The 72089-nt window shown below is 42.9% G+C and overlaps 3 protein-coding genes across 3 annotated transcripts; 1 reads left to right on the forward strand and 2 right to left on the reverse strand.

Annotated features, from left to right (window-relative positions):
- The first annotated feature begins 3492 nt into the window (after positions 1–3492).
- On the forward strand, positions 3493–4446 carry LOC101487160 (CD276 antigen homolog). Its single transcript, XM_076880122.1, has 2 exons — positions 3493–3859; positions 3944–4446. Exons 1-2 carry the CDS (start codon positions 3493–3495, stop codon positions 4066–4068), a joined length of 492 nt encoding a protein of 163 aa, XP_076736237.1. The 3' UTR covers positions 4069–4446.
- A 26693-nt stretch (positions 4447–31139) lies between these two features.
- On the reverse strand, positions 31140–36618 carry LOC143415053 (T-cell surface glycoprotein CD4-like). Its single transcript, XM_076880399.1, has 3 exons — positions 36469–36618; positions 32707–33021; positions 31140–32203 (listed from the first exon to the last, which is right to left on the reverse strand). Exons 1-3 carry the CDS (start codon positions 36551–36553, stop codon positions 32085–32087), a joined length of 519 nt encoding a protein of 172 aa, XP_076736514.1. The 5' UTR covers positions 36554–36618; the 3' UTR covers positions 31140–32084.
- Positions 36619–38522: 1904 nt separating this feature from the next.
- LOC101486591 (uncharacterized) lies at positions 38523–41150 on the reverse strand. The gene is made up of 3 exons (XM_004573178.3): positions 41036–41150; positions 39789–40103; positions 38523–38755 (listed from the first exon to the last, which is right to left on the reverse strand). The coding sequence occupies exons 1-3, from the start codon at positions 41115–41117 to the stop codon at positions 38619–38621; spliced, it is 534 nt and encodes a 177-aa protein (XP_004573235.2). The 5' UTR covers positions 41118–41150; the 3' UTR covers positions 38523–38618.
- Between the last annotated feature and the right edge of the window lie 30939 nt (positions 41151–72089).

The following is a 72089-nucleotide window of genomic DNA, read 5'->3' on the forward strand; positions in this document are numbered from 1 at the left end:
ACCCTGAGTAGAAGCTCACATCAAGAAAATAGCTCCTCGGTTCAGAGTAGCATCGCGCTGCTAACATGCTAACAACACATTTGAGATACTCACCCCCTCCCTTCCTGTGCTGAATCGTAAGCATAAGCGAATCACTCAGGACTCGCTCACCCCCTCCCTCCTGTGCTGAATCATTTCTGATCTGGCATTGTCATGGATAAAATCATATCTTTCCGAAAGGAGTTTTTGTGTCAAGCTGGGGCTGGCCGCTTCCTCTGTGGCCCCTCTGCTTTGGGGTGTGCCCCAGGGATCTATCCTTGGGCCATTACTTTTCTCGCTGTATTTACTCCCCCTTGGTGCGATTTTTCGTAAACACGGAGTGTCATTTCATTTGTATGCCGATGACTGTCAGCTTTACTTACCTTTTAGTCATTTGGATACCTCCCCATGTCAATCACTGCTTGACTGTCTTAGCGATATTAAATTATGGATGGCAAATAATTTTTTGAATTTTAATGGTCGCAAAACGGAAGCAATTTTATATGGCCCGCATCGTTCTACTGATTCTCCAGATGTTGATTTTGGTGATTTGACCTCTCATCTGAAAAGTTCAGTCACTAATCTTGGTGTTAAACTTGATTCTGCGCTTACTTTTGAAGGTCATGTAAGTGGGGTGGTAAAATCAGCTTTTTATCACCTCAGACGCCTGTCGAAGGTTAAGCCTTTCCTTTCCAAACCCAATTTGGAAACTCTTATTCATGCTTTTATCACCTCACGTCTGGACTATTGTAATTCCCTTTTAATAGGGGTCGGGTCGGGCACCTTGTCACGCCTGCAGTTAGTGCAAAACGCGGCGGCGCGATTTTTAACCGGTAGTAGGAAATTCGATCACATCACTCCGGTTCTGGCTTCCTTGCATTGGCTTCCCATTGATTTTAGGGTTCGTTTTAAGGTCCTTTTATTGGTTTTTAAATCTTTAAATGGTCTGGCTCCTGTGTACTTATCTGACTTGCTGAAGCCACATGTTCCTCCTCGCTCGCTCCGTTCAGCTGAGCAGCTGCTGCTGTCGGTCCCTAAGTCGCGGCTGAAATGCAGAGGAGACCGTGCCTTTTCAATTGCGGCTCCGATGCTCTGGAATAACCTTCCCCTCCAAATTAGACAAGCGTCATCAGTGCAGGTCTTTAAGTCCAGATTGAAAACCTATTTTTATTCCCTGGCTTTTAAATGGTAAATGGCCTGTATTTATATAGCGCTTTACTAGTCCCTAAGAACCCCAAAGCACTTTACATATCCAGTCATCCACCCATTCACACACACATTCACACACACTCACACACACTCACACACACTCACACACTGGTGATGGCAAGCTACATTGTAGCCACAGCCACCCTGGGGCGCACTGACAGAGGCGAGGCTGCCGGACACTGGCGCCACCGGGCCCTCTGACCACCACCAGTAGGCAATGGGTGAAGTGTCTTGCCCAAGGACACAACAACCGAGACTGTCCGAGCCGGGGCTCGAACCGGCAACCTTCCGATTACAAGGCAAACTCCCAACTCTTGAGCCACGATCGCTCCTACAGGCTTTTAACTCTGTAGGAAACTGACACCTTCTTATTTATTTTATTGTTTGTAATGATTTTATGGTATTTTTAATTTGGTTGTTGTTTTGATCTGTGTTGTTCAGCACTTTGGTCTGCCTGGTGTGTTCTTAAAGTGCTATACAAATAAACGATGATGATGATGATGATGAATCATAGAGCGAACGAATCACTCACTCACTCACTCACTCACTCACTAACCCCCTCCCTCCTGTGCTGAATCATAGAGCGAACGAACGAATCACTCACTCACCCCCTCCCTCCTGTGCTCACAGCTTCTTCTTCTTCGTGGTTGGCAACCAATGTTAAGGCGCATTACCGCCACCTGGCTCACAGTGCAGTGGACATTTAGATGAGAAAATATATATTTGACACACTTAACACTAGGAGTCCCAGGCTTCTACCTTTCTACCTTTAAAACCCACCACCAGCCAAATGGCTGGTAGGCTTTTAGCTAGGCTTTAGCTTCAGCCAAGTGGAAGCTAAATTGGCTAGTCATTCATATGTAAATTAGGTTGTTAGCTGGGAATTCTGGAGGGAGGGGAGTGGGGGTGTGTGGATGAGGGGGTGGGGGAGCTGCTAAAAGCTGTGAACTTCCTTTTGTGTTTCATCTTGATGCATTCTCAATCATCCAGGGAAATAAATCTCCAAAAGTCACCAACTTGGAGTGTTTCAGTTTGCTTAATTTTAGAAATATTTTGCTCTTTTTTTTCTCTATAAAATAGTTTGGGTTTTTTTTTAATCATTCATCTTAGCAGTGGGATTTACATGAAAAGGGAAACAAATTAAGTTTGAGTGAAAATGTAAAATTTTTGCACTCTCTGGTCAACTGACTCAGTGAATCAAATGACTCAAAACATCCGATTCACTTTGGTGAGTGACTCATTAACACTCGATTCAGTAAAAAGAATCAAATTTACCATCACTATTCTTAACACAGACGTTCAGTGACCCCACAGAGGAAGCTGCAAGTCTGAGAATCCTTTCAAAGTAAAATATTTAACATGTGGTCTGCTCACAGTTCAGACCTTTCAAAGTAAACCTACAAACACACCTCTGAGCTGTGATGAGAGTCTGACTCAGGTGTGCTGTAATCATCTGTGTGTCCACAGAGCTGCAGTCACCTGCCTCGTCTTCATCGTCTCACACACAGGTGAGTATCCATCTGTTCTTTCATCAAACAGGAAGACTTTAAATTCAACGCAGCTATGTAGAGTCCAGTAATCAGATTGCAATTACTGATAAGACAGATGGGTAGGCTTTGTCTCTGTTGTGTTTTAAATGCAGTGCAGGTTTATCCACTCTGTTTTTCCACTCTCTCTTTTCTCCAGTGTGCTGATGTTTCTCCTGAAGCCTTCGTTACTCACTGTCTTTACTCGTCATTGGTTTTGGTGACGTTTGGTGATGTTGGTGCGTCTGTGTGACGTCACATGATACTAAAGCAGGAGAGGAGTTTAGTATCTTGGTTTAGAGAGGAACGGGAGATTAGCGGATGGATTAGCGTGGAGTCTGAAGTACTGGGTCATCGTGGTGAAGAGAGAGCTGTGGGTGAAAGATAACCTAATCATTCAGAGGGTCTCAAGGTAGAGCTGCCGCTCCTCCACATCAAAGGGAGGCAGTTGACTTTGTTCAGGCATCCGACTGGATGCTGCTCTGACTCCTCCTAGACGAGATTTTTCAGGTATGTCCTCCTTTGCAAAGTCTGTAGTGCAGATCCAAGACACACTGGAGAGATTATGTCTCTCAGCTGATTTAAGTGTGATCTAAGCTGGTGTGGGAAATCTACGTTGTAACATACGAAACCCCTTTTAACGCTACACTATAACCTTCCATGTCACTCATCCATTAAGGTCTGTGTCGACCCCACGTTACGTTTTTCTGAGATTACGTGTCAGGTAACCTCCCTCAGCATGGTCTCGATGCTTGCTGTTGTGTTTGTGTGTCTGTCAGTGAGCAGTGTGGTGCATGTGTGCGCCCCGGTTGGAGGTGAAGTCCTGCTGCAGTGCGTCTGCCCCGAGCTGCGGCGCCTGCCTCACAAAGTCGGTGTTTTCTGGAGGGACAGAGAGGACCGGACTGTGCTGGACATCATCCTCAGCAGCCCTTATGTTCGCTTCCAGCATCACCTGTTCAGAGGGCGAGTGCAGAGCTTTCCTCACACCTGTAACCAGGGAAACTTCTCCATCCTCCTGAAGCACCTGCAGCTGTCAGACAGCCGCAGCTACACCTGCTTCATCCCACAGCTGAAGCTCAAGGAGACTATCCAGCTCACTGTGTCAGGTTAGCTCCTCCTCCTCTCTGAGCATGTTCACAGCTTTGTTGTCGTGTCCCTCTGAGCTCCTCTGCTCTTTGCTCCTGATGCAGATCACTGCGTGTCTGAAGCTCAGAGGACTCCAGGACCTTCATCTGCAGACTCCAGCTTCACGGCAGGTTACCTTCATCTCACCACCAGCCTCACGCTCCTCATCTTCCTCCTACTGAATCCTTGATAGGAGCGAGGCCTCGAACACAGACTGAGCTGGACTCTTTCTTTATTTAAAGACTAAATACTTTTATGGTGGCCCCTAGAGACAAAGCACACTTTCACTCCACATTAAATGTAATAAATAAATCATATAATTACATTTAATGTGGAGTGAAAGTGAAAGCTTTGTAAATTTTCGCTATCTAGAAAGCTAAAATTTCCGAAGAAATTTTAAGTGTGCCTATGCTACTGCCAGATCAGTTGTCCAAAGACATCAGGATGTATGTATTTGGAGCAAAAAACTAACAGAAAAACTGAAACATATTTAGTAGAAATATGTACACATGAGAAATATCAATATTATTTCTTGGTTTTTCTCTTAAATAAATGGACTGGGGTGTAACAGCGACTTGCTTTGTTATGAAGGCCAAAGTGATGCTCAATGAGAACAGAAGAAGAAGACTCTAAAGACCACTGATCTGTTATTAATCTCTCACAGGTCAGAGTTGTTTCTTACAGGATCCAGCAGATGGCGATAATCCTCCAGAACACCAATTAAAAAAAGCATCTCGTACATGTTTGTTGTGTTTGGTTTTTGATATGATCACATGATGGCACCACGAGGCTGAAAGCTTAAACTTCAGCTCAGTGTGATCTCTGGTGAGATTTCAACTGCGTCACTTTTGTTTTTATAACGTAAAGAAATCAGATGTCTGAAAAGTCACTGAGAAAGATTTTAATGACATCCGTAAGTATTAAATTAAAGAAAAACAATTAACTTAAACTTTTGATTAAGACCTTCTGACACATTTAAATACTTTCACTCCCATTACAGTTAGTACCTGTAAAGTTTGGGTTGTGTTCAAAAGACTTTAAATCATCCTAACGTGTGTTTTAAAGAAAAGCTCTAGCTGAATTTTAGAACTATTTGCTAACAACACAATGAAAGAAGTAAAGGTGAATGATTCATTGTTGAAAACAGAAAAAAATGAATAAAAACAAAAGAGGGAGAGTTTTTTTCCCCCTACATTTTCCACTTTTACAGAACGCAAAAGCCAAATATTATTAGTACTAAGTAATAAACACTGTTTCTTGTTACTACTTTACAACTACATTCTAAAAATAAATATTAGGAAACTGTAAAAATTAAACAAGCTAATAAATAAACCATATAAAATACTGACAGATAAAATCTAAGGTATAAAAGTTGCGAGAACACACAAAGTGAAGTAAATCAGTGACAATGGAAGCAATACAACATTTGGATTAACTGATATGAGCAAAAAATGTCAAAATAGCTTCAAGTGTCTTGTTTTGGTTTGATAACAAAAAAACCCTTAAAATCAGTCAAGTTTTCCCCTCTTATAAATTGGTTCAGCTCTTTGTGCCACCTTTAAAGTTTCACACACATCTGAGGTTTGCATATTTGAGCTCCCATAAAGACCGCTTAAATGTAAAATATGTAGGTAAACATAAAGTCCTACCAGAATTGGCCCAATGAGGGAAAATAAAGGATGTTTCTATTTCTATTCTAAACCAAGTGAAGCTTAACGATTGTTTATAAGGTGCTCAGGCTGCCAGCCTTGAGGATATTTTCACATATTTGTTTTAGAAACAGCAGCAGTGGTGGTAAATATAACAAACGGCATATTTTAGGTGTCAACTGTCATTTTGTTAATAAAAGGTTATTTAAACAAGGCATGAAGACTATCCTTAAACAGAGAAGCACAACAACAAGTCCTCTTTGCCTACTTTAAAGAGCTGAAGAGCACAAGCAGAGGGGCAGAGAGGAGAGAAAGGTGGTGTTTGGAGGTCGTCACTGCTGCACCACGAGTCGTAGGAGGCTCAGGATGTGGAGTCGTTATTTTAACAGCAGGTTTCACTGCAACACAAAAAAAACAATCATCAGTTTAATAAGAACTGAACATAAAGAAACACTAAGTTGTTTGATTTTAAGGAAGGAAGCCTAAATCTGAAAATTATGGGCATTCATATAGGAATCTCTGAAACATTGCTGCTGCTGATGTAAAAAAATAGAAACATTCAGCTACTTTGTTTCTGTACAGCTTGCAGATCACAGCAGATCACCCGCAGTGCGATCTCTGTCTGGTGCTAACACAGTAAAAAAAACACATCCTTTGACCATTAGTTCAGATGTTTCCTGTTTTTTCACTCTGCTTTTAACACTACTGCAGCTCTTTAGCTGAACCTCACACTCAAATACTGATCGACTGATGATCGGATCGATTAGAAACAAACAAAAACAAGCAAGAAAACATCTTTAAGCAGACTGAGTTTGATCACAAACTGAACAACAATCATACAAAACACCCACACCTGCTAAAGGATCATTTGGTTCCACTCATGAAAATTTAATCTGTTAACGTTTGTCCACCTTCCACATTTGCCTGCTGCTATGTCTTCAAATAGGATCTAATGTCTATTTTTTCTACATATGGTTACAAAAGAGCCAGAACAGTTTCTGTGGGATAGTCTTAAATATGCTGCTGATTAACCCCTCCACTGTGCATTTAGTGGGAGGGGGAGTGGATTCATAAGGAGGCTTTTTGTGCAGCAGTCAACTCTTTGTGAGCTTGAGGCTTCATCGACACTTACTGTGAACAGTTTCTGCAGTAAATCAGACTTAAAAAGGAAACCTGTCCTGACTGTCTGACCTTCATCCATCCATTTCTACTCACTAATCACTGCAGCTTATCCTTTTCTGCTGCTGCTGCACAAACACTGAGGTGTTCCTAATGAAGTGCTCGTGCTGCCAAACTGACCTGTGACCTTCAGAGTCATCTTGGTCTGATAGTCCACTTTGGGGATGTTGCAATTGTACGGGCCGGCGTTGTCCGCCCTCAGGCCCTTTATGAGGATGGAGAGGTTTCCAGTCTTGTATTGGTCTGGGAAGCTGACCACACGACCTTTAAACTTTGGATCTATTTTATGCTCTTTGCTTTCGATGATGTCCAACACAACTTTGTCATCCTTGTCCCTCCAGAAGGCAGTGACCGGCTCGGACAGCTTTTCAGAGTAGACGCAGGGCAGCAGGACCTCACCACCGATGAAGTCGGTCCTCACAGACTGGCTGCTGGCTGCAGGACGACAGGACAGGTGAGTTACAGGTTACCTGTGCACAGCTTCACCACAGCTCTGTGCTTTAGCTCACTGTGTGCAAAGTGAAGAACTCAGCAAACCCTCTTGAATTTCTCTAAATGTGCAGAGAGGCCAGTTTCACAGGGTTTGTAAACATGAAGACATTCTTGATAAAACAATCTGGAAACCTCAATCTCGCACATTCTGTGCATTGAAAGCAGACAGGTGAGGTGGTTTTGTTAGATTTTGTTCTGGGCAAACCCAAATGGACGAGACCCTGGGGTAGACCCAGAACCTGCTGGGGAGATGATCGCATCTGTCCTGTAAACATCTCGAGATCCACCAGTAAGAACTGGATAGTGTGGCTTTGGAGCAGTATTTATAAAATCTCTCTATCATCATTATCTATGTTACAAAAAAGGACAAGGAAAATCCAAAACTTTGGTTAGAGAGATCATAATGAATGATTCTTAAAAATAAAAAAACACTTAAATTCACTCACCAATTCATTTTTAACTCCAAAAATATGTATAAAGCAATAAACAGCCAACTTCCTGATAATATCCTAAAATTGGTTTTTAAAATAGACGGGGGACACAGTTTGATGGAGGCAGTTATATTTAAACCATCCCTGTGTCCACACTACACTACAAACTGTCTCTTAATGTGGAGTAATGACAGGAAGCAATGTGGAACCAAGAAATATGTTTGTCTGTAGCACCAACCGTCTACACTCCTAGTCTATTTCTGATGTAATGTCCTTAACCAGTGTGTCAGACGACCACCCACCAGCATGCACAAGCTCTTTAATCTAATTTACATTTTTAGTGCTAAAATATAATGATTGATGTTAATAATATAGCTTTTAAATGTATCATTTTACAAAAAACGGGGAAAAAATAACTGCAGTAATACACTCTAAGAACTAAAACTGATAATTACTTAAATATTTTGGTGCAACACTTTTACACTCAAAAATAATGAGTAAATGCAAAAACAATCACATCTCTTAAATACACCTTATTGAGTAAATCCAACTAAAATGGAATAAGTTGTTATGAACAATTAAAGATGTTACAGTAACATACAAAATTGAGTAAATACACTTGAAAATGTAAGTTAAAACAACAGTAACCAAAAGTTCAAACTACATAAAATATTAATTAGGAAATGCTGAAATGCTTGGCACATTTAACCTACACCATTACAATTATTTGTTTTTAAATAATGGTTCAATTTACTTAATATTTTTAAGTTAACTTAAGCAAAAACGTTAATTACAATTAAGTGTGTGTGTGTGTGTGTGTGTGTACGTGTGTGTGTGTGTACACACACACACACACACACACACACAAACACACACACACAAACACAGGAAAAAAGAACCACATCAGTTCAACATTGTTCACAATGATTTATTTTAAACAGCTTTTTTGTGAATCACACATTTAGCAGATTCCTTCTCTGAACACAGTGAGCTGAAATCTGTTCTACATTCAGTGGATAAAACTTGGATAAAATTTCAGTCACAACAGCCTTATATAATAAAATTGCATCCAAATTGGCATGCTTGATAAAACTCTGTAAAACTGGCATATTGATGCTAACAACAAGAAAAATGTACCTGCCATACAAAGAATAAAAGTGGCTCAAGTGAACGCAGTGCTTTAACCTTTTCAGAAAAGGTCAAATGACAAAAATAAAATTAAGATCCCAAAAAAATATAAATCCTGAAAAAAAACAAAAAAACATTTGCACTGTGACATAGTTTTTGAACATCTTATTTTGAGTCCAAAAAATTGGGAAGATTATAACTAAAGAGTGACCAAAAAACATCCATAATTTAAATAAAAAGGTTTCAAAAAGGATTGCGAAAAGAAAAAAAAAAAAACATACAGAAGATACTCTCTTCTGTATGTTCACCTTAATGTGAATCTGGAAAAGTTAATACACACATACAAACACAGTTTATGGTACAAACATTATTTATGAACAGGAATGTCAACACAATGTAATGTCGCAACTGAACCTTTTGATGAGCATTACATGTCACTTAACAAGTCTAACACTTTAAGAACAGCCCTGTGAAATTTTGTCTACAATGAACAGAGGTCATTTTTCAGTCTTTGAACCTTGACAGAAAGGTTTCCTGGATCCAGCTCCATGAACACTTTTTGAAATGCTTCAAATGTGCCTGTGAAATTCTTGGGGTATTTCAGATCCAGAGCATAGCACAGTCCCAAAAGATAGCAACAGGCTTTGCTCAGATTCCCAAGTTTGCCCAGAACAGTAACGCCTTCAATAACAATACCCACATCAGTAGGTTCGCCTGACCTGTCTTGATTCTGCAGCAGGTAAATCTTCATCACCTCCTCAGCCAAAGCCTCTTCAACAAAGACAGCATCAGCACCGTCCTTTAAAAAGAGAAAGAACTGTTTTCAGCTCACATATTTCCAAACATTGAAACAAAAAGTTTCATTTGTATGACATTACCGGTACTCATAATATGTGGACACTGTGCTCCAAAATCTTTGAGCAAATGCTATTCTTTTGTATGCTTTGAAGTGTTTTTTTTTTCTTTAGAACAGTATCTTAAAACTTTTCTATGATCTCACAAGCTAAAATAAACTACTAATATTCCTAAAACAGATTTATTGCACCAACCTCAAAGGTTTTGATTAAGGCACTTGGATCCTCTCCCAGATGGTCAATGAGACATCTGATGATGACTTCTCGTTTTTTCTCGATGGAATTTCCACTCTGTAAAACAGGAAGTCTCAACTGAGGCAAAATTTGCACATTTAAAACATGACTTACCATTTCTAGCTTAAACATAACAATTTTTTTCTGTTGTTGACCTGTTTTCACACCCACCATCAAGGTAAGAACACCTGTGGAGCTAAAATATTGAACAGAAACCTAAGAAAAGCCGTTTTTAGTGGAAGGGCCTCTTCAGTGCTGTGTTGGAACGTTTTTGTGGTTAGAAAATGCAATCTTCCTTACTTGAAGCAGAAGGTTTAACTGTGCCCTGTGGCGTTGTCCAGCAGCACCTTTCTTGGCTTGAAACAAGGACAGGAGTTTGGATGAATACAAGTCCAACGATGACATGAACTTTGGTTCAAGGTTCAGGGTCGTGATCCTATGAAACTCTGCACTGACCTGGATGGGAGAGGACAAAAAACCAAGGACAAAAAAATCTGAAGGCCAAAATTCTGATTCAATCAAAAAAAAAATCTTTAAGTGGAACTACCATTTTTTGCAACCTGGACCTTATTTTCTAACATGCAAAAGATTAATTTACTCATCCAGACATAAATCCATATAAGTGGAGTTGTTCAGTATGCAGACTAAAGCCTTAACATAAAGTATTATCTTCCACTAAGCTTCTAAATTTTATGTTATGAATTGCTTGCACTATTTCCCTGTGAGATTGTATAATCTTGGAGGGAAGAGGCGGAGCCAGGTTGCCCTCTGAACCATCGTCTGCCAGGCAGCGATGCGAGAGGAACACACTGCTGAAGTGGCGCACATATTCAGAATCGCGTCAGCGGCTTTACAGAGAAAGCCTTTCAGCTCCTCTGGCAGCTCTGCTTCCTCCACCTTCCTGGAGATGACAAACGCTAGCAAGGCAGTGTTGTTAGTCACTGCAGCTGACTGAACAGTGCATTGATGTGCGCGATCAGTGAACCTTGCTATCAGCTGGTCAAGTTTGGCGGGATGGGCCGGTCGCTGTCCAACGACCTTGGTCATTTTGGTGCCGAAAACTGAAGCGAGGCTCGGCTCTAGAGGGGGAACAGGCGGAAAACTCCAGTCTGTGAAGCCCTCTGTGAAGCCCTAGGTAGAGACCGGCGCTCTAATCTTCGCTGGCTCTGCTGCTGCCTCAGAGAGGTAGGTCATCACCGCCGGGAACTGAGGCCAGATGGGATCTGGGCAACGGAGCCATACCTTCCCTCCAGATCATCCGATGGGGGTGGAGCAGGCTGAGGGACGGGAAGTCCCTTCTCACCAGCTGCCTCCTGGATGATGCCAGGCAGATCCAGGAGCAGCGCACCAACAACTGGGAGCGGCGTCCTCGCCGACATGTGAAGGCCAGGGGTGGATGAGCGTCCGCTCATCCGCCTCCCTTCTGTCGCCAGGCTGCCCAGCTCAGAGGCAGTGGAGCTGCCACCACTGCCGTTTTCCTCACGGTGGGTGGAATCATCCAATTCCGGCCCACTATCGAAGAACTCGATGGCTTCTTCCAGCGAGTACCTCTCTCTTAGCGGGAACGCCTCCTCAGCATCAGCCTTGAAAAAGGCTGACCTCCGCTGCTTTTCCTCTGGCGGGAGGAGCTAACAGGAACAGCAATAGGATTAAGGTGTGAGGGCGAGGTCCGCATGGTGAGGACCGAGGCAGCCCACGCAGACGGCATGTCGGTCATACGATATGATGTAGCCGGTCTGGCAGGATGGACACAGACGGATGGTCTCGCTGGACATCTTCTGGCTGGCTGAAGAAAAACGGTAGAGCCGATTTCCTGGTCTCACCGTAACTTATACTAGACCAGGGTGAGGCCCACACAGCAGGTGGGCGTGGACTAAAATACTTCAGTGCTGCGCGCACAAGGGGAATACCCACTTAAAGGGCTGCGCCTATACTCATAGAATCTGGGGTTACAATACGTAACCAACGTTTCATAAAAATATTAAATTACTCTTCACTCTTTACTCTTCAGTAAAATCTAGTCTGTCGTTATGTGCTCCAGAGTTAGATAAGTGAGATAAAGGCACTTTGCAATCAGCCCAGTCATTCTTCAGTCAGGTTACATTAGCTTAGCCTAAAACAAGTTAAGTGAACGGAAATTACTAGCATTCATTGTTCCCTAGGCTTGGGAATGGTTTTGATTAGAACCATTCTGGTTTTGATTCAGATTCCTCATTCCTCATTCAGTTAAAAGAGCAAGGACAATTCAAATGAAGACAGGGTATGGAATAGCCATGACCAAATGTACCATGTTTCACTCGATAATGTTTGAGTAGTGACACTTTTGATGACTCCTCATGTTTGCAAAGTTTACACTGCCATCTCATCACCTGTGACCTAAAAAATTGTGAGAAAATATGTCTCACAGTATGAAGATGACAGAATGGTGTATAACCATATTTACACAGTTTTTGTATGATTAACTGATTGAATAACCAATACTCACTACCAATTCAGGTGGAGGATACAACTTACAAATAAGTCAACATGGAACAAAGTACAATACTTAACCACATTGAAATAATCTGAATCACATCACCACGCTGTATAAATAAAAAGATAGTATGGTGACACTAGATGACAGACCATGAACACATCAATATATTTACCGAACTGAAAAATTCTCAAAATTTAGATTTGGCATTTGTATGACCCACCACAAAACCAGTATAAATATTTAGGTGGTATCACCATCCACTACTCAGCTTGTATAAAACAATATCATATCATTCCAAAATTTAACACATCAAGTCCTCTGAGTAAAATTACCTGCTTTACTTTGTAGTTGATGCAGATTTTTTTCTCCTGGTGGTGAAGATGGTGCTGAAAAAATACAAATCAAAACTTTATCATTACAAAACATGTCACTGAGTAATCTGCCATAACATCAATCTCTTATAAGAAATTTTAGCTTGGATTGAAATAAACATTTATTTATGTAAATTGGGAGTAACTATACTGGAAATAATGGTACTTTTGGCTTGACCCAAAGGACCAAAGCTTTTTTTTTTTTCATTATTTTCTGGGATCTGAAAGGAAGTAGGGCCCCGAGTCTAAATTTACTTAAGGCCCCATAGTACTTTGGACCGGCCCTGGATGAGGTAATCTGCTGACCCGGGCGGTCCTCTCAGCGTTCTCTCAAAAACTGGCCCTGTTTGGGACAAAGCTGAAAGCAGCGTCTTATATGCTCTGAAAGACCCCACATAGAACAAGAAAGCTAAGCAGCATGGTTGCTGCTATGAACTGTTCCACGGGCAGGTCTTCTTAGTTACCAAAGCCATTGATGACGTCTGTTCATCTCCTGAACAACCTGACAGAGTGAGTCAGGCCGCGTGACTACCGCAGCTCCCGCACCGCGACTCAACAGGGCCATTTTCTAGAAATGTCTGAGCACACCTGCTTTCACGTGGTTCCTAAAATGCCCCCGATTAAACGGTCAGGTCGCTGGTACCGGGACATTCCGGTCAAATTACCCGGAACGCAGATAGCGACTCAGAACGTAAAAGGATAAAAGGGCGCGGTTTCCCGCCGCCTTGACTGGAAGACGGGTTGAAAACTTAAATTAACGTGCACAAACACGCTGCGAAAAGTGAGCCACCATGACAAACGCTTTCTTCAGAACATGTTATAAAAGAACGGTGTGGATAAAGACAGCTAATGTAAGAATTGGTCACTTACCTGAAAACGTTACCAAGTCTGCAGTGGATGTGTGTCTGTCTCGTTCAACGTGCAGAAAATCTCCCATGAGGCCATGCTCCTCGCGCGCGGTACATGCCAAAGGTCATTAGTCTTACTCAAAGTTTTAAGTTAGTATTGGGGGACAAAATTATATTGATTTTGAACCATTAATAATTAAAGTTAAAGACAATGATAAATATGAATACCAGTGTCTCAGTTATTTTGAGTACTTTCTATGAGATATATTGAGTAGATTTAAATAATGCACCCTGTGTTTCAAATACAGAATTTTTTTCTTTTAAATAAACTTGAACAAAAGAGCTCAGTTCAACTCAAAAACTGGTGTTGAAAATTTAAGCATTCTTTTCAGTATTTTCAACTCAAGATAACACTTTTGTGATTTTCAAAGATTTAATCAAGGTCATCTAAATTAGAATTATAATGATATTTACTAAGCCCCTGAATAATTTTTTAGGGTGTATTATTTGATGCCACTGAGGGTTGAAATGCACACAGGAGGCATCAAGGGAGCCGGTGTTCCCTACAGCTTCACTAACTGACTTGTCTATATGTTTATGGGATTTATGTTCATGTTGATTACAAAGATCTGCAGAAAGGCTCCAGTTATTCTTCACTCTGTACATTGCTGTACATGCCTTGTATACTTTCTTCAGCTGAACTGTGTACATTCAGGAAATATAACTATAACTACTGAATCATGCAGACCGCTCAAACAGTAACAACATTATCATCACTGAAATGGATACAAACTGAACCATTTCAGACCTCCAATCACAGCCACTCCAAACCCAGTGGCTGTGATTGGAGGTCTGAGCTCCACACTGAGATCCACACCTGGGATCAAGTCTCAGATACAAGTCTCAGTAGTGGGAACTGAAAACAGGTCTGAGTAGGATAAATACAACAAAAGATCCTGCCTTCAAAAGTCCACCTTAAAAGCTCACAGACTCACTGAAATCTTTATTCTGTCCTCTAAAAAACTCAGAGCAGGACTTATCTCATCTCACAGCTGTCAGAGTCTCTGAGCTGGATGGACTCTGAGGTCCTCGTTTCTCCCCAATGAATCACAGTAAACAAATTTTAAAGCTTAGACTCACCCGAGCTGCACAGCAGACACAGCAACACCACCGAGCTGCAGAGAATCGACCACTGAGAGACGCACATGAAGGTGATTACGTCCTGCTGCTGATGTCAGATGCAAATTTAACTGCCAAAGGTATGAAAACACCCCCCTTCATTGTTTATGTACTCTGACAACCTTGGAGTCAGAATGGAACTATGTGGAACAGTAGAAGCTTCATCACTGATGAGGAAATTTTCCTTTTCCTTGTTCTTTCTGTCACAGCCGTCTATGATAGACTGAAGTAACACCCGAGTGCTCTGTGCTGGTGGTTGGAGTGAAAAACCAGTGGAAAGGAAGCAGAGATGTGATTGACTCAGAGACGGTGGTGTGATTTTTTTTTCTTTCCATGTTTTTTGTCAGGCGTGTTTGTGTGCAGGAAACCTTTAAACACGTCTGAGGCTTGCTGTGAATTTACGTCACTGTTTATATTGTTTTGTTTACCTATGCTATTCTTCATAATGACATCATCAGACAGTTTATTATCTTGTAAATTTCCTATGACTTGTACAGTTTAGGCAACATTGTGCTACTGTATAGTTACATTGTATGTGTCATTTAATCCACAGTTTTTGGACTTTTGTTTATTTAAATATTCTGCTTGATTGTTTGTCTGTCTAACATCCACAGTTTTCAAGATATCGTATTGAAATATTGTGTGCTTATAGATACCAATAACAGCTTCAGCTGAGCTAATTCTGGTGAAAATCGGGTCAAAGTCACAGCAAATGTGAAAGTCAGTAAAACCCCTTTATCCACATTTTTTTTTTTATAGATTGCCTTAAAACGTAACAACAATACACTAGGCTTGGGGAACATTACCGGTAATAATCGTTTCACCCTGACCTGTATTGTTAGCGCCTAAGGTCAAAGTTCACCTTGAAAGGAATTTTCAAGAAAACATATTTAGTATAATATTAACAGGCATGGAAACAGCTGTACAACACACTTTTTATTTTTTCAATTTGACAACATCACAGTGACACCTTAACAGACTGATGTCATCATGTTGCCATAAAAAGATCATCAACGTTTTATTAAAACCCTTGTCCTTTTACCGGGTTGTGCTCTGTGACTTCTCTTGCTTTTTTTCTTGAGTTCTTGCTGGTTTAGTGTTTGAGTCTTCCCTCAGTATTGCATTCATGTGTCCGTGTTTCCTCCTTTATCTCACTTCCTGTCTTATTTTTACAGTTAGTTGCTTTGCTATTAGTTTTGCTTCCCTCGTGTTGTCCTCTGTGATTTAGGTAAGCTGTGTCTTGTTTCCCTGTTTGCCCTTCTATGTGTATAAATTGTGGTTAACTTCCACGAGTCTTTTGTCTGTTCTGCTTGCCCCACTGTGTTTTCAGGCTTTGTTTCAGTTTCAGTACTTACTTACAGACTTAAGGATGGCTGTCTTTACTTTCTCCAGATTCTCAGTCTTTTCTTCACTTTGCAGAAGAGTGACAGTGGAAGACATTTTTTGATCTTTGCAACCAGAACAAAATGAAAGCTGGAAAAAAATTCTATTTTTTACAGTTCACACAAAAAGTAATCTATAAGTTTTTTTCATTGTCATGTGACTCAGCAAACAGCAGAGATCTACAAGGGAAATGCATAGCATGGAAACAGAAGCAAGCCGAAAATACTGTGTATAGATGAATAAAGACAGAATGAGAGAACATCACACTCCTCAAATGCACTTTAAACACTGACAAACTATGAGCTGTGCTTGACATTTACAGCAGAAAACAGGAATTTAAAACATATTAAAATGAAACAGACTAAACCATAAATAACAACAGTATTTGGTCATCAACAAAACGGGTTCCTTCAGGCATTAAATAGCATGTTAGATGGTGTAGTACCTTTATATTTTTGTAAAATAAATAATTCCAGAAGTTCAGACAGCAGCAGAGTTATGCAGGACTGGCCGTCATTATACAAAAACGAACGAACTAAAGTGTGTGAAGACATCTTCAATCTGAACAGAGCTGTGAGGACAAATACAGCTTTTCCCTCAAGCATCAACTCTGTGCACACACTTAAATCACAGATCACAGTGACTCCACTGCAACACACACAGTCAGGAGGATATTTTGCTGAGGAGACATTTCTATAAAGGTTTCAACAGGAAAGCAGAATAATAAGAACCACAACCAGAGTCAGAGGAGTCGTTGCATTGACAGCTCCTGCAACATAAACAGGATCCGGATCAGTCAGGTTAATATGAGTGACTCTTAAAGATTCTGCTGTGCATGACATGAGGCACAGCTGTGTGAGGGAGCTACAAACCTGACACGATGAGGTGAACTAAGCCCACCATTGAGATGAAGCAGTCGTAGGAGCCACTCTCTGACAGCTGGATGTTCTTCAGAATTATGGAGAAGTTTCCCTCTTTGTACTGATCAGGAAAACTCAGTATTCGACCTGTGAACATCTGGTCCTGATACTCAGCAGATAGCATGCCATCGATGACGTAAAACACAGGTTTGTCCTGTTTGTACCAGAAGAGAGGGGGAAGTTATTGGTGTAGACGCACGTCAGCAGGACATTTTCTCCCACCAAACCATGGACCGAACCACTCACTGTGACATATCAAACACAATAGTTGTACATACACTGACTTCACAGGCAGTCCAGCAGTGATGTAGGTGAGCTGCCTATCAAGAAAGACTAAACTGTGAAGTCAGAAGTAAGAGGAGGGTTACAAACCAGGACCTCACCTAGATCTGATCTTGAGTCTAAGAAGCAGGTGCAGTTCACTAAAACAACACTGTAGAGAAAAACAAATGTACAATATAAATCATCTGATAGGAAGGTCAAGCAATCATGCTTTCAACTGTAGCAAAAAGAACGTCCACAGAGCTCACAGTTTGAGTATAAGTGTAACAGTGTCACAGTTTGCGGGGCAAGCCATGTGTAAATTAAACAAATAAATAGTAGTGAATAAAATATTTTGATTCGCAAATCTCATTAACTCTTATTTTAATCACAATAGAATCCAGAAAATATATCAAAGGTTTAAACTGAGAAAATGAGCTTTAGTGCAGAGAAGCAGCGTTTCTGGATAATGTTCACATACAGCTTCTTCTCTCCACGATGATGAGTTTTAATGCTTTTGTGGAAGACCAGGGTAAGCTGTGTTCACAGACAGTGATTTCTGAAAGCGTTCCAATACTGATTTCTAACCATGTCATTTGGACAGAGTTTTCTTCAGATTCTCTGAATCTTTTGGCGATATTATGTACTGTGATAATAAATTTATACAAAATCCAATTTTTTCTATTAAATTTGATCCATGTAATTTTACATTCAGAAATCTTACGATATTGTTCCACAATTTGTAGATGCAGTTTGTTGCAGATTAGTGAACGCCTGCAGAAGATGCTCGTTTATATACCTAATCACTACCTCCCAGATACTGTCACTTAAGACTAGAAAAAACACAGTAACTAGAGAAATACAGTAAGTAAGATAATGCTTTGGCTCCTTGCTGTAATTAATAATTAACACTATAAAAACAGTGACTCTTAGCTGTAATTGTGTCTGACAGTGGGTAATAAAGCAAATTCACTCTGGAATGAATTGTTATTGATAGTAATTGGCACATCATTGAATTTAATTTCATGGAAACTGACTTTCACCATAAAACAGACACAATGCAGAGCAGTCCCAAAAGATGGCACAATAACATCATAATCTTTTGTCACATTTATGTTTTCAAGGATAATATACAATAGAGCGTTGCAAGAAAATGCCACACCCATCCAATACCAGGCTAGTGGAAAATTACAGGACTGGAAACCAGACCCAGTGCCAAATAAGGGAAAGACAAGTATATCACGGCTCCTCCGCAACATTTTAACTAATAATATTAATATTCGTGATGTGTTTTTACTGCTTCGGTGTTGTACCCTTTCTCTGTCTGGACCACTGGACAGAGAAGTCCATGGTCCCGTGCAAAACTTGAAACTTCAATCTTTTAATAATTTTTGAAAACGTATACTTTGAGTTTGCTCATCTTGTCTCACAAAAGAAAAGCTTTTTGTTACCAAAAGCTCTCAATAGAAATTCTTGTGAGTTATGATTCTTTTCCCCACACTGAGCCATTACAGCCAGTTTCAGGGTTCACCCACTTGCTGAATCAACTTTAACCCCTGACTGTACACATTTTCCTGTTTAGAGGCAAACTCACCCTCTACAATGTAGCAACAGGAAATAGAAATCTATTTTTAATTTCCTTCTTTTTCTTTATATTCAAGCTGAATTCAATTAAAATAAACAAATTAGACTTAAGTTTGTATTCCCATCTTCAAATGTTATTTTATTATTATGTTAATACAGCACAAGCTTTGTACAAAATAGAAACGTCCTCCAAAGAGATACTTTTTACTTTCTTACTTTGAGTACATTTCAGAGCCTGCAATTTTTTTACTTTTACTTGAGTAAAATCAGTCCATCAGCTTTTACTGGAGTATTTTTTAACAGTACTATCTGCACTTCTATAGATTAACTAGGTACACAATGTCTGTACTTTTGCCAATTCTGCATTTTATTCAAAGCAGCTTTATCTATAAGTTGTTTCAGAATTTTTAAAAATGCTCCTCAAGGGTTCGGGTTAATGGGTTAAAAGAGCTCAAATAGGTAAAAACTAAGAAACAGCGAGTAAGTGGCGGTCAATGTTGAGTACAATAGCTAATGCTTCTGTCAGCTAAGGGCTTTTTATTTTTTATTTTTGATGAATCTTTTCATTGTTTTCTCACCTAACTCTCACAATCATTCTCATTCATCCATTCACAAACTCCAAACTTGTTAGTGCCTGTCATGCTTTTTTCTCTTTTTTTCTCTGCTTTGCTGGTGACTGTGACTATCCAAGTAAAACTTGAATACAGTTAATCTAAAATACACTTAGAAAGCATAGACATCTTACCAAGTTCACTGTCTTCCAGCACTCTCAGTAATGCCTCGCATAAAAAGAAAGATGGAATGGACTCAGTGCTGTTATCTCTAACAAGGAAGAGACCAATAGGATCATGGGGAAATAAAATGAACCATAAAATGTAAATGAAATGAAGAGGGACAGCCTACTATTCATGCTATAGCCATCACCTGGTGTTACAGCCGAACTGAGTGAACTGGTGAAATGAAATAAAGAACACCATTGTTGTTGTTTTTTGTAATTTTAGTTTCGTACATACTGCAGGTGTCTGGAAGTTTTGGTTGCCCTACCTAAGCATCTACCTAGCTAAAGCTAAGCAAACATAAAGGAAGTAACTTTTTTCAAGTAGCAGATAATTTGTAAAAGCAACGTTTCTATCAGTTAAAAAAAAAAAAAAACATCAGTGAACACACAAACTGTGTGTGTGCAGTTTGTCATATATCAGATATTGGGTGTGTGCATGTGACATCATGTTTTTTCATATTGTTACACATGCAGCTAAACAAACTGAGGTGAACTAACTATGTTATTTAAAGCTTGCATGGAAATCCTCTGCAAGTTAGTGCAGGATAAACAGGTTAGTTTGTTAGTTAGTTTGCTGCAAAATCAGCCTCTACAATAAAGACAACAGAAAATAGATATATATTTTATTTTCCTTCTTTTTCTTCACATTCAAGCTGATTATAATCAGAATTAGAAGTATTAAAAAAAATATACTAAAGTTTGTATTCCCATCTACTGATATTATTGTATCATTATGTTAACATAGCACAAGGTTCAGTTAGCTTTGCACAAAAATAGATGCTCACTCAAAAGCAGAATTTGTCAGCCATGATCATATGACATTAAAGTATCCAGATTACAAATGCAATGTCGATGACTTTTGGGGTGACTGTGGGTTTGTGCTCCACCCCACGGCTGTATGTTTCCCGATTTATGAAATCCTGGAAACACCCCTGCTTATACCTTCTTTTTTCTCCAATTTCCCTTTATCTTTTTGTGCTTTAATAATTGAATATGTTCATTTTGTGTGATAAATATTTTGTGTGTGTGCATGCTTTCAGAGATATTGGGTTTCTGTTCACAGTCACTGCACTGATTGAAGGCAGAATAAATAACATGAAAACTTTCAACCTGGCAGCTGTGTAAGGTGAGCGATTCTCTAAAAGATACACGCAGACATCATCAAACTGGGGCTCTTGTAGAGATGTTACCCCAGAATTGATAGTTTCTCTTCATATCTTCATTTTTGCTCCATGGATAGATGATCCAATTTGTCTTGGCCTGAGGCAGGTGAACAAAAACAAAACTTTTGTCCAGCAGTACGACTGACTGTCCACTACTGGGAGTCTGATGTTTTGCTCACCAGGGTAGCAAGTCGGTCACGTGACTGTATACTGTATGATGAGATAAGTTCATATTGCTTGAATGTGTTGTTACAGTAAACAAGAGCAGAATAAATGAAAACAAACTCAACAAAAACCTCTCAGCTTTGAAATGAAAATACACCAGAATGTATCAAAAATGAATCAGATGTGCAAATATCACATTATTATGAACAAGAGCAGCTTAAAGAACCCCCAGAAAACCCCGAAAGACATTTCAAAGAAATACATTTAAACTTCTTGAACATCACATTGTAATACCATGGCCCTTGTAACCCACTGTTTATTTCTGGCCACTAGCTCCCACAAGATTTGGGTTGGGTCCTGTAGGATGCCAGATGCCAATGCTGGGCTCTACCACAGAACTCCAGGTGTGTTTAACTCCTACTTCATATGCAAATTTCAGAGGTGAAATGAAACCCTGCCCTCCTACGTACACACTGGCAGTCTCAAAAAAATGATTAACGATTTTTTTTGCACTAGCAGCAGTAGTGAATGACAGTACCGACCAGTCTGTGTTGGAAACCGTGCTTCATTAAGAGTTAATGAGAAAGATCAGAAATGTGAGGTTTGTAGTGAGATGCAGGTGGCCCGGCATTGACTTGATGTCTCCAGATGAAGGTCCAGAAAAATTCGTCTCAGGTTTGGAGACACATTTATCTGCAATAAGATAAACCACACGAGGCAGTAGCTTTGATATCACTTCTTTTTCTTGCATCCTATACATCTTCTAATGATATAATGTGGCATAGGATTCAGAATGAAAAGAAACTTCTGAATTATTAATCCAAGCAGTTTTTCACACTGGGAAGATGCTTCTTTATTGACTGTAAGAACCAGAAGAGTTTTGAGTGCTATAAGATTATATGCTGTTTGTGGGGAGTGTGATCGGTAGGAGTTCTAATTTAACTGTATTGTTTGAGCACATTAACTAAACCACATGCCATAGATGGGAAAATGTTGCTTACATCGCTTCACTGAAATTGGATATTCTCCAACTATAAGATCTCTGACGGTTGTTTGACATCATTTATTATGCCTGCCTGGATGTTTTGTTTGACCACAGTGATACGAGCACACTGAGCTGTGGGAGGAGTCTGAGTGCGACCAACCTGACACAGTGACCTCGATGACCTTGAAGTCCATCTGTGGGATGATGCACTTATAGAAATTGCTGTCTGATATCTGGATGCTCTTCAGGAGGACAGAGACGTTTCCCTCTATGTACAGATGAGGAAAGCTCTGAACCTGCCCTCTAAAAGTCTGATGTTGAAAGCAAACATCTGTGTTGCCATCAGTGATGTCCAACAGGATTCTGCCTTCTCTGTCCTCCCAAAGAACCTCAAACCTCTGAGATAAACGCTGCAGCTCAGAGCAGATGCAGGGCAGCAGGACGTCATGTCCAGCCGGAGTGCAGACATCCAGAATGCTCACTGACAGATACACAATGTGTGTAACAGGAATAGGACGATATATAAAAGCATGGCTCAGTGTGAGCTACACATGAGATAATGTTTAGCAAAGCCCCTCACAGATCCCAGTCTGATCTCTCTGTTCTGAAAACATCAAACACACTGATCACTGCAGACGTCTGCGGGGGATTTAAACCCTTCCAGTGATTGAGAACGAAAAGGAACACAGAGGAAGACTCACCTTTGTCAAAGCTGATGATGAAGATGGTGAAGAGGACAGCGGGGCTGTAAAGCAAAGATATAATGTGTCAACACACGACTGCAAATATATCTCAGTGAGAGCAGGTGAACTACAGGCCTCTCCCCAGTCTCTGAATACTGCAGTTTGGCTGAACAGGGCACAGATACAGGCCACTTTAAACTCTCAGCAGACCACAGGTGAGGCAGCGTTTTAGCTGCAGACATTAAATTGGATATGTTTGAAAAGACCCGAGGAACTCACAGACAGCGCATACAAATAGAGAACAGGCTCTGGTGATTCTGCAACTTTGCAGTCACTGTGTTTTCCATGCTCCCCTCCGACTGCAGCTAGCTACAAAGTGATCAATCCTAGCTATTTTGTCAGCCTTCCTGGTGCTGCCCACTGAACTCACTGCATTTCCTGTGCAGCAGAGCCGCAGACCACACCCTGCAGCACACCCAAGGATTTGTGTGGCAGTTTCACTTTTTTTGCCATGAACGAACACAAATTATATTCTGACATCTTGAGATTACAACTAATTCAAAACTCTGCCATTCATTTGTCCCATTGGAGCTTAGTAAGGCATCATATGCCCCGTCGGATACTAATATCACACAAAGTTGCTTGACTGGGCAAAAATGGGCAACTCTTATAACCTGGTAGGAAACACAAAGAATAATAAATTTCAAGTGTTGAGTTTACAACAAAAGCCTCAATTGTGTCATTTATTACAGTAAATCACAACGAAAGAGCATTTTAAAAAAAGGCATTTTAATAAGTTTCAACCAGAAGTGGCTGTGATGGAGCCAAGTGGTACAACTGGATGCATATAATTATTATATTTCTACATATACAATTATAGTATTGATATATTTAAGCAGCTGAAGTTGGAGCAAAAAGTAAAAAAAAATAAAAGCATGTGAACTAGACAGAAATGGCCATCATAGAGGGTTAAATCATATTTGATCAGAGACTGAAGCTTTGAGCAACACCTAGTGGCCGTATGACACCGCCGCTCCAATACAAGCTTCGTAATTAAAGGTCCATCGTCCATGAACCACTGTTTTAAATCGTCTTCAGTGCAGAAAAATGCATGTGACCAAGGGCGTCACATGATTGGATCAACACTATCAAATGGTCCAAACCATTTGATAGTGTTACGTAACGTGTGAGATGCGTGTGAACGTGTTTTTGAAAGCAGGAGAAAAGAAACTAAAAACTGTTTCCACAGGCACGCCTTCTTCCAACCACTGCTTTACACAAGTTTATAGATCCATCTTTGCAAAACTGTATTTATATCATTTGCATAAGCCCAAGTTACAGCCAGCACTTTGTTACAGACACATTCTTCTGCTGTCTCCTATTTCACCACTAGATGTCGCTGAAACTGAGCTTTGAATGAATGAAGTGGTTCAATACTGGTGCATTTCTTCATTTGGGCATCACAAGTTACACCCAAAGCCATCAAGCTGCTGTTGAACTCCAAGTTTAAGGAACACGTATCCCCAACAATATGTCACTGCTGCACCACTAACTTATCCAAAGAGTGTCCATCAGTCTTGAACAAGCTCTGCTTCTGCCCTGTGCTCTGCTACTTGCACTATAGTCTCCAGCACATCAGTCCATCCACACAGAGCCACAGCCCTGAGCTTCGAATGTGGTGGAGGAAACCACGCAGAGAGCTGGCTCCAGGCTGGAAGACTGTGCTGAAACTAAAAGAGTGCTTGTGATCAAAATAAAGCCTTTTAGCACGCCAAGTGTACGCTGTGTGCATCCAGTCTCTTCACAGTGACAAAAGCATCATTTGCTGCTGGCTGACTGTCTACAGTCATAGACACAGTGACCTCAGTCCCTCCCCTCTGTACAATCTCCTTGTTGTTGTGTTCCACTTAAAATGTGTAAACATTAACGCAAGCGGGCTTCAACTATTTCAGAGCTGCTGCTGTGATTTCAGTCAAATCGAATCTTTTGATGTTTGGTTTTAGTCTTTTTCATTATTAGTGCATTTATAGCAAATGCCAGAACCCAGACTTAAGAAGCAGCATCAAGCTTGTGATAACAAATGTTTACCTAATTATAAAAAAACCAAGAGACCAAAGGTGTAATAACAGCTGTGTATTGTCTTTTATATCTGTAGAAAGTATTTAAACCCAGGGCTTTTCCGGTTCAGGAGAGACTGCTGGTCGTTTGTTCTGCGATGGCTGCTCTCGCCAAGCTTGGTTATGTTTTTTTTTATTTTTTATTAAAGGATAATAGCTACTACTCACCGTTTGTCTGCAAACTTTATTAAATGAAAACTTCCACAACACTATAAAACAGCAGGGCTGGAATGCATTGTGCAGACATAATTTTTGCAGTCCGACTTCTGCATATTGTAGCGTCAACATGGAAGACATCCGCATCACATTGTTAAGGAGAGATGAGTGTAAGAGGAAGTGTATCAGAGCATCAGTCAGCTGCTTCAGGTCCAGCAGGAGGCGAGGAATCAGAGAAAAACTCAGAGTTTGTTGCAGAAGACCTGGCAGTGAGCAGGTGAGGTTCACAGAGTCTATTGCTGTCATGGTCCCTGTGCCCTGCTGGTCAATCCTCTATTGGGCAATATGTTTGTGGTTTGTTTGCTCTCTCGCCCTCTCTCTCTCACTCTCTCTCTCTCTCTCGCCACGGCGATGCTCACTGCGGGCTCCCGCTGCTGGCCCACACACCTGCTCATCACCACACCGGCCGCTGATCCCAGCTGATTACTGCACTACTTAGATGGCGAGTCTGCACTAGTCTTCGCTGGATCGTTGAGCTATCAGTGTCAGTTAGACTTGTGTTTCGGCTAACCTTCAACTTGAGAATTTCTTATTATTATCCTGCTAACCCAACGTTTTTTTGTGTAGGTCGTTTTTGGAACCCGATGCGGAGAGGAGTGATTGAAGGGGGAACTTTTTGTACAGAAAGTGTGGAACACCCTTCTCCCAACCCTGTTTCCCACGGACCCTGGCGACCCGGACCCGTTTCCCCTGCACGTTGTATATAGCCACTTGGTGTATGTGTTCACTGTAAATAAACGCACTGTCCTTCGCTTAAAGGAAAACCCTGGCCTGCGCCTGAGTCTCTTTCGGAACCCCTAACAGAACGATCCAGCCATTATGGACTCAGCAGGACAGGACCCCGTGGGCCGGGCTTTGGCCGCCCAGGAAGCCGCGCTGGTCCGCCATGAACAAATGCTCGGGCAGCTACGGCAGGATGTCGCCGCATTGACCCTGGCGGTGGCGCAGTTAGTACCGCTGGGGGGAAATGCGCAACCAGGGAATCCCCAGCCGCCCAGCCCGGCTCCCCAGGCGGCACCGCCCGCCGTAGCGTCAGGTAGCTCACCGCGGGTCGGTACGCCGTCTGACGGACCTTTACCCACACCGGAACCATTCTCGGGTGAGTCTGACAAATGCGCCGGATTTTTGGCTCAGGTGTCTCTGACGTTTCGCGAGCTGCAGCGTTTTCATAGCAACGATGGGGCGAAGATCACTTATTTAGTTCAACTTCTGAGGGGCCGTGCACTAAAGTGGGCCCAGGTTGTGTTAAACTCTGATCCTGTCATCACCTACGCTGACTTTCTCTCCAAATTTAAGAATGTGTTTAACCCAGGCACCGGGGCAGAGGCCGCTGCTCTCCGTCTCCTCAACTTCAAACAAGGTAGGAGAAGCATGTCTGAATACGCTATCGACTTCTGGATTCTGGCAGAAGAGGCAGGGTGGAATCAGGAGGCGCTACGGAGCACGTTGCTGAACAATATCAGAGAAGAATTAAGGGACGAGCTAATCATGCGTGATCTCCCTGCCTCCTTTAATGAGCTAATGTCCCTGTGCATTAAGGTGGATGAGCGGTTACGGGCTCGCCGGTCGCAGCGGAACTACAACCTCCATGAGGCTGCGGGAGTCTCTGGCACCGGCGCCATGGCGGATGCCGGCCCCTCCCGGACTCACGAGAGCGGGGACGGAGAGGAACCCATGCAGCTGGGCGGCTCCCATCTCACCGCGGCGGAGCGTCAGCGCCGGATTACCGCCGGTGAGTGCCTCTATTGTGGTCACAGGGGACATGTTGTGGCTACCTGCCCTTCGCGGGCAAAAGGGCGCGCCCGCCAGTGATGGTAGGAGTACTGGTGGGCGAGCTGAGCCAGGAAGAAGCTCCTCCCCGTTTAACACTACCGGCCACGCTTTCCATTCACTCTAAGAGCCGCTCCCTATCGGTGTTAATCGACTCTGGGGCGGAACAAAACTTTATTGACTGTCAGTTAGCCCGGCAACTTGGGTTACTATTGGAGCCCCTGCCTCATGCATTACGTGTTACGGCATTGTCAGGTCAACGCCTTCCAGACATCACTCTGGTGACGGAGCCTGTCGAGCTCACCCTCTCTGGCAATCATTCTGAAGAAATCTGTTTTTTGGTGTTTAAAGCAACTCGCACTCCACTAGTTCTCGGCCATCCTTGGCTACAACAGCACAACCCTCACATAGATTGGCTAAAGGGGCGTGTCACTGGGTGGGGGGAGGACTGCCACATGACCTGCCTTAAAGCAGCCTCGCCTCCAAGCATTGAAACGCCCTCTTCTGGGGTATTGAAATCAGCTGATTTAACTAATGTGCCCTCTGTTTATCACGACCTAGCTGAGGTGTTTCAAAAGGCCCGCGCCCAGTCACTCCCTCCGCATAGACCCTATGACTGTGCTATCAAACTGCTCCCGGGAGCTCCTTTACCCACCAGTCGGCTATATAGCATCTCACTTCCAGAACGAGACGCTATGGACAAGTACATCACGGAATCCCTGGCTGCCGGCCTCATTCGGGCCTCCACCTCTCCAGTCGCGGCAGGCTTCTTCTTTGTCGAAAAGAAGGATAAAACCCTCCGGCCATGCATTGACTATCGCGGATTAAACAACATCACAGTAAAAAATAAATACCCTCTGCCGCTCCTCAGTTCGGCCTTCGAGCTCCTCCAGGGGGTTACTGTTTTCACCAAACTGGATTTGCGAAACGCATACCATCTGGTTCGCATCCGTGAGGGCGATGAGTGGAAGACCGCCTTCAACACCCACCTCGGCCACTTCGAGTACCTTGTCATGCCCTTTGGTCTCACTAACGCCCCTGCGGTGTTCCAAGCCCTGGTGAACGACGTGCTCAGAGACTTCATTAACCGTTTTGTTTTTGTCTATCTAGATGACATCCTGATCTTTTCCAGAAACCAATCCGAGCACGAGACCCATGTCAGACAGGTCCTGCAACGACTCCTCGAAAACCGATTGTTCGTCAAAGGAGAAAAGTGTGAGTTCCACGTCTCCACCGTTGCATTCCTGGGGTACATAATCGACCAAGGAAACCTCCGCCCGGACCCTGTGAAGGTAAAAGCCGTTGTTGAGTGGCCGGAACCTCCTAATAGGCACCAACTGCAACGTTTCCTTGGGTTTGCCAACTTTTACCGGCGGTTCATTCGGGACTTCAGCCGAGTTGCCTTGCCGCTGACCCAGCTAACCTCTCCCAAGCTTCCTTTTCAGTTGAACAAAGAAGCTCAGGCAGCTTTCCAAGAACTGAAGAAACGATTCGCCTCAGCCCCCATCCTGATCCAACCCGACCTCACGCAGCCATTTGTGGTCGAGGTCGACGCGTCCGACTCAGGGGTTGGAGCGGTTCTGTCGCAACGGAAGGACGGTGAGCTCCACCCTTGTGCCTTCTTCTCCCGCCGTCTGTCCCCTGCAGAGAGAAACTATGATGTCGGGGATCGGGAACTGCTGGCGATAAAACTAGCCCTGGAGGAGTGGCGGCACTGGTTGGAGGGCACGGCTCAGTCTTTCCTCGTCTGGACAGACCACAAGAACCTGGCATACCTACAATCAGCTAAGAGGCTCAACGCTCGACAGGCCAGGTGGGCCCTGTTTTTCACCCGTTTCCACTTCTCCATCTCTTACAGACCCGGTTCCCGGAATGTCAAACCCGATGCCCTGTCCCGTCAGTTCTCAGTCTCGGAGGACACCACTGAGCCCGCTCCCGTTCTCCCCGCCACCTGTGTCGTGGGCGCCATCTCCTGGGGGATCGAAGCAGCCATTCGGGAGGCTCAGGTGTCGGAACCGGATCCGGGAGGTGGGCCAGCCCAACGGCTCTACGTCCCTCAATCAGTACGTTCTCAAGTACTTCAATGGGCCCACACTGCCCGCTTTACGTGCCACCCAGGGGTCCACCGCACTATCAACTTCCTCCAGCGCTACTTCTGGTGGCCCTCTCTGACTAAAGACGCTCGGGAGTACGTCTCCGCCTGCGCGACCTGTGCCCGGAATAAACCATCTCATCAGCCGCCCGCTGGACAGCTCAATCCCCTGCCGACTCCGTCCAGGCCGTGGTCCCATATAGCTTTGGACTTTGTAACCGGACTGCCGCAATCAGCAGGCAACACTGTCATACTTACCATCGTAGACCGTTTTTCTAAAGCTGCCCACTTCATAGCTCTACCCAAGCTTCCCACGGCCATGGAGACCGCACGACTGCTTACCCGTCATGTGTTTCGTTTGCATGGGATCCCGGAAGACATTGTGTCTGACAGAGGCCCCCAGTTCACGTCTGGTGTCTGGAAGGAATTCTGCTCCTCATTAGGAGCAAAGGTCAGTCTGACCTCCGGTTACCATCCCCAAAGCAACGGTCAGTGTGAGCGAGCTAACCAGGAGCTCGAGGCAATGTTGCGGTGCACAGCGTCCTCCAACCAGTCCATCTGGAGTGATGAACTACCCTGGATTGAGTACGCCCATAACAGTCTGACTTCCTCCGCCACTGGTCTGTCTCCCTTCGAGGTCTCACTGGGTTTCCAGCCACCTCTCTTCCCCTCTGTCGAGGGTGAGTATTCTGTACCATCTGTCCAGGCCCATCTACGTAGGTGCCGACGAGCTTGGCGGGCCGCACGGACGGCGTTGCTGCGCACAAAGGACCGAACCAAACAGACCGCAGATCGCCGCCGCACACCAGCTCCAGCATACAGCGTGGGACAAAAGGTATGGCTGTCCACACGCTTTGTTCCTCTCAGGACTGAGTCCAAGAAGCTCAACCCAAACTTCATTGGTCCTTTTGAGGTTTCGGCGCTGATCAACCCCGTCTCTGTGAAACTCCGGCTGCCGCGCAACATGAGGATTCACAATGTGTTCCACGTCTCCCAAATCAAACCTGTCCAGAATAGCCCTCTGTGCCCTCCTTCCGGGCCCCCTCCGCCCGCCCGGCTTGTGGACGGCTTGCCCGCCTATTCCATCACGCGGATTATGGACTCTCGCCACCGCGGGCGTGGCTTCCAGTACCTTGTGGACTGGGAGGGCTATGGCATTGAGGAGCGGTCCTGGGTTCCGCGGGCCGCTGTCCTGGACAAGCGTATGCTGCGGGCCTTCCATCTGTCTCATCCTGGTAAGCCTGGTGGGTCGCCGGGGGGCTCCCGTTGAGGGGGGGGGGGTACTGTCATGGTCCCTGTGCCCTGCTGGTCAATCCTCTATTGGGCAATATGTTTGTGGTTTGTTTGCTCTCTCGCCCTCTCTCTCTCACTCTCTCTCTCTCTCTCGCCACGGCGATGCTCACTGCGGGCTCCCGCTGCTGGCCCACACACCTGCTCATCACCACACCGGCCGCTGATCCCAGCTGATTACTGCACTACTTAGATGGCGAGTCTGCACTAGTCTTCGCTGGATCGTTGAGCTATCAGTGTCAGTTAGACTTGTGTTTCGGCTAACCTTCACCTTGAGAATTTCTTATTATTATCCTGCTAACCCGACGTTTTTTTGTGTAGGTCGTTTTTGGAACCCGATGCGGAGAGGAGTGATTGAAGGGGGAACTTTTTGTACAGAAAGTGTGGAACACCCTTCTCCCAACCCTGTTTCCCACGGACCCTGGCGACCCGGACCCGTTTCCCCTGCACGTTGTATATAGCCACTTGGTGTATGTGTTCACTGTAAATAAACGCACTGTCCTTCGCTTAAAGGAAAACCCTGGCCTGCGCCTGAGTCTCTTTCGGAACCCCTAACAATTGCCATGGTAACTGACTCAGAGTTAAGTAAATTCTCATTCTGGAACAGAAAACCTCAGTGTCCCTGATCTCAGGATTAACAAAGTTGTTAACTACACCTGCTTCCAGCCCAGATTAACAGATTAACTGATTGGTTGACAAGCATCTTTTTTTGTTGTTTTTCAAAGAAAGATAACTCCATCTCCACCTTCACAATGTAATTTCTAATAGTTAAAATCATCCTGGTCACAAAAGATAAATTCAAACAAAAGAGGATCCAGTTATGTTCTCTGAGGGACACCTTGAGAAAAGTTTCTTACTACATGTTCCACTTTAACAGTACAGAAAAGCCAAATATTATTTGTTCTAACTACCAAACAGTGCTCCTTAGTGTCTTGATGCATGCTCAATCGTTTATACTGCACTAAACTGCCCAGTATTTTTGTGCAACATTTGAATAACACAAAGTTAGTCCATTTAGTTTGGTTTTCAGGATGTTTCACAATAAAAAAAAAACATAATTTATTAAAACACACCAAATCCAATATGTGATTACAAATTATTACATCAGACATTTAAATGTACAGTCTTTACCTTTAAATCTAACCTCTCTTCTTTCTCTCCTGTCCTCTTTCTTATCTTATCTTGTCTTTTTCCATCTCTGAGTGAAGTTAGCGCATTCTTTTTTCGCCCTGTGAAATACAGCAGCTGGACCTTTAGCTAACGACACACTGTGAGACAAATTGAAATCAAACAATTTGTGTGTTTGCTGATGTTTGTTAATCTGATAGAAACACTGTAGAAATTTTGAATCGTGGAGAAACGTTACTCCCTTTATGATTATTCCTATTCTGTAGCATTAGCTAGATGCTGAGTACAACTTTGGGACACCTGCACTGTTTCCGGCCCACTTTAACCCCCGAGTATACAGCTATTGATGATACTGTTGAAAGAAAAGTAAGGAGTCTGTTTTAAAAATGTGAGGAGTAGAAAATACAAATATTTGTTTAAAAATGTAGGAAGTAAAAGTCAGAAGTTAGAAAAATAAATATTCCTGTAAAGTACAGATACCTAAAAACTCTACCTAAGTACAGTAACAAAGTAATTACGTCCCACCTCTTGTTGCTGGTACTGCTGTTCACGCACCGACAGCTAACGTGTTTGTTACTTTGACACATTTGCTGCATCTATTTTTAGTTTTTTTTTTTTTTATTGTTTTCTCTCAGCTTCTCATCTCCACTTTTAGTCACTTCTTCCACACTACATTTTTCTAGCTGAGTGAGCGCACAGCAAAGTTAGGGAAGGGACATTACATTAAAAGATGTGACTGAAAATGAACAAATGGGCTGTTGTCCATCCTTGTATTGTGGGTGCATAGCAGCACTTCAAGCCGGCCCGTTGGCCCACTGGGAAATGCCAGATTACCAGTCCAGCCCTGGCATTAACTTTAAAGAGCAGAAAAGCACAAACAGAGGAGCAGAGAGGAGAACCAGGTGGTGGCTGAAGGAGGTTACTGTTGCACCATGTGATGTGGGTTTCTCTGCAACACAAAATACAAAACATAATTTTAATAAGAGTTGACAGTATGAAAAAAACAAACCAAAAAAACATAAATTATTATTTTTTCTTTCAAGGAAGAAAACCTGAACTTGTGATCCTCATTTAGACTGAAACCAGCTACAAGAAGCACATCCTCTTAGTGGTACAGTAAATTAACCATGCATTCTAGTGAGTCAGTAAGCTCTCGATGATCTGTTTCCTGTTTGATCCAATTGGTTTTTAACATTACTGCTGCTTCTAGAAATAAACCTGACACTGAAATACAGGAATATAATTTGTGAGTTGATCAGAAACAAGCAATAGATCATCTTTAAACACAAGGACCAATTATACAAAACACCCACAAGAAGTTCTGTCTGCTGTCTGCTGTTCTGTCATCTGATGCCACAGGTGTAAGCAGTTGTTCCGGTGTAGCACATTTAATCTATTGATGTTTGTCTGTATTCCACCTTCCTAATAAGGTGCTCGTGCTGCTGAACTGACCTGTGACATTCAGAGTCATCTTGGCCTGATAGTCCACTTTGGGGATGTCGCACTCGTATGGGCCAGCATCGTCCATCCTCAGATCCTTTATGAGGATGGAAAGGTTTCCGTTCTTGTAATAGTCTGGGAAGCTGAACACTCGACCTGTGAACTTTGCATCTATTTTATCCTGTCTGCTGTTGATGATGTCCAATACAACTTTGTCATCCTTGTCCCTCCAGAAGGCAGTGACCGGCTCGGACAGCTGGTTAGAGCAGATGCAAGGCAGGAGGACCTCATCCCCGATGAAGCCAGTCCTCACAGACTGGCTGCTGCCTGCAGGACAACAGGACAGGTGAGTAACAGGTTACCTGTGCACAGCTCCACCACAGCTCTTTGGTTTAGCACATTTGGTGACCTCAGTAACACAGCAGAATCAACACTTACTGGATGCTCTTCTGCTGGAGGACAAAGTAAAAAACTCAGCAAAAACTCGTGAATTTCTCCAAACATAGAGAGGCCTGTCACTTTTTACTATCATTAAAATCCTCCACATAATGATGAAAAGACTTGAGCTCCAATCCTGGATGCTGGCTTTTCCATTGCTGCTGCACTGCCTAATGAATACTCAGTGCTGTGATGAATCTGAATGGCTGTGAGTGAGTGACCTAAAAACATCAACACCTCATTGCAAAAGTCATTCACTCAAACAGAAGCAGTTCTTTACTGCTATCCCTGCTCAGCTCTAAATCTTTGTTGTTGGACTTTAAACGGCCTCAAAGACTGCAGACTACAAACACATTTTTCAAACTTGAATCGAAGTCCTTCAAAGTTCCTCCTACGCCTTGATTTTCAGACTTGACTTCATTGTAACTGAAATCTATACAGATTCTTTCATTATATTTTTATTATAAACTGAATTATTTGTAAACAGTATAGATGAGGTACACTACATTCCCCAAAGTATTCAATTGTCTGCCTTGACATATGAAGTTGAGTGACAGCCCATTCCTAATCCATTTAACATTCTGTCATTGTCCTGGATCTGAGCGACCCAGGGTCCCTGAGCAGTTATGGACATGTGTATTTTTGGTGCTGCTGTCCCTCGTCTTCCTGGTTTGTGTCTGTGTGTGCGTGTCTGTGTGTACTGAGCACTGGTCTACAGGAGTCTTCAGGCCTGGTGGGTGTGCCCTACCAGGTGGCTGGCCACACCTGAGGAAATGATCACACACACCTGCAGCTGATCAACCATCATCGAGGGAGCTACAAGGCAGTGTGGCTGAGAGCTCCTCGACGCTGGATCGTCGAGTGACTTCCTGTCAGTTTCTCAGCAAATGTGCGAAGTAAGTGCCAGTCTGCTGTTGTGTGAAGGTACTCATAGCCGCCTTTGTGTGTGTGTTTCCCAGGATGATTTGTGGAAACGAGGAAGCAGCTGACGCAGTGTACATAGGGAATGGGGACACGGAGCATGGGTGTAGGGAGAATGGTAAATGGCCTGTATTTATATAGCGCTTTACTAGTCCCTAAGGACCCCAAAGCGCTTTACACACCCATTCACGCACACATTCACACACTGGTGATGGCAAGCTACATTGTAGCCACAGCCACCCTGGGGCGCACTGACAGAGGAGAAGACAGGGAGCGGGAGTCGGGAACACACTGGGGATTTATCATTGTGTATTAGTTACGACACTGTAAATAAACGCACTGCTTGCATTGAAGAGTTCTGCATTTTGGGTCCTACTTCCCCACACACCCACAGTTGGCCAGTGCTAATTGTGACACATTCAATTCAATGTTTTTTTTTATATTGCACTAAATCAATACAACAGTTACCTTAAGGTGCTTAATATTGTAAAGCTAAGACACTTGAATGATACAGAGAAAAGCCCAACAATCAGACAACTCCCTATGAGCAACTACTTTGGCAACAGTGGGAAGGAAAAACTCCCTTTTAACAGGAAGAAACTTTCAACAGAACCAGGCACAGGGAGAGACAGCCGTCAGCTGTGACTGGTTGGGGATGAGAGGAAGGAGACAGGACAAAAAGACCTGCTGTGGAAGAAAGACAAAGATGAACATTTCATAGAGCCGTAAGGACCCCACGGACCAATGGATGAAATCAAATGTAATGTCCTTTTCTGCTGGACAAAACAGATATAATGCACTCAGGCACACAAACATATACATCAGCGATTCTTGGCCACCTTGCAGCCTCTTTATTCTGTGCATCACAGTATCAACAGATGCCTTGATCAGCTCTGCTTTTCACTTACATGCAAGTACATACTCACAAAACTGGATCTAAATGCTCTGCTGCTCACAAAGGAAACAAAAACTAGTTCCTTTTTCTGAATTTAGAGAAATAAAATTTTTCACTCTCCGATCTCTGTTTCTTACTGCTGTAGATGTGCGTTCATCCATATATCTTTTTCTGCTTATCCTGGGCTGGACCGTGGGCACAAAACCCTAAGCAGAGAACCCCAGACCTCCCTCTCCCCAGCCACCTCTTGCAGCTTGTCAGGGGGAACACCAAGGTGTTCCCAGGACATGCTGGAGAGATAATTTCTCCAGTGTGTCTTGGGTCTGCCCCGGGGCCTCCTATCAGATGCCCAAACCACCTCAACTTGCTCCATTCAGTGTGGAGATAGTTCATCCACTCCATGTTTAAAAGAAAGGCCAGCTACCCTTCAAAGAGTAAGCTGATTTTTGCCGCTTGTGTCCAGAATTTCGTTCTTTCAGCCAATAACCAAAGCTCATTAAATAGTTCAGGGTAAGGACATAGGTTGAATTGAGTAAATTGAGTGCTTCGCTTTTATGCTAAGCTCTTCACCACGATGGACCGGTACAGTGTCCGCATCACTGAACCTGCGCCAATCCGTCTGTTGATCTCCAGCTCCCCCTCACTCATTTACAAAACCCAGAAATACTTAAACTCCTCCATGTGGAGGTTCTGATTCTCATTCCTGCTGTGTCACACTGCAAATCGCTCCCGACAATACCCTGAGTTGAAGTCCTGGTGCTGTACATGTTTTTGTTTTTTATGTATATATTAAAGAGAAATCACAATCAGACAAGGTGTTTACATTCAGAAAATAACTATAATGTGATCAGTGGAAACTACTGAATCATTAAGGCTGCTTTCTAATGCACAGTAATGGACCTATAGTTCCACACAGATGTTGTTTGTGCATGTTTCCCCTGTTTGCTCGGAAGAACCTGGCCTGATGCAATGACATGAGTCAAAGCATCAACAACATTATCATCACTGAAGTAAAGAAAACAGTAAACTAAAATTAGAAAACCCTGTGTGGCAACTGAAGAGAAAAAAATCCCCATCTAAACCCAAAGAAAAACAAGTTGAAAACCATAATTACAGCAGAGATTACAGGGCTGATCTTCACCCACAGATCCAGACCTCTAATTACAGCTGAGAGCGCTACAGTAGCATGTGGAGGTTTACTCGGCTGGTTTCAACAGGCATGCCTCAGATACCAGTGGTAGGAACTAAAACTGAGATAAAAAAAAACAAAAAAACCTGCAGACAAATTGAAGTATTCTGTCCTCTAAATTAGGTACAACAAATAGAATAGAATAAAGCCCACCACCCTCACACCTGGTGATCTTTGCTCAACATTCTCCCCCCATGAATCACAGCACTTATATCAGAGAGTGTGTACTAATCTCACCTCACAGCTGTCAGAGTCTGTGAGCTGGAAGGACTCTGAGGTCGTTGTTTCTCCCGATGAATCACAGTAAACAGGTTTTAAAATATAGTCTCACCTGAGCTCAGACTGCACAGCAGACACAGCAGCATCACCGAGCTGCAGAGAGGCGAGCACCGACAGACACTTCTGAGGATGACCATACTTCTTGCTGCTGGTGTCACAACTGAGAGAAAAATGGATCCTCCCCGAGATGAGCTGTGATACCCAGCAGGGCTGTCCTGCCTTACTTTACTTATTTATTTTGTTTATCTGTCTGGTCTCCGCCCATAACCACGGCTGCGTCTTAAAACCAATGCTTGGAGATGACAGAACTTCAGTTGTAAAAAAATGCTAGCCAAGTGCCCATTGCTATTTAAAAAATGCAATCTTTCTCAGCAGCTTCTGGATTCTTATTCAATCTGAAGAAGTGCTAACTTTTTCACCCCGTAATCCGTTAACACTCAGGGCTGGATCTACATGGGTGGCTTGGGGTGGCATGTGCCAACCTAAAATAATCTCTTGCCACCCTAGTTTTGTATATGACAATTTATTTATTAAAATAAGCCAGCATTAACAATGTCACCCTAGCTACAATTTATATTGAATATAAACTCTAAAACTGAATATATTGCATTGTGTTAAAATCCACAGTTAAAAATGATTCAGCCCATAGCGCAGACCGGCTTTATTTCCTGTTGTCAGCAGCAACCAATGCCTATGAGTGCCTGTGGTCTACAGCAATCTCCTGTGGACATTTTGAAAGTTACTCCGCGCTGGCCACCCGTCCTGATTTACTGGGACCAGAACTAAGGGTACAATGATCAGGTGATCTTTTTTATTGAATAAAAAAGATGTATAAATACATAAAATTACCGCTATACTACATTTTTATGTAATAATTAAACATCTCCATCATTAGCATGTATGCAGTGGGTCCTCCTTGTGGCAGAACAAAAGAAAACTGCACAGAAATGTTTAGTCTTATTTAGTTTTAGTCGGGTTTTTATTAAGAATGATAGATGAACCTGCAATATCACACTTAGCGACACAACAAAGGTAAATTCTAAAAAACAACCACAGACGGAGGAAAAGAAAAAAAAACCCTACACAGGCTACTTTTTCCTACATTTCCCACAATGCATCCAGATGTATGTATCAGGTATCAGTTCAATTCCTTGGATTTGTTAGTCTGCCTGTCAATAGATCCTGTTTCTTGGTTTCTCTTTTACTTTTACTGATTTCAGTTTGTGTGCTGGAGGAGGAAAATAGTGTAACAGTCTGCAGCGTAGAGATGGACATAAATTTTATTTTTTATAAAAGGACGAGAACACGATGGTAAAGTGCAAACTCTGTTCAGAACAGAAACGACTGCTTTCTGATGCTAACACAGCTTTGGAGCTTTGCAGCCATGCTAACACATGCTAACGCTAAGCTAGCTAAGAACCCAGAGTGTTGATAAAGCTTAATGAACGCTGACCCCAGTCCAGCAGCCAGACCCCGAACTTCAACAGGTAACAAACCTATGAGCGGTCTGGCTGCAGCGTCCATTTCAACCCGTTTGTGTTGATACAGTAAAATCATCGTGGCAATCGCATTAAAGTCTCTTTGTGTTGTTTTTCATCTTTGCTTTGTGCTGTTGGTTTTGTGTTTACCTCAATCATATATCAACTAAACAAAGTAACAAAGAAAACTTATGGAAATGAAACATTTTGCGAACAATCCGTTGCTCAGCATCAGACAAATGACGAGCAGAATTATTCTAGTGAACTAAAACTAAAAACAGGAGATGGCAAAATTACAAACTTTCTTTACTTAAGTAGAAGTGCAAATGCCTGTGATATAAAATACTCCAGTAAAAGTTAAAATACTGAAGAAACTTTTTTTTACACAAGTAGACAAGTAACTCTGAAATGTACTCAAAGTAAGAAAGTATAAAGAATTGAATTGAAGAACAATTCTACTAAATTCTACTTCACTGTTGTACGAAGGTCACTCTATTAATATATTAACATAGCTACTAAAGTGCCGCTTAATGGTTGTTTATAAAGTGCTCAAACTGTGAGTGTTCAGGATATTTTGTACTTATTTGAATCAGAAACAACAGTTGCAGGAAATATAAAACACAGCAGATCAGAGATATCAATTATTTATTAATAAAGGCAATTTAAACAAGACAATACTTTAAGGTGTAATTGAGCTAAACCCGACTTAAGTTTGAACCTGTGTTTACTGTAAAGAACAGAAGAGCACAAACAGAGCAGAGAGGAGAACCAGGAGGTGGTGGTTGGAGCATGTTACAGCTGCACCACTAATCGTAGCAAGGTCAGGATGTGGAGTTGTTATTTTAATAACACCAGGTTTTTCTGCAACACAAAAAAGTTCCAGTTTAATCAGAGCTGAACATGTAAAGAAACACTGAAACACCGAACTGGTGAAGATCATTTGGACTGAAACCTGCCAGAAGGAGCGTATTCTCTTATCTCCACAGTAGAATAACTGTTCATTATAGTCAGTGTTTGAGCTGTAGATGGGCTGTTTCCTGTTTGATCCACTCTGTTTTTAACACTACTGCTGCTTCTTGAAATATACCTGGCACTGAAATACTGAAATAAAAAATGTGGGCAGACAGGAAACAGGAAAAAACAAGGAAGAAAACATCTTTAAACTGAAGGAATTGAATCAAACTGGAGAAAAATCATACAAAACACCCACACGAAGTTCTGTCTGCTTCTGATGCCACGAGTGTAGCTAATTATTCCACTAAGGAATATTCAAGCCACTGATTTTGTCAGTATTCCATCTTTGCATCAAGACACCTATCAAAAAGGACCCAGTGTTTGCTTGTCCACATATGGCTAAAAAGAAGACTCAGAATAATTTTATGAGACAGTTTGGAACAATTTGTTATGAATCCAAATAAAGATATGAGCTGGATTAAGGCTTAAAATTCATTTAAGGAAAAAAGCACAGCTCACAGAATATTGTTCTTTTTCTTGTGGTGCTGCTCTTGCTTTCAGATGCAAATTTCCACTGAATTAAAAAGTCATGTTAAATAAAAGGAGTTAAAATGGTAAGAAAGATGGTCGAAGTTCACAGGTTTCAGTGCAGTTTTCATCTTTGTTAGTGTGATCAACCCAGCTAGCTTCAGTAGGATTTGGTGTTTACTGATCCTGCATGACTTGAAGGGCTGAGTGTGGACTGTAACATCTGACTTTTATTGCTTAAATGTGCTGCAAATAAAAATTAATGTGAACCAAGAACACCTGATTTGAACACTCACTCCAACTCACTGATGACTGCAGCGTGGTCCTTTTCTGCACTTTTCAAAGACCCCTGAGCTGCTGCTGCACAAACACTGAGGTGTTCCTAATAAGGTGCTCATGCTGCTGAACTGACCTGTGACTTTCAGAGTCATCTTGGCCTGATAGTCCACTTTGGGGATGTCGCAGTCATACGGGCCGGCGTCGTCCGCCCTCAGGCCCTTTATGAGGATGGAGAGGTTTCCAGTCTTGTAATGGTTTGGGAAGCTGAACACGCGACCTCTGAACTTTGGATCCATTTTATCCTCTTTGCCGTTGATGATATCCAACACAATTTTGTCATCCTTGTCCCTCCAGAAGGCGGTGACCGGCTCAGACAGCTGTTCAGAGTAGACACAGGGCAGGAGGACCTCATCTCCGATGAAGCCGGTCCTCACAGACTGGCTGCTGCCTGCAAGATGACAGGACAGGTGAGTTACAGGTTACCTGTGCACAGCTTCACCACAGCTCTGTGCTTTAGCTCACTGTGTGCAAAGTCTAGTAGAAAATGTGAATGTAGTATTACTACTGCGACCATCACTAAAACAAACCAGCTAACTAACTAATGTATCAAAAGTTATCCTTGAAATGCTTGGCTATAAAATGAATAGCCACAGGGAACATTATCCTCCATGGAGGGTACCACGAAGAGAAGAACCATCAGAGCTGCAGAAGGCTGTGATGAAGAAAGGGGTGTGTAACCCTGAAGGACCCGACACGGCTCAGAATGCTCACTTTCAGCTACTTCATTTTATTCACAATGACTGAGTTTGTTTGCAATGACTGTGTTGTCAGTTTTTCGTTTCTGCTGCAGCCGTGCCGCAGACCATTAACCTGTTTTTTTTTTTTTTTTAACTATGTTTCATCCAGTCATAAAGACCCCATGGAGTGTCTGTTTTCTGCATAGTGGACAAAAGGGTTGAATATTTGGGCACAACAACATGCACATAGGCGACTTTCAGTGACCATGCAGCCCATTTTATTGTGTGAGATAGTTGGTATCCACAGTATCAGACTCCCTGCTCAGCTCTGCTCTTCGCTTATATGTAAATATATACTTAAAATTGTGGATTTAAATCATTTGCTTCCCACATAAGGAAGAAAAACTACAAAGATCCCTTCTCTGATTTCATGGCTCAAATGTTATTTTTCACTCTCTGGTCTCTGTTTCATACTGCTGTACATGCATTCTGTACTGATACAGACTGCACTCTGTAAGTCTCAGATATCAGTGGTGCAAGCTAAAAGGACGACGCGCCCCACCGACACTCTGAACTCTTTATTGTCCTCTAAAAATGACACTTTCAGATTTCAGACTGGCTCTTCTTTAAACTCCTCTCTTACCTGAGCTCAGACTACATAGCAGACACAGCAACCCCACTGAGGTCCAGAGATACAAGCCATGAGGGTGAACAGGCCACGGCATGGACACGAGGATGAATACTTCCTGCTGCTGGTGTCTATTACAGTTATTTTTGGAGACACATACCAGTCAACTTTACTAAGACTACGTGGTGGGATTTATCTGGGGTGAGAGTGTGCAGCTGTGACATGTGGAAGGCTCAGTTCTGTAACTCTTCATTTAGCCCTCGTCCTGCATGTTTCAGCTGAGTCCCTTTCTGCTCCACCATCATATCATTATTTTATTTATTTATTCCCCTTTTGTATTTCCTTTTCCTCACAGGAACTGGGGACCCACGAGGCAACTGGATTACAGCAGTTCATTCACTGTTGCTCTCCTGGATCCACTGTCTGCAAGCTTTTCACAGGTGGAGTGTCCTGGAAACAGGGTGAGGTGGAGGCAGATGATCTGCTGTGGTGACCCCTAAATTGAGCAGAAGTGTAGGAAGTCTCTTGGAAGTGAAGACCTCCTTGCACTCTACGAAGACCAACCTCCTGTTTGAAGCAATATTAGAAATCAGTGAAGAAGCTACTTCACCTCCCTCGCTAACACAACGCCCCATTACATTAACAAAGGATCACCTGCTTATTGATAACTGGTGGTTTGTTCACTAGTCTTCGATCAGCTCCAGCCTGGATTCATGGGAAAACAACATTTCCCATAATTCTCTGCACATTGTCAATAGAGCAGATTGGTCATTTTTGTGTTCTGATGATTTTATTCCTTCTTGGGACCTTTATGAAACCTTTGACTCTGTAGAACTTTAGATAACTTCATGTTTCGAACTCTGACACCAGGTGTTTGCGCATGATTGTTGGTGTTTCCTTTTTATTATTGAAGGGACTTTACCTTGCAGCATAAAGCTGGCTGTACCAGAGCTGCATTTCAGTTAGAAAAACAGTGAAATTGGTTCCCTGTTCATATTTTTACAAATAAATAATCATACAACCTTTGACTTGTTTTTTTATTAATAAAATGTTTTGCTTATAGAATAATTTAGAAAAAAATAATTCTTCTGCCTGCAGTGGAAACTGTTTGAAAGCGAGGCCTCAGCAGTTTATTTTGAGTGAAACTCAGGTTTCAGGTTTCATGTGAAGAGTCCAAAGAAACAAATGAAGATTTCCTGTTTGTTTAAAACAGCGATTCCTCCAAACAGCTCTAACTTTAGCTCTTCTTCATCAGTCACACACAAATAATCTGTCACATTAACAGGAAAAATACTTCAACTTCAAAAACGTTTTAATCTGTTAATACTACACACACAGACATATTTATTGATATAGATAGATAGATAGATGCACACACACACACACACACACACACACACACACACACACACACACACACACACACACACACACACACACACACACACACACACACACACACACACACACAGAGAATCGGTAGACACAGTTTAAACAAAAAAAGGAAAGAAAATTTATCTCCAGGGAAATGCAGAAGCTGGATGTGTCACCAAGTGGAGACACACCTTCACTTCTCCAAACACATTTTTATCAAAGAGTTCAGTGTTTTTACAGCTCAGTCGAACTTTAAACACTAACAAAATGCAGTCTGTCCGAAGCAGAAACCAAGAATTTTCAACATACTAAAACTCAAACCAACTGAAGAATCAATAATGTATTTTTTAATGCAAACAAACTGACTTCCTTCACACCTTAAATAGCACACTAGACAATACAAACATTTCACAGTCAATATAATGTATTTAAAACAAGTATTTAAAACAAAACAATACGTGCAGTGAGAGATTCAAATGTTTCTGTAAAGTGCAATATCTTTTTCACTGCTTTTCCAGCAATGATTGTAATAATCAGTGTGAAGAATTTGCTGAACTTTTGGTGTATGTTTCTTTCTTTCTTCTTTTTATTTTTTTTTCCTTTTGCACTTTTTTTTAAAGAAATAATTATATAAATATATAAATGAATAAATAGTCAGTGCATCTTTTTTCACTTCAATGTAGCAGAAAAAACAAATCTGTACAAAATTTTCCATTAACAAGATGACCTCTAAGATTCGCAAACTTAATTGTGAACTTAACACTGCACAGTAGTGTGTTTGCATGCATGTGTGGATGTGTATGTGCACATGCATGTGCATGTGTGCTTGGTTATTTTGCTTGGTTGGCCTGCAGTGGTATTCTACATTGAAAAATTATAAGAAAACCTATTTGAAAGGGAGATTTAAGTTGATTTCATTGATACATGTGTAGATTTTTTTTTTTACATTGTACAGGCACAGTGCACATATAAACATTTTTGAGTACTTGCAAATTGGTTTAAAAAGAGTTTTTATAATGGTTTTATGCCAGTTTTAGACAGGTTGCAGGTTTTATACTGGTTTTCAAAAGGTTGCAGGTTTTATAAAACAAACATTTCTCTAATCATTTCTGTCGTAGCACTAAATCTGTATATTACTAATCCTCTCTATTGATTATAGTTAAAATGGTTTGGAACAATAAATAATTTTGAAATAATTGGTTGGCCAACTGTCTTGTTTTTTATAGGAAATGCAGAGCATTTTTGAACTGAAATAAAATGAAATGTAAAAAATATAGTTTGAATATATGTAAATCAATTACCTGGCTTCAACACAAACATATTAGTTCATGTTAATTTGGTTCGATGTGAATACATTAGGTTGGTTAAATTTCAATATATTAGCTTGGTTCAATAATTAAAATATGGCTCTATGTAAAAAAATCAATTTGGATCAATGCAAAATTTAAAGTTTCAGTCAAGACTAGTAATATTGTTTATATCAACATAAAAGTATCAGGTCATATCAAGTGACTCAATTTGGATTCTATGAAGCCAAATATTTTGGATGTGACAATTGGACATCATTTTTTTTTAATTTGAATAGGGTTATTCTTTTTACAGTGTATATATATATATATATATATATATATATACATATATACATATATATATATATAAAATGAATTCAGAGCTTGTTTTTTTTCTTTTCGGACAGGATGCCCAAGACTATATGAAACAGCACTGAGAACAGAATTACCTTACACTTACATATTTACATATGTGAGAGATATTCTTTTATCAAGTACTCAGATATAATAAAATAACACTCAGACACTTCAGCAGTTTAACGTGCACGGGTGAGAGCTCAATGGAGACTCACACCCTGCAGCAGCTCTCTGCCTTTATTTATACACAGCATGAAGCATACAAAAAAGGAAATAACATGATTATCTAGTCGAGCAGGCAGGTGTAACTTCTCAAAACGTTGTGTTCTCTACAAGGTCGTTTCTTATTCTTGGGTGGCGGTTTCCTGCTGCTGACAGATAATGTGACGGCAAACAGTTTCCGTTATAGAGCAAAGAGCCAATGGTTAATTGTGCAGCTGGTTGAGTACAAACAGAAATATAAACACTCTTAGCTGATTATTATATGAATAATAAAACCTTTAAAAGCAAAAATCCTCTGACATGCGTAATCATGGGAACAAGTGGGTTTACAAACAGGAGCAGCTGATTAGCATTAGAAAAGCTGAAATAATACCTCAACTGAAGCCAATTGTACTAAATGCACTATATGTGCACTATTACAAGAATATTTTTCGTTCTGTTGCTTTCTATTAATTTATGTAATTTTAAGATAAACAGGACAGAGTTCTTTAAAAGAAAGATTTACTTATATTCTCAAAAGTTAAGCATGACAGGCTTCTGTTTAAGAAAGAGACCTGTTTTACTGTGTTAATGTTGTCATTTTGAGCTAAAAATAAATGGCTAAATGATCATTTGTTTCCCATATGGTCATAATCACAAAAAATATGCATCTGCTTAAATCAAATTCAAGTCAAATGGTTAAAAAATAATTTCACACAAAAAAAAAAAAGAGCTACCACACTGGGAAGGGTGAAGACAACTGGGTTGCCCGGCCCTGGCCACGAGGTGTCCCTTATTTATTTTTCAGGGAGTTGGCAACCCTAATTAAAACATCACTGTTGGCCACATGTCGGGAAAGTTATGTGACATTAGCGATGTTTGTAATAACTTGGTTTTAAAGCCTTTACTTCAAAATATATGCCGTTCAATAGTTGACTTTAATCTTACAGAGAATGTGATGATTTTATGGATAATTAAAGTCAGTCATATAACCACAAACACAACAAGCTGAAAGTCAGTGGTGCTGCTCGGTTTGCAGTCCTGAATATTATTATTATTATTAACCTTTATTTAACCAGGAAAAGTCCCATTGAGATTAAAAACCTCTTTTGCAAGGGAGTCCTGGCCAAGAGGCGACAACACGTTGAAATTACAAAGTTACATACATATTATAAATAACAATTACATTTTAAAAACATTTTTCTCTGGCTCTCTCAATCTGGACTTAAAAGCATTTAATGAAATAAGATCTGCTATCTTCCAGTCTTTTTGCATCATGTTCCATGTGAAAGGGGCAGCATAAGTAAAAGCCCTCTTTCCCAGTTCAGTTCTGGCAAATGGAACATTGAGCAATAAAAGATCGCTTGAACGCAGGCTGTAAGAAACAGTACTTCTCCGTGTGAGCAGATCGCAAATGTAGGTGGGCATTTGTCCAAGCAGGGCCTTATAAATAAAGATGCACCAGTGAGCAAACCTCCTGGAGGACAACGAAGGCCATCCCACTCGAGCGTACAGATCACAACAATGGGTCAAGGCCCTACAGTTTGTAATAAACCGTAAGGAGGCATGATAAACTGAGTCAATCTTATGAAGACACTGGGCGGAAGCATTCATGTACAGCAGATCACCATAATCTAAAACAGATAAAAATGTAGCATTTACAAGACGCTTTTTTGTCTCAAAAGAAAAGCAAAATTTGTTTCGAAAGAAAAATCCCAATTTTAGTTTGAGTTTTTTCACAAGATTGTCTATGTGAGGTTTAAAGGTCAGAGAATCATCAATTAAAAAGCCAAGATATTTATACGTATGCACCACTTCTATGAGGTTTCCCTCAAGAGTGGACACCAAGGGGACAGTTTGAGGAAATCTCTTCATGTTTGAAAACAACATTAGCTTTGTCTTTTCAGCATTGAGAACCAATTTCAGCTCCAGAAGTGTGTGCTGAACCACGTCAAAAGCTTTCTGCAACGATTCTATTGCCTTTTCAAAGTTTGAGCCAAAGGAATAAATAACTGTGTCATCAGCATAAAAATGCATACTAGCATTGGACACATTTTGTCCCAAATCATTTATATACATGATGAACAGCAGAGGTCCTAAAATTGAACCCTGTGGCACCCCAGTGTGAATATTCAAAAGTTCTGAGCACAGATTTTCACATTTAATGCATTGAGTCCTGTCACTCAAATAATTAGTAAACCAGGAGACAACATGTCTAGACAGCCCCAAAGAAAGAAGCCTATGCTTTAAAATGGCGTGATCCACAGTGTCGAAAGCTTTTGACAGGTCAATAAAGAGAGAAGCACAGTGCTGTTTTTTATCAAGAGCAACAAGTATGTCATTTATCACTTTTGTGGCAGCCGTGACAGCACTATGCTGTTTTCTGAACCCAGATTGTAGTTTTGAAAGAACTTCATTAGAGTACAAGAACTCTTTTAATTGCTCACTGACGAGAGACTCAAGGACTTTTGCCAAAACACACAAGTTTGATATTGGCCTGTAATTAGTCAAAATGGCCGGGTCGCCTCCTTTTAATATTGGCGTAACAAAAGCAGACTTCCAAACAAGTGGAATTTCTTTATTTTGGATTGAAAGATTAAAAAGGATCGTAAGAGGTTGTGCAATGTAATCAGTTGCTATTTTCAGAAAATAGGGCTCTATTAAGTCTGGCCCTGGGGGTTTCCTGTGATCTAAGGCTTTAAGAGCTTTATGCACTTCCTGGACAGAAAAAGGAGAAAAATCAAAAAGCTCCCCAATATATGTTTGGGGTTCTGTGCAGGGAATCATGGGGGCTGCTCCAACAGAGTTAAATAAAAAACCAGTAGCTACGAAGTGCTTGTTAAAGCTGTTTAAGACCTCAGTTCTGTCATAAACTGGGACAGAATCTTTTAAAATGAATTTTGGAAGAGCCTGTGATATTTTATTTATAGATAAGGACTTAATTACTTTCCAAAATTTCTGAGGGTTATTGAGGTTTTCTGTAGTAACAGATAAATAATATTCTGACTTAGCCTTCTTGATAAGTGTCGTGCATTTGTTTCTTAATTTCCTGAAGTCTAACCAGTCAGTCAGGGAATCGTTTTTCCTAGCTTTTGCCCATGCCACGTTACGCTGATGGATGGACTCTGATAATTCCGATGAAAACCAAGGGTTCTCCCGTCCCTTGACCCTAAATTTTTTGGCAGGTGCATGCTTATTTAAAATCTTCATAAAAATTTCTTTAAAATAAGCCCAAGCCAGATGGATGTCTGGTATCAGACTCAAGTTTTCCCAATTTACCATAGACAAGTCATAATGAAACGCTTGCTCATTAAATATTTTAAAATTTCTTTTACAGATGATACGCGGTTTACATTTAGGGATTTTAGTGTTCCTACTGGTAGCAACTACACAATGATCACTTAAATCATTACAAAACACGGCTAGAGACAGAAACTTATGAGGGACATTTGTTAGAAATATCACGGCACAAGCAGGATTCACTGCACTGTTAATGTTAGCTATGTTATGTTGCTGCCTCTGTCTGGTGGTGTCGAGCCAAACTGACTTTAACGTGTGTTTGAACGAGCTGACGGTTCACTCGTTAAGCTGAAAGAAAGATGCTTTAATCACAGGAGTCACACATGTGTCCACTGTACCATCTGGGAACTCTTCTTGTTTCGTAATAACACAAACACTAAATCCTCCTTCTCTTGTGCTGTTTTGTAGCAGTGTATACACCTGAGACTATCACCTGTCTGTCTGTCCTGCACTCTCTCTCTTTTTCTTTCTCTCTGATTGTGGAATAAAAGTATGAACATGTATTTATAAGTTACACTTGTGTTTGAATCCCGCAGCTTATCACACATTTGATTTCCATGTGTGACAACTGCAAGTGTGCAGAGTGAGGACAGACTGAGGGACCCACTGCTGCACATCATCTGTGAGGCTTTGCACCCCTGATGATCACCAGGACAAACTCAGCAGTGTGTGAGGAAGAGGAGGAGGAAGAGCCAGCAGCAGCTGACAGATGGAGAGAATAGACAGACTGTTTCCTGTTTGTGAAGGACTGCTAGAAAAGTTTAACATAACTGTCTGTCCTGAATCAGTCTTATTAGGTAATGTTCAAATAATGTTATCATCCCAGTGTTTTCAGTGTGGGAGAAAGTACTCAGGGCCTTCAAGTTACACACTATGAAAGGCAGCAACAAGTTTAATATTCAGAAACCTAAAGTATGTATCAGCAGCAGAATGGAGCTAAAAATAAATGTTTGTTTCAGTTCTATGAAGCTTTGAGTATTTTGGATTAGTAGCACTGCTGTGTTTGTTGCATCTTATTGCTGTAATTGTTTATATGCTTTATATATTCTGAGGTAAGTTGATCTATAGTGTTACATCATATTCTATAAGGATGTTATGTGTTTGTATACTTTCTGCCCAGTTTGACCCATTTAGCAGAAGTCAGCCTGTTTAAGGCTCTGATATCTATTCTGTATGACTTAAAGCAGTTATGACATGGTCTGATTTTCTCACCCAATAAAGGAATATTTCATATATCAGTCTACTCTTCATTTTACCAGAAACAGTTATCACAGCTTGTACATTTTCTTTTTATAAATATATGTAAGCAATGAGCCAAATTTAGTAATGCCAACATACTGAAGGAACAACATTTGTCTCTTATATATGATACACCTATATATGCACTGTCAAAGATACTTGTCTTTGAGTGAAGATTTAAGGTGTTAAGACATATAAATATCACCTCTCTGGTGGGGAAGGAGCCTGAGTTAGTGCGTGAGGTTGAGAGGTACCGGCTAGATCAAATCAAATCAAATCAAATCACTTTTATTGTCACATCACATGTGCAGGCACACTGGCACAGCACATGCGAGTGAAATTCTTGTGTGCGAGCCCCACAAGCAACAGAGATGTGCAAACACAACAACACAAACGAGCAAAATACAAGAATGGCCAACCTGAAACTAATAAATATATGTACAATATATATAATAGTGTATGCATTTCTGGATGTGTATACTAAATATTTTCCTACGTGTGTGTGTGTGTGTGTGTGTGTGTGTGTGTGTGTGTGTGTGTATACACATTTTTACAAATTAAATAGTAAAAAAAAAAAAAAAAAAAAAAAAAAAAATAATAATAATAGTAATAATAAAATATATAAAATATACAGAGTTGAATACGGGACCGGATGCTGCAGAACCTCCTTCCTGATGGAAGCAGTCTGAACAGTTTATGGCTGGGGTGACTGGAGTCCTTGATGATCCTCCCCGCTTTCCTCAGGCACCGCTTCCTGTAGATGTCTTGGAGGGAGGGAAGCTCACCTCCAATTATCCGTTCAGAGCACCGCACTACTCGCTGGAGAGCTTTGCAGTTGTAGGCGGTGCTGTTGCCATACCAGGTGGTGATGCATCCAGTGAGGATGCTCTCAATGGCACAGTGATAGAAGGTCCTGAGGATGCGGGGGCTCATGCCGAATCTTTTCAGTCTCCTGAGAAAGAAGAGGCGCTGCTGCGCCTTCTTCACTGTTTTGTTTGTGTGTACTGACCACGTAAGATCTTCAGCCAGATGTACTCCAAGGAACCGGAAGCTGCTCACTCCCTCCACAGCAGCGCCGTTGATGGTGATGGGGGTGTGTACTTCTCTGCACCTCCGGAAGTCCACTATCAGCTCCTTTGTCTTTGCGACGTTGAGGGTGAGATGGTTGTCTTGACACCAGTGGGTCAGGGCACTGACCTCCTCCCTGTAAGCCGTCTCATCACCGTTGGTGATAAGACCCACCACTGTAGTGTCGTCCGCAAACTTCACAATGATGTTGGAGCTGTTAGTGGCTGTGCAGTCGTAGGTGTAGAGTGAGTACAGGAGAGGGCTCAGTACACACCCCTGTGGAGCACCAGTGTTCAGTGTGATGGGGGATGAGGTGATGCTGCCCAGTCTGACCACCTGGCGTCTGTCAGACAGGAAGCTAAGGATCCAGCTGCAGAGGGAGCTGCTCAGTCCTAGATCCTGCAGTTTCCTGTCCAGCTTCGAGGGAACGATGGTATTGAATGCTGAGCTGTAATCTACAAACAGCATTCTCACATACGTGTCTCTCTTCTCCAGGTGTGACAGGGCAGTGTGTAGTGTCAGGGCTATGGCATCATCAGTGGACCTGTTGTGGCGGTATGCAAACTGTAGAGGGTCCAGTGAGTCGGGTAGTGCAGAGCAGATGAAGTCCCTGACCAGCTTCTCGAAGCATTTGCTCACGATGGGGGTCAGGGCTACAGGTCGCCAGTCGTTCAATGAGGAGATGGTGGAGGATTTGGGTACAGGGACGATGGTGGCCATTTTGAAGCAGGCTGGGACTACAGACAGAGAGAGGGAAAGGTTGAAGATGTGTGTGAACACTCCAGCCAGCTGAGCCGCGCATGACTTGAGGACGCGGCCGGGAATCCCGTCCGGACCTGTAGCTTTGCGTGCGTTCACCTTCCTGAAGCACTTCCGCACATCCTCCTCAGACACAGTGTGCGCACTGACGTCATCCGCGGTGTGCACACTGTCCGGTCTCATGGTGTTCGCTGCGTCGAATCTAGCGTAGAATACGTTTAGATCCTCACACAGAGAGGCCGTGGTCTGCGGTGTGCTGGTTTTCCCTCTAAAGTCTGTGATCGTGTTTAGTCCCTGCCACATACTCCGAGGGTTGTCAAACTGTTGCTCCACCCTGTCCCTGTACTCACGTTTGGCTGCTTTGATCGTCTTCTGGAGTTGGTAATGTGCATGTTTGTAGTCCGATGTGTTCGCGGAGGCAAAGGCGGTGTTCCGTGCCGCCAGTGCCGCGCGAACATCTCCGTTAATCCAGGGTTTTTGATTTGGGAAGGATTTAACTGTTCTGGATGGGACGACATCTTCCACGCATTTCCTGATAAATCCACAGACTGAGTCTGTGTATTCATCAATGTCTCTGGCGGCCACGTGAAACATTTCCCAGTCCGCGTGATCAAAACAGTCCCACAGCGCAGACTCCGATTGGTCCGTCCAACAGTGCACCGCCCTCCGGGTTGGTGCTTCCTGTTTCAGCTTCTGCCTGTAGGCGGGCAGGAGCAGGATGGAGCAGTGATCTGATTGGCCGAATGGGGCGCGGGGGAGGGCTTTGTACGCATCCCGGAAAGAGGTGTAACAGTGGTCGAGTAGCCGGTTTCCACGTGTGTTAAAAAGGATGTGTTGATGGAGTTTTGGTGAGACTTTCTTCAGGTTTCCCTTATTAAAGTCTCCGGCTGTGATAAACGCTGCCTCTGGGTGTGCGGTTTCCTCGCTGCTGATCGCGCTGTACAGTTCCCTGAGTGCACGGTCAGTGTCGGCTTGTGGGGGAATGTAAACAGCCGTAATAATCACTGCTGTAAATTCCCTCGGTAGCCAGAATGGCCGGCACTTAATCATCAGGTACTCCAGGTCCGGTGAGCAGAAGGATTTGACCGGGTGCACGTTCGCATAATCACACCAGCTGTTGTTGATCATGAAACACACACCACCGCCTCTGCTTTTCCCAGTAAGATCCTGTGACCTGTCCGCGCGGTGCACAGAGAACCCCGGCAGTTGTATTGCGGAGTCCGGTACTTTTTCCGAGATATAGTCGGGCTCACCTCTACGCATGGCTTGGGCTCTGGAACCAGTCTCCTGGAGAGGGGCTGGACTCTGTCTCAGTCTGGAGTTGCCCCTGGTGAGAGGCGGCGGGCTGGGGTGGGTATTCTAATATCCCCTCGGCTTGCTGCCGGTACGTTGGGGTTTTTCCCGGTGGACGAGAGGGTTTGTTCCCTGCGCCTTAGGGTCGGGGAACGGGTCCTGACTGTCATCTGCGCTTATGCGCCGAGTGGCAGTTCAGAGTACCCAACCTTCTTAGAGTCCCTGGGGGGGGGGGGGGGGGGGGGGGGGTGCTGGAGGGTGCTCCACCTGGAGACTCTGTTGTCCTGCTGGGAGACTCACGTGGGTAACGACAGCGAGACCTGGAGGGGCGTGATTGGGAGGAACGGCCTCCCTGATCTGAACCCGAGCGGTGCTTTGTTGTTGGACTTCTGTGCTAATCACAGTTTGGCCATAACGAACACCTTGTTCGAACATAAGAGTGTCCATAAGTGCACGTGGCACCAGGACGCTCTAGGCCGTAGGTCGATGATCGATTTTGTAATCGTATCAGCAGACCTGCGACCATATGTTCTGGACACTCGGGTAAAGAGAGGGGCTGAGCTGTCAACTGATCACCACCTGGTGGTGAGTTGGATCAGGTGGCGGGGGAGGACGCTGGACAGACCTGGTGCACCTAAACGCGTAGTGAGGGTGTGCTGGGAACGTCTAGCAGAGGCCCCAGTCCGCGAGATCTTCAACGCACACCTCCGGCAGAGCTTCAACAGCATTCCGAGGGAGACTGGGGACATTGAGTCCGAATGGACCATGTTCAGCGTCTCCATTGCCGAAGCTGCTGCATTGAGCTGCGGCCGCAAGGTGGTTGGTACCTGCCGTGGTGGTAATCCCCGAACCAAATGGTGGACACCAGAGGTGAAGGGAGCCACCAGGCTGAAGAAGGAGTCCTATCGGGCTTGGTTAGCCTGTGGGACTCCGGAGGCAGCCGACAGGTATCGACAGGCCAAGCGGAATGCGGCTCGGGCAGTGGCTGAAGCAAAAACTCGGGTGTGGGAGGAGTTCGGAGAGGCCATGGAAAAAGACTTTCGGACAGCCTCGAAGAGATTCTGGCAAACCGTCAGACGTTTCAGGAGGGGAAAGCGGTGCTCTACCTGCACTGTGTATAGTGCTGGCGGAGCGCTGCTGACGTCGACTGAGAAAATTGTCAGGCGGTGGAAGGAATACTTCGAGGACCTCCTTAATCCCACTGACATGTCTTCCGAGGAGGAAGCAGAGTCTGGGGATGAGGGGAATGACCCGCCAATTTCCGGGGGCGAGGTCACTGAGGCAGTTAAACAACTCCTTGGTGGCAGAGCCCCTGGTGTTGATGAGGTCCGCCCCGAGTTCCTGAAGGCTCTGGACGTTGTAGGGCTGTCCTGGTTGACACGCCTCTGCAATGTTGCGTGGAAATCAGGGGCAGTACCTGTGGACTGGCAGACCGGGGTGGTGGTCCCCATCTTTAAGAAGGGGGACCGGAGGGTGTGTTCCAACTACAGGGGGATCACACTCCTCAGCCTCCCTGGGAAAGTCTATGCCAGGGTGCTGGAAAGGAGAGTTCGTCCATTAGTCGAACCTCGGATACAGGAGGAACAATGCGGTTTTCGTCCTGGTCGCGGAACACTGGACCAGCTCTTTATCCTCTCCAGGATACTTGAGGGTGCATGGGAGTTTGCCCAACCAGTCTACATGTGTTTTGTGGACTTGGAGAAGGCATTCGACCGTGTCCCTCGGGGTGTCCTGTGGGAGGTTTTGCGGGAATATGGGGTGTCTGGCCCATTGCTACGGGCCATTCGATCCCTATACAACCGTTGCAAGAGCTTGGTTCGCATTGCCGGCAATAAGTCGCCAGGGCTGCCCTTTGTCTCCGGTTCTGTTCATAATTTTTATGGACAGGATTTCTAGGCGCAGCCAAGTGGCGGAGGGCTTTCGCTTTGGTGGCCTCAGAATCTCATCTCTGATTTTTGCAGATGATGTGGTTCTGTTGGCTTCATCGGGTGAGGGCCTCCAGCTCGCACTGGAACGGTTCGCAGCCGAGTGTGAAGCAGTGGGAATGAGGATCAGCACCTCCAAATCTGAGGCCATGGTTCTCAGCCGGAAAAGGGTGGAGTGCCCACTCCGGGTCGGGGATGAGTTCCTGCCCCAAGTGGAGGAGTTCAAGTATCTCGGGGTCTTGTTCGCGAGTGATGGGAGAAGGGAGCCGGAGATCGACAGACGGATTGGGGCTGCAGCTGCAGTAATGCGGACGCTGCACCGGTCCGTCGTGGTGAAGAGGGAGCTGAGTGTAAAAGCGAAGCTCTCAATTTACCGGTCGATCTACGTCCCTACCCTCACCTATGGCCACGAGCTGTGGGTGGGTAGTGACCGAAAGAACGAGATCGCGGATACAAGCGGCAGAAATGAGCTTCCTCCGAAGGGTGGCTGGCCTCTCCCTTAGAGATAGGGTGAGAAGTTCGGCCATCCGGGAGGGGCTCAGAGTAGAGCAGCTGCTGCTCCACATCGAAAGGAGCCAGCTGAGGCGGTTCGGGCATCTGACAAGGATGCCCCCTGGGCGCCTCCTGGGTGAGGTGTTCCAGGCATGTCCCACCAGGAGGAGGCCCCGGGGCAGACCCAGGACACGCTGGAGAGATTATATCTCTCGGCTGGCCTGGGAACGCCTTGGTATTCCCCCGGATAAGCTGGAGGAGGTGGCTGGGGAGAGGGAGGTCTGGGCCTCTTTGCTTAGGCTGCTGCCCCCGTGACCCGGCCCCGGATAAAGCGGATGAAGATGGATGGATGGATGGAGACATATAAATAACTGCAACTTGAATCTGTACTGAGGCTCAGTATTTGGCACAGAGTTCATGTTCACTGCTGTAATAGCTAATAATGATTAATATAATAACTATAATATTGGCCATATTATATTTACATTACCAAAGTGATATGACTTTAGTCTCATGAACAACATCAGCTAATTGTTATTTACTAACTAATCTTGAAATAACTGTTCAGTACAGAAATGAAGCCCAAAAATCATGTTTTACTGTCCTGTGGTCTCAGCTTCAGATACTTATCAAATCACACAAAGCTCTTGTAGAAACAAACAAACAAATGAACAAAATATGTTCTTCTTCATTTCTGTCAAACCAAGTTGTATGACACGTTTCCAGTGGTTAGTATCATGGTTGCTAGGCAACCTGGGAAGTGCGACGGAGACTAGACCGTCCCATACAGACAATCTTGCCGTTTATTTTGCAAATCGAGCTCAACACTGCCCCTAGCGTCCTGGAGCACTTCCGTTGTGCTTTGGAATTTGCATGTGTTTTGGGGTTTGCATGTGTTTTGGAGTTTGCACGTGTTTTGGATTTTGCAAGTGTTTTGGAGTTTGCATGTGTTTTGGAGTTTGTACGTGCTTTGTCTCTAGGGGCCACCGTACAAAAGAGCCCACTCTCAAAGGACTGGCTTTAGTTTTAAAGCATTAAAGTATCACAAAACGTCATAGACATTCACAAAATGGTACAGTGTAAGAACTCACCTGCTTTCTGCCTGCTGCTTAGTTTTCATCACCCATCTCCACCTTTGGACCCTTTTTTTGTTTTTGTTGCGAACAGAGAACTTTATGACTAAGCGCCCATGACTAGTGATACCCCGCTAGAAGCTGACGCTCCGGTGCGTGTGTCAAAGCAACACGCTGCTTCAGAAACACTGTGGCTGTGTCCCAATCCAGCGACCGCACGGTTCGTAGTACGAACTGCGAGAAGTGCGGAAGTGAGCGGCTCGTGAAATGGGAAGGTCTGGCTTCGTCGCGCTGCCCAGATTGCCTAGCAACCATGACACTGACCGCGAGAAACGTTCATACGGCATTGTTTGACAGAAATGAAGGAGAAAAAATGTTTTGTTCATTCATTTTTCAATGAGATCACTTTGATTTGATAAGTATCTGCGGCTGAGACCACGTGACTGTAAAAACATGATTGATGGGCTTCATTTCTGCACTGAACAGTCATTTTAAGATTAGTTAGTAAATAACAATTAGCTGATATTGGTCGTGAGACTACAGTCATCTCACTTTGGTAATGTAAATATAATATGGCCAATATTATAGTTATTATTAGATTATTATATTATATATAATATATTACAGCAGTGAGCTTGAACTCTGTCATTTACTGAGCTTCAGTTAAGATTCAAGTTGCATTTATTTAAATTTCCTATCACCTCAAATCTGCACTCAAAGACAAGTATCTTTTAGAGTGTATGTTGGCATTACTAAATTGGGCTCAATGCTTACATTTATGTGTAAAAAGAACATGTACGAGCTGTGATAACTGTTTCTGACAGAATGAAGAGTAAACCGATATATTAAATATTCCTTTGTTGGGTGGTATGTCTGTCGACCTTCTGCCAGACAACACGGCAAGGGCGTAGATTTGGCTTAGGCATTGGTGGGGACGGCTGATTCAACCACCGAACCCTGCCCTGTTTCTTTTTTTTTTTTTCCCTTTTTGTCTTTGCTTCTTGATTAAAAAAAAGGAGAAATATACTTGCCTACATATGCTATTCTACATGCTTTTAAACCATTTAAAATTACAATTCATAGTTTTATATGTGAATTATATAATGTTAAATTACTATTAAACAAATCACTGACTAAGTATTTTAGGCTTTAGTTTACTTCAGCCATATTCCATATAAATCAGATATCATACAAAAATAAAAATAGCTTCAAATACAGTCATGACAATAAAAGAATATGACTTTAAGGACTTAACAGCATTACTTCAGTTATAGTACACCAACATCTCTGACACATTAGCACTAAGGGAACACTGAATGACTCCAGTAGAGAACGTAATTTAACTCTTTCTGCACCGCTAGGAGAATGAGACGATGACAGATCGTTTTTTTTTCTATCGGGTTTGTTTTTCTTTACTCGAAGAGATCAAAGTATTGGTGGGGACAATTCAATAGTCGCTGGATATTAGTGGGGACATGTCCCTTCCGTCCATGCCAAATCTACGCCCATGCAACACGGCATCTAGCTCAGGTTTACCTGTGCCACTTCCACCTCCCCACACCCAAATCCTGATACTGAACCAGCCCTATTGATATCTGAAGAACAGCATGAGTTTTCTTATATAAAAAAATGTGTTTATTTTGTAATAATAATACATTTTCATTGTAACCCACATAGCTGGCTATACTTTGTTTGAAAATTGGTATCAGAAACATTACTTAAGTTATATTTGCCAATACTTAACATTATAAATACAAACATTTAACCAGTAAAAAATACCATTACCCCATTTTGTACTTTACTTACATCCAAACAGTTATCATATATTTACTCTGTATTTCTATTTGGTGTCAGATACCTATGTAGCCCTGTCTGAAATTATTCAGGCTTACAGGGTAAAGAAAAAAAAGTCTACTGTTATAAAAAAAAGGTTAAAATATAAATAGTTGATCAAAGGTTTAAAAAATCATATGCTTTGGTACAAATGTAATTTCATTTACAGTTAAGAGTCCAATAAAAAAAAGGGTTTCATGATTTAAAGTTCATTTTCTATGCAGAATTAATATGTTGGGGTGTAACCTAAGTTTATTTACCCATCTAATGTCAGTTACCTCAATGTTGTACTGTCAGTGGTTGTTGTGCTGACGAGCCAGTCAATGTCATTCTTCTCTGCTATGGGGGCGGGACGAGTGGTAAGGTTTGTGTGAATCTGTGGGAGCGGACACAGAAGCTAAGTCCGAAGAGAGAGATGTCGTGAGGCAAACGTGGTGTGGATTTTGCATCTAAGTGTATCATTGAGGTCGACTACCCGTGGTCCTGATATTACTTATTTGTGATCTGCAAGAAGTAAATGAGACTGTGTGCCTTGACATTTGTACTGTAACTATTCGTTACAGTGATAAAATAGCGTGATATGTGATGCTAACTAGCGGCTTGCTAATTAGCGCAGCTTACCGCGTTATGTGCTGTGATGCCATGCTGTATGTTTAGCTCTGTGATTTTCAGTCAAAGCATGCTAATGCTAAACCGTTATGTGATAGCATTTGGTATTGTAGCTCAAGTGTTTTAATATGTTTAGAAGCCGATGGACGCTCTGAAAGGAGAGGGAGAGAGAGGTTTCTGCCCGGATGGACCCTGCTGTTTCCTCGCCCCTGACTGTTTTCTCGCCCCTGACTGTCTTCACTACTGGTGAACTAACTGCCTGTTTCTGATTGCCCCACTAACAAACTCATTGGACTCGTGAGTACTAACTGGAACTAAAGTGCACATATTTTGTTTATGGCTCAGTTTGAGTGAAGCGGCCATCAGTTTTAGGCCTCACCGCACCCGAACTTCGAACCAGGCCTGCAACAAGCACTGTGCTACAGGTGTAGTGTGGACAGGTTGTGTGTGTGGGCCCACTGTTACAAATTTGGTTTTTGGTGTGTAGCTGTAATCTAAGTTATTATCAAAGGTTGAAATTCATCCCTTTTAAAGGTGTGAGCTGTTGTAACTGAAATAACAGTTGGCACATAAGAAAAAGTTATTTTGTTTTGATAATCTTTTATCGAAAACCCATGTAGTCACTTTTACAGTAGTTTTGTTTGTTTCTTTGAATTCAATTCATTTTATAAAAGTAACTGTTTATTTTATTCATTTCTTTTTGTCTAAATAAATACCCGGTGAGGGATTAAATTTGTGTAAAATACAGTTGTGGTGGTCCTTATTATAATTCAAATTCAAATTTTTATTTGTCACGTACACAGTCATACACAGTACGATATGTAGTGAAATGCTTGGACAACTGCTCGTGACCTAAAGAAAACAGAAAAGGAAAAGGCTATGAATAAGATAGGAAATAAATATGAAAAATTAAAAAGGGTAAATTTAACTAGGATTTAACTAGTAAATTTAACTAAATTTAACTTATAGCAATTAGAGGGTATCAGGTATCATTATTAGTAGCACTACGAACCCAGGCCCAGTCTCATTGTACTATATACTCTAGCTTTACCATAGCTACGTGGGACCTGGGTTACACCTATGAGTGTAAAAATAAATAAATCATCAAGTACGGTGAATCAAGTGATCATTATACTTGCACATATCTCATCAGTCTTGCACAAAATTAAAAAACCAGTTTATCTAAGCAGAATGTTGATCCATACCTGCACAGTGTTATATTTTTAGGTGTGTTAGTAATAACTTTATTTATAAAACGCTTTCAGACAAAGTGCTGTACAGCTATTTGAAAATAAAATAAAATAAAAATGGGGCACGAAAAGAAAAAGCATGTTCCCCAATAGTTTTTTTTCTTGCTCTAGGAACGTTTAAAAGGCCAGAATCCTGGGATTGGAGAGCACAGGATGGAACATAAAGGTGCAAAAGACCAGAGAGCTATGAAGTAGAGATGGACCAATCTGATATTACTTATTGGTATGGTCCGATACTGACGTAAATTACTGGCTTGGATATCGGAGAGAAATAAAAAATGTAATCCGATCCATTAAATATCAAAAAAAGCACCTCACAAAACTTGCGACACTGCTTAACTCGGCTCATAACCGTAGCATGTCAGAGCAGTATGCATCACCTGATAGAGCGGCTGCATGTATTTGTAGCCTTGCTACCAAACCGGCATTTCATCTCCGAGGAAGTGATCCCGGAGAGAAGTAAAGCAAGTGTGTAAGTTCATCTCTGAATGTTTGTAAAGCATTCCAACGTTAAGCTTAACAACCGATATATGGAGCAACTGCCTCTTCTCTCTCCCTCCCTCTCCTGCTGCTACTTCAATCATGAAACTGATCAATGATCAGCTGATTGGCTTTTCTGTCGCGAGTCCATCTCTCTTCTTTGTTTTTTTTTGCCCACGTTGCACCAGCAAGAGGAAACCAGCGGCTGAACACCAGCAGCACGTTTAAGCTTGATAAGCTGTTGTTAGAATTTATTTAATATTACTTTCCAGACCAGGATCCTTTTCTAGGTACGGCTGATGGCTGGTAGCTGTGCAGGGGCGGATCTAGCAAAGTTTAGCCAGGGGGGCCGATAGGGCATTAACAGGGAAAAGGGGGCACAAAGACATACTTTTCTTTCTTATTCTAATTTAAAATACCTAGCTTTTAATAAATAATTATCTGAATCTTACACCCAAAGTTTTAATCTGATGTAAAATATATAGAAGTCCATTACTGTATATAGTAACTGTTAAGTCTAATATACCCTAGTAAGCTATAGTACTTTTTCCTTTGGGAAGGTACCATCTGTGCAGTCTGCAGTTCTGTAGAAGAAAGATGTTGAATCTATTTAATTATTCTTGAAAAATAATTTATTTCTGTGCATTTTGTTTCACACTGCATCAAATGAAAGTTGATTACGTCAATTAAGCATCATGAGGTGGAGGGTGGGGGGTGGTTCCCTATTTTTATTTTTTATTTTTTTGCTGGGAGTTTGCAACCCTATTAGTTAGATTGCTTAATATTTCTGCTAAGTACTCTTTAAAATACCAGAATAGTAAGGATAGAGTAGGTTTAAGTTTATTAGATTGATCAGTATTGCTGAACTATGAAATATTTTGGGTGCAGTGTATTTTTTTACATACAAGTATAACAGAATAGCTTTAGTGTTGTTGTTTATTTAAACTTGAGTATGAACTTATACAAAATGCAGCAAGATATTAAAAAAACAGTTTTATTGATTAAAAAAAACACCATATTGGATTCATATCGGTATCGGCAGTTATCCAAATTTATGATATCAGTGCCATCTCCAGTATGAAGGTGCCAAACCATTTAAAGCCTTGTAGGTGAGCAGCAGGACCTTAAAATGGTAGCCAATGAAGGGGTAATGTGCTCAAATTTTCCAGTTTTAGTTAAAATGCGAGCAGCTGGATTTTGCACCATCTGTAAACCTCTAAAACTTTTCTTTGGTAGCCCAGAAAGGATAGCGTTACAATAATCGATACGTGAAGACACAAATGCGTGGAGAAGAACCTCTGCAGTGTCGCTTGATAAAACTTGTCTGATTTTGGCTGCGTTCCTTAAATGATAAAATGCGGTCTTTGTTGTTCTTTTACATGAGACTCGAAAGAGAGCACCATGTCGAACCACACACTCAAGTTTTTAACCTTGTCACAGTAATTTATGACATAGTCATCAATTTTCAAGATGACATTTTGGACAAGTATTGAATTTTTTGTGGTCCAGTGACCATCAACTCTGTCTTATCAGTATTAAGAAGCAGGAAATTATCTGATAACCAGCCCCTAATTGCAGATAGACATGATTCTGATTTAGACACTTCAGCACAATTTCCAATGGTTAAAGGAACATAAAGCTGCAGGTCATCAGCGTAACAATGAAAGTTACGTGTCTGTGAAGGTTCTCAGTGAAGGAACACACACATGTAAAGGAAGCACTCAAAACGTGCGGCTATCCTAAATGGGCGTTCTTAAAGTCAGCAAAGAGGCACAGAAAAGAAGATCAGACACCAGCGAGGGAGGATAAGAAAGACAGACGCAACAACATTGCCATCCCCTATGTAGCCGGTGTATCAGAAAAACTCAGGAGAGTTTTCTCCAAGCACGACATCCCAGTGTGTTTCAGACCCAGCAACACACTCAGGCAAAAACTGGTTCACCCGAAAGACAAAACGCCAAAACACAGACTTAACAATGTGGTGTATGCTGTACAGTGCAGCGAGGAATGCCCAGACCTCTACATTGGAGAGACCAAACAGCCACTTCACAAGCGCATGGCACAACACAGAAGAGCCACCTCCACAGGACAAGACTCAGCAGTCCATCTGCATCTTAAGGATAAAGGACACTCTTTCGAGGATGCCAATGTTCACATTTTGGACAGAGAGGACAGATGGTTTGAAAGAGGAGTGAAAGAAGCCATCTATGTCCACTGTGAGCGACCATCTTTGAACAGAGGCGGTGGTTTACGACACCAACTCTCTGCCATCTATAATCCAGTTTTGAGATCCCTTCCCAGACGCCTTAACGCCCACTCACATCCTGGGCCATCTGATCTCAGGAATTCGCATGATAAGGTGGGGCCAGGTTTCACAATGAACTCACCCGAAACTCTGGCTGATTGGGACCCACACCCAGTTTCACACCTTGGCTCAGGCGATTAGAGGATCATCAGGGGGTCCTTTTGTCCCTCTGTGGGGGGATACTCCCACTAGGTTTATATCTGGGACTCAACTGAATACACTGACAATGAATACAGACTTACAACGTAAAACAGGAAACATGGAAATTAGACATGACAAGAACTAAACATAACCACGCAGACAGGACTCATGACCCAGGGAAACTTAGTACAGGGGAGATGACATAACTGACAGCATGAACTTGACAGTACAAGACACACAGACATAAACACATGAAGGGCAAGGGAGACTTAATGCAAGGGTAATATATACAAATGGCTGGGCTACCTTAGAGAACCTAAACAAACCATAAACATCAAAATAGGCTAAACATAACACACTGGGTCACACGACCCAGGACCATGACACCACCCCCCCCACCAAGGGCTGGCTCCAGACAGCCCGAAACCAAAAAAAACCCCAAAAACCGACCACCGAGCCCGGGCGGGCGGCGGGGGACCAGGACGGAGGGACCAGAACAAGAAACAAGAAAAAACAGCCGACAGAAAACACTGGAGCACGTGACAATAGTCCAAACACATTTCAGGCGGCCGACCCGGGGGTTGGCAACCCAACAGGCCACGCCATCCCCCATCAGGAGGCCGGCCATGCAGGAGGCAGCGGCGGTGCAGTTCAGGAGGCCGCCCCCGAGCCCGCGGGCACAAGTGTTCAAGGGTCACACGGTCGGGGGGCCGACCAGGCGGGCGCCACAGGTGACAGAGCCGGTCAGGAGGCCAGCCGTGCGGAAGGCAACGGCGGCGGCGAAGGGGACGACGGAGCAGTTCAGGGGGCCGACCGCGCAGAAGGCAGCGGCGGCTCTCCAGTGTCAGGCGTATCGGCCGAGGCCCGGTGGGCACAGGACCAGTCGAGGCAGGACCAGGCGGTGGCGTGGCAGCCACAGGCGACGGAGCCGGACCAGGCGGTGGCGTGGCAGCCACAGGCGACGGAGCCGGACCAGGCGGTGTCGAAGCAGAGGCAGAGGCCGGACCAGGCGTAGCAGAGGCCGGACCAGGCGTAGCAGAAACCGATGACGAGGCGGCCACAGGTGGCGGCTGAACGGGCCCCTCGGACCCTCCAGCGGAGACGGGAGGCTGGTGCGGTTCTCCTGAACCCCCAGCTGACGTGGCGTGAGGCTGGTCGGGCTCCTCGGGCCCTCCAGCTGACGTGGCGTGAGGCTGGACGGGCTCCTCGGGCCCTCCAGCGGAGACGGGAGGCTGGTGCGGTTCTCCTGAACCCCCAGCTGATGTGGCGTGAGGCTGGACGGGCTCCTCGGGCCTTCCAGCTGACGGGCTCCTCGGGCCCTCCAGCTGACGTGGCGTGGGGCTGGACGGGCTCCTCGGGCCCTCCAGCTGACGTGGCGTGGGGCTGGATGGGCTCCTCGGGCCCACCAGCTGACGTGACGTGGGGCTGGACGGGCTCCTCGGGCCCACCAGCTGACATGGCGTGGGGCTGGTGCGGTTCTCCTGAACCCCCAGCTGATGTGGCGTGAGGCTGGACGGGCTCCTCGGGCCCTCCAGCTGACGTGGCGTGAGGCTGGACGGGCTCCTCGGGCCCTCCAGCTGACGTGGCGTGAGGCTGGTGCGGTTCTCCTGAACCCCCAGCTGACGTGGCAGGAAGCAGAGGAGTCGCTGCGGGGTGCCAGCCTGGCACACCCGGGCATCCAGCAGCAGATGCAGGTCGGGCTGCGAACTGGGCAGGGAGCTGAGCTGCTAACTGGGCAGGGAGCTGAGCTGCTAACTGGGCAGGGAGCTGTAGTGGACATGGAGGTGTTTGTGTCAGGGCCTGCACAAGTGGCTGAGCAAACTTCAGAGCGGGATGCCGACCTGGAAGCTGAGCAGGTAGCCGGGCTGAAGCCTGTGGCGAAACAGACCGCTGGAAATTTTATCTCTCACACACACTACTGAAACGCTCTCACACACACAACTGAAACGCTCTCACACACACAACTGAAACGCTCTCACACACACTACTGAAATTTTAGCTCTCACACACACAACTGAAACGCTCTCACACACACTACTGAAACGCTCTCACACACACAACTGAAACGCTCTCACACACACTACTGAAACGCTCTCACACACACTACTGAAACGCTCTCACACACTACTGAAATTTTAGCTCTCACACACACTACTGAAATTTTAGCTCTCACACACACTACTGAAACGCTCTCACACACACTACTGAAATTTTAGCTCTCACACACACTACTGAAACGCTCTCACACACACAACTGAAACGCTCTCACACACACTACTGAAACGCTCTCACACACACTACTGAAATTTTAGCTCTCACACACACAACTGAAACGCTCTCACACACACTACTGAAATGCTCTCACACACACTACTGAAACGCTCTCACACACACTACTGAAATTTTAGCTCTCACACACACAACTGAAACGCTCTCACACACACAACTGAAACGCTCTCACACACACAACTGAAACGCTCTCACACACACTACTGAAACGCTCTCACACACACTACTGAAATTTTAGCTCTCACACACACAACTGAAACGCTCTCACACACACTACTGAAATGCTCTCACACACACTACTGAAACGCTCTCACACACACTACTGAAACGCTCTCACACACTACTGAAATTTTAGCTCTCACACACACTACTGAAATTTTAGCTCTCACACACACTACTGAAACGCTCTCACACACACTACTGAAATTTTAGCTCTCACACACACTACTGAAACGCTCTCACACACACTACTGAAACGCTCTCATACACACTACTGAAATTTTAGCTCTCACACACACTACTGAAACGCTCTCACACACACTACTGAAACGCTCTCACACACTACTGAAATTTTAGCTCTCACACACACTACTGAAACGCTCTCACACACACTACTGAAACGCTCTCACACACACTACTGAAACGCTCTCACACACACTACTGAAATTTTAGCTCTCACACACACTACTGAAACGCTCTCACACACACAACTGAAACGCTCTCACACACACAACTGAAACGCTCTCACACACACAACTGAAACGCTCTCACACACACTACTGAAATTTAAGCTCTCACACACACTACTGAAACGCTCTCACGCACACAACTGAAACGCTCTCACACACACAACTGAAACGCTCTCACACACACTACTGAAATTTTAGCTCTCACACACACAACTGAAACGCTCTCACACACACTACTGAAACGCTCTCACACACACTACTAAAACCAGAGGCATTTCCGCTGAACAGGAAGTTGTTTCCTGACAAGGAAACTGATGGAAAAAGTGGTATATTTCAAAACACTACAAGGATTTCTACTCAGCAACCTGCTAGTACAGCAGTCCCCAACCTTTTTTGCGCCACGTAAATGATATAAAAATAAAAAAACGATAAATACCATGAAAACCATAAATAGAAATGTGTTCGAATTTTTGTGGAGGAATAAAACCCATTACATAGAAAGATCTCAGCTTGTGAAGGGATACAATAAAGGTGGTATCAAAACTCCAGAATTGGAATTTATGGTTGGCACCCTTAGAATTAAATGGTTAAAATCTTGTCTGTCACAGCCAGACTCTACTTAGCTCCACATCCCATGATTCTTGTTTAATAAAATAGTATACAGGATTAGACTTTATTTTGAAATGTGATTTTGTGGCAAATAAAATCCCCATAAAGATATCAAACTTTCCAAAACAGACGTTGCATTTTTGGGAAAATGAGATTTACCCACAACTTCTCCCCATAATTCAACCTTATGGAATAATAGGGTAATAACACTTAATCAAAAATCAATTTTCAAGAGTGACTGGTTTGAACAAAAATATTATATTCATAACAGATTTGTTGGATGATAACGGTGTCATTCTAAGTTACACAGACTTTTCAGAAAAATATTGTCTAAACTGTTCTCAAAGAGAATATAACAAATTTTGTGAACTGGTCCCACTGCCTCTGCGTCATTTGATTAAAATTTTTATGATATACAATAATTTCTCATCAGTGCTCCCAAATTTATTGCTAGGGCAATGTCAGCTGTTTGATAAAAATGCGATAAGAAATTTGTTAGTAGTTTCTTCAAAGACAAAATATTTCATAGTTACAACAGAATGGTTACATGGCATGGTTCTAATTTAGTTATTTCATATACACTGGATAAAGCATACTAAAAATTTATGAAATAGCCTATTCTACCTAAAGTTAAAGAAACACACTTTAAACAAAACTAATACTGTGGCAGAATTTCTAAAAAAAGAGATTTGGCTTTGAGGTGGATCAGTGTTCTTTTTGTACTGATGAAAATGAAACCCTAGAACATCTTTTTTTTCCCTATGCCCTATCACACAATGTATTTGGTGCAACTTAAAAAATTGGATTTCCCTAAATATTAATGATGTGCCACTGTTTGAATTACATCATAATTTTTTTTATATGGATCATCTAGCATTGGATGTCTCAGACATTATTAACATCATCATACTTTTGAGTAAATATCATATCCATTGTGCTAAATGGAGGAACGCTAAGCCTTCTCTCCCTGGTTTTATTGATGATTTTAAGATATTTTTCTTTGCTAAAAAAGACAAAAAGCACATATGCCAAAAAAATAACCAGGATAATGCACGTCTCCCGCTATTCTAAATTTTGACTTATGCTGAGGCTAATATATTGTTAAGTAATGCAGCTGTCTCACTAAGGTCCAGAATCGATTTGTTCCACGATTCGATTCAATTCAATTCGATTTGATTATGGGGAATTTTGACAGTCAGAAATATTATAATTCAGATCAGTACATTTACATATTTTTGTATTTAAAAAAAGGAAGCTGACACACGCAAGACTTTATCAAAGATGTGAGCATCACAGCAGATGCCTTTGTGTCAAAGTAGCTGAAGATAAAACACATAAAAACATGAAGGTGGTTTTCCTGGCCTGGGATTTTATAAAAAATATTCTGCAGTACATCAAAAACGAAAGAAAACCATTAATCAACATATGAACGTTACCTCTGACATTACAGCGGTTTTATTAGAGACACGGCTAACGTTTTGCATTTTGCATAATTTTAAAAAGTTTAAATTTATTCAGTATTGAACGGCAGAAATTAGGTTTTCTTTTCGGAAGTATGTAAAATGAAAAAAAAAAAAAAACAGCGGCCGACAGCGCTGTAAACAACAGTAGACTTGTGCCTAACAAGCAAGCGAATAATGCAGAAAACAGATTTTTAGACGGGAAACTGTTCTTGAAGTACAGAGAGAGAGAAAGAGAGAGGGCTGTGCATGACGTGCGATTTTATCGTGGTGGAAGCAAAACAGTGAGGGAATTCATGACGATGTTTATGTGAAGCGCAGTTTGGATCTTCTTTTGCTGCTGGTTCAGTCAATATTGTTTGGAGAGAGATAAAACTAACAGCTTTAGAATCGGCGCAAAAACGGCGTGAAAACAAAGCGCGGACCTGCCGACAGATCAGAGTCAGTGAACTGTCGGCTTTCAGCCCCGACCGTGTCCGTGCTGTCGGGTGAGAAAGGCGACATCTCACTGATTCTGATCCGCGGGTCCGCGCTGTGTGTTTACGTCTTTGTGCAGAAGCGTGTACCTGCTCTCATTTACTGTCTTAGTTGTTTGGTGGTTGTTGAAATTTTGTGAGGTTTCACCAGAGATTCTGGCATTTCGGGCAAAATAAATTTATATTAAAAAATCGATTCAGGATTTTAATGAATCGATTTCACGTTATCCAAGCCAGAATCGATTTTAATCAATAAATCGATTATAAAAACCCACCCCTAACTAACAGGTTGCTGAGTAGACATCTGTGTAGTGGTTTGTTTGAAATCTAACACTTTTTCCTTCAGTTTCCTTGTCAAGAATTAACTTCCTGTTTAACTGAAATGCCTTCCTGTTCAACTGAAATGCCTTCCTGTTTAACTGAAATGCCTTCCTGTTCAACTGAAACGCCTTCCTGTTCAACTGAAACACCTTCCTGTTTAACTGAAACGCCTTCCTGTTTAACTGAAATGCCTTCCTGTTCAACTGAAATGCCTTCCTGTTCAACTGAAACACCTTCCTGTTTAACTGAAATGCCTTCCCGTTCAACTCAAATGACTTGGTTTTTCAGTAGTGTGTGTGAGAGCGTTTCAGTAGTGTGTGTGAGAGCTAAAATTTCAGTAGTGTGTGTGAGAGCTAAAATTTCAGTAGTGTGTGTGAGAGCTAAAATTTCAGTAGTGTGTGTGAGAGCATTTCAGTTGTGTGTGTGAGAGCGTTTCAGTTGTGTGTGCGAGAGCATTTCAGTTGTGTGTGAGAGCTAAAATTTCAGTAGTGTGTGTGAGAGCGTTTCAGTTGTGTGTGTGAGAGCGTTTCAGTTGTGTGCGTGAGAGCGTTTCAGTAGTGTGTGTGAGAGCTAAAATTTCAGTAGTGTGTGTGAGAGCGTTTCAGTTGTGTGTGTGAGAGCGTTTCAGTTGTGTGTGTGAGAGCGTTTCAGTAGTGTGTGTGAGAGCTAAAATTTCAGTAGTGTGTGTGAGAGCGTTTCAGTAGTGTGTGTGAGAGCGTTTCAGTTGTGTGTGTGAGAGCGTTTCAGTAGTGTGTGTGAGAGCTAAAATTTCAGTAGTGTGTGTGAGAGCGTTTCAGTTGTGTGTGTGAGAGCTAAAATTTCAGTAGTTTGTGTGAGAGCGTTTCAGTAATAATGTCCCTTACGGCAGCTCATATCCCTGACCTGCTGTTCATCTACACCAAGCGGTGCAAGATCAAAGCTAGGAAGATCATGATCAACCTCTCCCATCCCAACAATGGACTCTTCTCACTGTTGAGGTCTGGGATGCGCTTCCGCTCCCTTAAGGCGAAAACAGAGAGAATGAAGAGGAGCTTCTTCCCCCAGGCTATTCGGGCCCTGAACCAGGTGTAGGACTGGACTCTCCCACACACATTACATCACTATATGACTGGACTCTCACACACATCACATCACCACACGCACTCTGGTTTTTCTTCATGCACACTTCCTATAATTTATAATCTCTTTCTGCTATTTGCACTTTTTTTTTACTGTAAATTTCTAAGTTAAATCTGTAAATTTTGTATAACCTGTGAATTGTAAATACTGTAAAAGCACTGTCATTTAATGGTCGGGCATTGCATTGCACAGCTACAAGCATTTCACCTCATGTCATACTGTGTATGGTTGTGTGTGTGACAAATAAAATTTGAATTTGATTTGAATTTGAATTTGATTTGAGTTTGAATTTGATGCTTGCAGAGGGGAGGTCACGATAAGAGCTTCCTGAGTTGACATTTCCCATGTAATACACCATAAAGTCAGTTTGGACTCAGGACTTCCTGAGCTGTCGGTGAACATGAAAGTACCATCACTCTTGACAAAATTACGCTTTTATCTACCATCATCTATTTTCAAACTGTGTATTGTAGTTATTAGGGGTGCAATGATACACAAAATTCACAGTTCGGTTCGATACTTTGGTGTCAAGGTTCGATATTTTTTCGATACAAAAAAATGTTCATGCCTTTTTAATTTGTCATTTATTAAAATTATAAATATATTTTAACTCAAAAGTACAGTTTTTAAATTTAATGTTGCTGAAACAACAAAATAATAAAAAAAATAAATCTATCTGATCGAGAAATCACTCATCTTTGGAAAAGAGAGTTTATTACAGAGAAATGGCTCTTTCCAAAATAAAAGCTATACTATACGCTTCTTCTGGGCTATATTCTCAGCAGCATATTAAACGTATCAGGTCCCCATAAGGAGAATCATGTGCTAACGGCTGTCTAAATGACTTGGGTAAAGTTTGTAGCATGCGTGCTTGTTGTTTTTGTCTGCTTCCACTTGTCTTTGCACTAGGATGATGTCGTCGTAAATGTGCAGTCATATTCGTTGTGTTCCCACTAGTGCTGTCAGCGTTAATCTCGTTAAAATTACATTAACGCCATAATGCCGCAAATTTCCATTAACAAGTTACCGCGGATCGCCCTGTGCTTGGGGCTGGACGGCGTGAACACGTTAACAATTTAACTGCGCTAACGCAGTAGTTCCCACCAGTTGAGCATTGTGTGGCACATCCGACATACTGTTTTACTTTTGTCCATGATGAGCTTACCGTCAGGGTCATGCTTCACATGAAAACCAAGATAGTTCCAAACGCCACATCTTTTTTTTTTTTTTTTTTTTTTTTTGCCTGTCCCGTTTGGCTCTTTTGCCATCAGAATTGTTGTCTAAAGGCAAAGAAAGATGCCCAACGGATTTACTTTACCAAATTGACCATCCCAGCCTTGCCATAATGGTCCATTTGATTCACCTTTTATTGTTTATTTTATTTTCACTTACTGAACATGGGACAGACTTGACTGGGGGAAAGAAGGGGAGAAAGAAAGAGGGAAAGAGAAACAGCTGAGAAGAGGGACGGGGGAGAAGGGCAAAAACCAAAAACCAACAGAATGAGCAGAAAAAGAAAAAAAAGAAGAATAAAAGAAAAAAAAATGCATATATCAATCACCTGGATCACCTGCTGAGAAAGAAAAAAGAAAACAAGCAGAAGAGAACAAGAGTTATAGAATAAACAACATCACAATGATATATGGGAATATGACAGTAAATACTAAATATTAAACATTATTGTGCAGCACATAAGATCAACAGAACACAGTGTGCTTTGAGGTAGGAGCCAAAAAGGGTGTAGTTTGTGGGTGTGATCACCCGTGTGTACACCTGTGAGCATGGACGCGCTTGTTTTTTGTTTTTTAAAAGGTTCCTTCATGTAATGATCTGCTAGAGGGTGTGGGGGGGCCACAGCCCCGTCCTCCAGGGCATGAAGCAGGTATGGAGGAGATCAAAACTCCAGACATCCAGAGGCCCCCAGAACACAAGAGACCAAGGAAGACCAACAGAGGGGCAGCTGCGCCACTGTCCCAGAAAGAGCTGAGGAGAGTCCCAGATGAGGGCTCACTCAGCAGCCGCGGAGCAGAAGCCAGGGGGAGTTGCAGTGACGCGCCCGTGAGCTCCGCCGGCAGCCAGCCGTGCCTGAGTGACCGAGCCCCAGGCCGAGAGGCCGGGGGCACCCCACCTCCGAAGTGGCCCGAGCAAGCCCCAGGCTCCAGGGCCCGATAAGCGGCCGCCAAGGAGTGAGCTGGTGTGTACCTGGACGCCCATCCCCGGACACAAAGAACCACCAACGCACCGACGTCTGAGGGAGTCCGCCACTGGCAGGGGAAGTGGTGGTGGGGGGAGATAGGCCTCCATACCTTGGAGGGCCTAAGATGTCCCCAGAGAGGTGGCGCCTGACACCCAACCTGACATATAGACACAGAAATACAGGCACACACATATACAAACATCCATTCCCACCCTCATGCTCTCATATACACTTACTCCACACTCAACCAACGTGGAGACAGACATAAAGAGACGCTGTACACACGATCACACTCCCCAAGCGTACTCTAAGCCCCGGGTCTAGGTACCCTTGCCCCTGGAGGGGGGGGAACTGCACCCAGACCCAGGTGGTGTTACCCTTTTCCCTGCGGTGGGGGGAGGCAGACCGCCCCGACTCCGCAGCAGCAGGAAGGCCCCACACTCCAGACCGCAGTCGGACGGCCAACTCCTCCTCCTAGCCCCCCTGCTCCAGCAGGTCGCAGAGAATGGGGGTGAGAGAAGACTCCAAACCTCCCTCCACCCGCTCATTGTAGTGTTGATGCATGTGTGTTCTAAGGTGCATTTAAAACCCAGGAGGGCATGGAGCTACCTGCCAGAGAGCAGCACACATCTGAATGAGGGTGGGGGAGGTTCAATTTCAGGTAGCATTGAGGCAGTTGCCATGTTGCAGCGAGCTTAGCTTCTGTCTTACTAGCTTGCGCTGTGCTCAGTGGATCTGCACTCGACAGTGCAGCCTAGGTGGAGTAGTCAAATGCAGATCCACTGAGCGCTCAACACAGACAGCATCGTCAGAAGAAAGGTTGATAAAATAATTTAAAAAATTTGTATCGTTCGATACATATGCGTACCAAACCGAAAGCACTGTATCGAATGGTTCAATATCGATACATGTATTGTTGCA

Source organism: Maylandia zebra, linkage group LG23 (genome assembly GCF_041146795.1).
Source record: "Maylandia zebra isolate NMK-2024a linkage group LG23, Mzebra_GT3a, whole genome shotgun sequence".
In the NCBI taxonomy this organism is placed as follows: Eukaryota; Metazoa; Chordata; class Actinopteri; order Cichliformes; family Cichlidae; genus Maylandia; species Maylandia zebra.

What these genes read in the sequence shown, in the direction of transcription:
- LOC101487160 (XM_076880122.1), top strand. Translation starts at nt 3,493, where the DNA reads ATGGTCTCGATGCTTGCTGTTGTGTTTGTGTGTCTGTCAGTGAGCAGT. An exon ending in TATCCAGCTCACTGTGTCAG is followed by an intron (nt 3,860 to 3,943) that starts GTTAGCTCCTCC and finishes CTCCTGATGCAG; the next exon opens with ATCACTGCGTGTCTGAAGCT.
- LOC143415053 (XM_076880399.1), bottom strand. Translation starts at nt 36,553, where the DNA reads ATGGTCATCCTCAGAAGTGTCTGTCGGTGCTCGCCTCTCTGCAGCTCG. An exon ending in GCTGTGCAGTCTGAGCTCAG is followed by an intron (nt 33,022 to 36,468) that starts GTGAGACTATAT and finishes GTTGTCCTGCAG; the next exon opens with GCAGCAGCCAGTCTGTGAGG. An exon ending in GATGACTCTGAATGTCACAG is followed by an intron (nt 32,204 to 32,706) that starts GTCAGTTCAGCA and finishes TTTGTGTTGCAG; the next exon opens with AGAAACCCACATCACATGGT.
- LOC101486591 (XM_004573178.3), bottom strand. Translation starts at nt 41,117, where the DNA reads ATGCCGTGGCCTGTTCACCCTCATGGCTTGTATCTCTGGACCTCAGTG. An exon ending in GCTATGTAGTCTGAGCTCAG is followed by an intron (nt 40,104 to 41,035) that starts GTAAGAGAGGAG and finishes GTCATCTTGCAG; the next exon opens with GCAGCAGCCAGTCTGTGAGG. An exon ending in GATGACTCTGAAAGTCACAG is followed by an intron (nt 38,756 to 39,788) that starts GTCAGTTCAGCA and finishes TTTGTGTTGCAG; the next exon opens with AAAAACCTGGTGTTATTAAA.